Raw genomic sequence first — 72,089 nt, 5'->3', positions numbered from 1 at the left:
ATGCAGGATTTTGCACCATTTTCCAAAAAATTTCTGGGGCCCTTGAGCGGGCCCTAGACCCCCGGCCGTATACACGACGAGCAAGCTCGTCGTCACGAACGGCTGCGCCGTCCGCATTTTTTAGCCGCCTATTTTACAAATTCGGCATGCTACATCAAATCTTACGGACACCACTGCTAAGATGAAAATTTTAGCTTGTTTTCATTGTTTGTGCAGCTGTGGAGATGTTACTTCATGTATAAGGTAAGGTGACTATATTTGTTAATTAAAATTCCATGTCTATTACCTTTTTTGCATTAACATACATTAAAATGATATTCGTCATCCATGATTTTATCCCTGAAGAACACTCAAAATATAGCATTTAACCCCTTATTTTATAGAGTCCTTGTGATTAATTACTCAACATATACACGGATATTTAATGCTCGTCTATTTTTTTTAGTGTCGTTATCTATTCAATTAACATCTGTCTTTTACAAAATTTTATATTTAGTTTGAAATCTGTATATCGTATTCCATTTTTTATTCCAAGAAAGTAAGCGCGATATTGCTTTATCTATCAAACTATTGTCATTGAGTACACTGTATATAAAATAAACTCATCATAGATACCAGGACTAAATTTTGTACATACGCCAGACGATTATTTCGTCTACAAAAGACTCATCATTGACGCTCATTCCGAAAAAGTTAAAAAGCCAAAAATACACGTTTATAAAACGTTAACCTTATTGACTTAGTTGATCATAATAAATATATCAAACATTGTTATTATGCAAAACGGTGAAAAGATTCACCAAAAAACTATCTTAAAGTTTATAATAATTTTCATTGAAAATATATATATACTTTCTCAAATCAATCAGTTAATTCTCCGGAATAAATAATTTACCTACCTAAAATAAGTCGTCCGCCAGAAATATTCGTTAAAACAAAATGACCGCCTTTCAATGTAAATCTCCACGTGAAAAAACTTGGAACTATTGAACAAATAACAAAGTAAAAAAATCCTACCTTAATACTTTGTAATGTTTCCTTTGTTCCTCATTACACATGAAAACCTCCTAGGAATGCTGGTATACAACGATTTCAGGTAACTAACAGTTAGTTTGTCCCATATGTCACGAATTTCCAGGTCTTTGGTATTATGTATGTTCTGGGTTCGTTTTTGCAGTGCCCTTTTTAATACCCATCAACAATCCTCAATAATATTGAGGTCGAGACTCTGAGCTGGCCAATTCATGCTTTTTAGACCCATTTCCCTACGAAAATCTTGAACATATCGGGCTCGATGGACGGGGGCATTATCATCTTGAAAAACGTAGATATCATCTGGAAAATGACGAACAACCACTGGCCACAAGTTGTTGTCAATAATGCCAATGTATTTTAAGGCATTTATGTTCCCTTCAACAACAGTAATAGATCCGACACCATGGTAAGTGATGCATCCCCAGATCATTAAACTATACTTGCGCTGAGATGGAGGGCAAATACAATCCGTCAGCCACTCTATTCCGACCTTTCTCTAGACACTGACACGGGAGTCTTGCCCAATGACTACCTTGCACTCGTCGCTGAAGATTATTTTACTCCAGTATGCATTAACAGTTTTATGTACATCCCCCCTGCAATATGCCACTCGTTTTTTCCTTGTTGAATATACGGATACGATTTTTTTTCTTTACTGGCCGCTTTTGAAACCCAACAGAATGTTATTTGCGTTCAACAGTTGGTCGATCAATGCTCTAATTAAAAATATAAGTAATTTCAGATAAAAATTTACGGCGATATTTTTTTTACACCACGGGAAAGTTTTCTCATGTCCCGATCACGAAAGGATTTTGGTCTGCCTGTTCTCCGAATGTTTTCTATCCCCCCAATGACCATACCTCTTCCAAAAAACTGTAAACAGTACTCTGTTTAATGCCTGTCAATTTAACGTATAACTTTTTCTGTAACCTGCATCATTTAATGCAGCGAGACGACTTTTCTGATCAGATGTCAGTTTTTTTCCCTTGCGACCCATTTGCGTTCATTAGCTACAACGTAAGTGCAGACGCCTCTGACGTCATCACGCACGTGTCACATGAAAACCACATGTTTTGCCACAAAATCAACTATATATAGATTCATTGCAATCCCGATTGTGACATGGAGACGACGGCCAAATCTTGGTTACCGCCATTGTTGTTTTACGAATACGTATGGCGAAGTACTGGACTTATAGTTTGATATAAGATATATCTAGTAGACATTTATTTTATACCAATTAAAGGAAGGAGACTAAAAGTAGATTATAACAAACGATTGAGAGAAAAGAAGAATTTAGTATTAAGATTCGAAAGTACGAAAGAAAGGAAAAAATCAGGAGAAACAAAGTACTAAAATTTGATATGCATGTAGCCTTTAAATTTATTATATCGTTTTCATATTTTGTCCATGTGATAACCATGTCAGATCGTGTCAGTTGAAAATAATTGAAAGTAATCTTCTTCCGTCATATTTGCTCATAAGTAATTTAAATTGATAAAATTTCTTTTTTTTCGAAATCAAATACAACAAACTGTAATTTTGTTTAATCCGTGTAAAGCAGGTTATCTATTGAGACGTAGGTAAACACAAGGGGTACAATTAAAATCACGTGATGGATATACACATACCGGAAGTTACAGTCGAACTCGCCGCTTGAAAGGCTAGTAGTTGCATTTTCTTGTTTATATCAATTAAATTTTGATTAATAAGTTGCCACACCGAATGTCGGGTAGTATGTAGTTTTAAAATACATAAATGTTTTTTTTCTAGAAGGCGTGCAGTTATTGCAAACACTTCGACACAGTTCAAAATTTTCGACGGATAACTGTGTCGAAGTGTTAGCATTAACTGCACGCTTTCCAGCAAGGATAATTGTGTATTTCAAAACTAGATAGTATCCGACATTCGGTGCACTACCTTATTTATTAAATTTTATTGATATAAACAAATAAATACGACTAAAAACCTTTCAAGCGGTCTGCTCGACTGTTACTTCTGGTGTGTGTATATTCATCACGTGATTTTGATTGTACCCCTTGAAACACGTGTGTGTTATATTTAAATCAAACAAATTCAAATGATTATATTTGTTTTTCGATTATTTTTTTGCATATCTTTACTAAATGACATTCAAGCACTAATTATCAATAAATAATTCTATTTTTAATACACATTACATTTTGATTTGAAGGCGGAAAACCCTTCAACTGTCCTCATATTTTTAAATTTTATCATTGTGTGTAGCATTATAGTCCTAAGTATATAATTTCCTATTATCATTTTTAAGAATAGTTAGCTTTTCTGTTTTGAATAACAGGATTGTTTTCTTTATTGTTAAATCTGTACTATTTTTTTAATACAGTTAGTTGCTTGAATTGTAAAGATGCATGTAATACAGACGTGGCAAGGCAGTAGTATAATGATATAAATGGAGTGTTTTCGGGAAATAATACATGATGTAAACCCTGTTCTGGTAAGATCTTAATAAATTATAACATGACAACCAACCAACACAAAAATAAATGAATTCTAAAAGAACACATCACATATGTAATTTGTAAAAATATATTTGTTGTTTTCAGAATACTTATATACACATACTTGAAATAAAACGCATTTAGGCGGTTTTTATTTGATATATAAATAACATATTTTGCTTCCATGAGTAAATATATAAGTTACCTTTTATCATGTGTACTGTTTACTCAGGAGTAAGCAAAAGTTTGAGATAAAAGTGTTATGGAAAAAAAAGCATAAACTTGTAAATCTAGTAAGAAAATTTTGTCTTTTTGTTCAACTGGCGAATTCCCTCTCCATTTACATGATTTAGAATCTCGGCCAAAAGGTCAATTTTATCTGGTCCCTTAGTTTATCCTTATATACAGACAACCTTATCCTTCACCCTAAGGCATCTGATATTTCAAAAACATGTAATACTTTTGGTAAAATATGCGGCTTTTCAAGGAAGTACATGTTTATCAATCTTAGCGACATGTAAACTTATTTGTATTTTCATGTTATCTGTGTTAATTTTTGTTTCAGATGACAGACCTGCAATTGCTAAGTGGAAAACAGCTAATAGAAACTTCTGAAACAAACTCTCAATAAAATACGTTTAAAACAAGCTATGTTAGTTTTAGCTGCATGATTTTTATAATTAGTTATTATTGGCTTTGAATTAGATGTAAGTACCTGTCATTACTCTCGGATCTGTACCTTGTGTTTTTACAGTAGAGGACCGTCAGGGCCTCAGGTGTATTGCCATCGCCTAATTTTTCGCCTAATTTGCATATATTCAAATTAGTTTTGGAATGATAAATAAACTCATCATATATACCGAGCTAAACAAATTATACATCCGCGGACATTATATAGTGCAAAATAAAATTCCTTGTCGCTTCTTTTAAATTCATGTTTTCAATGGATACTGAGAAAATTCATTTTTATTAAATACAAATTAATAACATAGAAATGTTTTGTCGTTAGAAATATTAGTATATTTGTCAAACTTTACAATCTTTAATATCAATGACGTACCGCAAAATTGATGTTGCGGATGAATACCACGAATACGCATTCATCAAGAGCGAGCTCGAAGATACACGAGAGGCGATCAATACAGGAATTTAAACACAGAAAGCTAATTATATTTCAATGACTTGATTTTGAGTTACTTGTTTAAAACCGTTTGTAGCATTTTTGTCTATCATAGTATCGTAGCAAAACCAGGAATATTTAAACTTGCATCATATGTAAATAATTTCTCTGTTAGCCTCCCCTGTCGCAATTTTGAAAATACCAGCTGATTAAGTTGGAGAAACAAGAACATGCAAGGCCTTTAAAGATAAGTTTTCTTTTTGTGTATTCTTTATTGCAACATTTTTTTTTATTAGATCTCGGCAATCTGTTCTTCGTATCTAAAATATATATATATATATATATATATATAACAAGTAGATCACTTAGAAACACACGTGGAATTATTTTCTTTTTTTTTATGATACTGTTTTGGATTTTCGCTCCATCTCCGATTAAGTTTGTTGCATGCATTAGTATATATATGTAAATTATTTCCCTTGTAAACACTGGATTGATAAAAACGCGTATTGTGTAATGACTTTGAATATGTAAGTTATATGTAATTAGGTCTTTCAACCTTTCGGTTGAAAGACCCATAGGTTTTGTTCTAATTATAATTATTATTCTTTTTTTTTTCTTCCGCATAACTTTTTTCTTGCGTAGTATTGATGTTTCAAAAGATGTCACTTATATATTTGGAATATGATATCGGAAAGTTAATACGCTTTAAAATTTGTCAAAGGGTTGTGGCCACTACTCCTTCGCAACCGTAAAAGATTACGACAAATTTATTTTACCAAATTGCTTGTTACATCTTCAGGATTAGGATTTTAATTTTAACCGAAGCTATCCATATGACAGTTATCCCCCTTTTGTATATGATATAAGTGATTTGCATTTCCTACTGGTAAACCATAAGTGATAGAGACCTAGGGTCTTTTGATTTGAGATCCTTGGTCCAAAAAAATGAAAATCAGGTCAAGGTCAAAGGTCAAGGTCAAATTCTTAATTTTGATTTTGGCTTATGTTTACTTAATTTCATTAACCTTATAAGATATCGACAAATATTTTTTACTAAATTGTTAGTTGCAACATGTCGTAACTTATAAATTTAGATTGAAAGGGTGCGTAGACAATAAATGGGAGTTTTTGCCCCTCTTTTATATAGAATTATGTGTAAAGTGATAATACTCATACATATGAGTGAACCATACATATTAAGGAACTAGTGTCCTTTGATTTGAGATGTTTAGTCTATGACCTTGAAATTGAGGTCAAGGTCATAGGTTAATTGGACGTTCTACATTTTGACCTTTGCTCGAAATTCATATTTATACATCATAAAGTCGTAGGAACTGACATTTTCAACTGAATTTCAATATTTTCATATCAAAATAGATCCTTATTGGTTGATTTTATTGTTTATATTATGTCACATTCAGAGAATCTTCGTCTTACTTTACACTGAAATGTCAGAGTCTGGGTAAATCACATTTTATAATACTGAATTGCCATGACGGCATGACAATGCATGATATATCATGATAGTTTTGTAGACGGTACACAGGCACTTGTTTCTGTCAATGTGGGTTTAAATATTGAATCTGAAACCTATGTGGACATAATGTTACTCAATTGAATCAGCTACATTTAAAGGAACCTACCTATTTTAAATTCTCAAACATAATTGTTATTACAAAAAGTACATACGCACCTTGTTAACAGTTTATATTTATATCAAATCGGATGAGAATCCATGATTTTTAAAGGAGAGGGGTCTAGCAAGTCAACATTTGGGATAAAACTATATAAAAAAGGACTACACATTTACCATACATGAAGCTTCCTTAAAAAGGGCATGCCTTCAGATCCCTCCTCCCCAAAAAATCTGCCTCGGCAATTTTAAACCCTTTTATGCTATATATTCATGTAGCTGTACAGTGGAGCCTATGGGACTACAATTTAAGTAGACATCTGCATCACCGAAAATCAACTTGTATTACATTTTAACAGATTTATGTATTGTTTTAAATTTGTTCTGACAATATTTTATTCATTTAAACATATAGGGACAACATAATTGGTGTATGTGGGTTCGATTCCCACCCTAGGCATTTATTTATATTGGCTGGTACAAAGCGGGCATTTTAGCTTAGTGGCCCCACACTGACTCTGTTGTTCATATGTCACTTAAAAAATTCAGGCAGCCTCGTTCAGGTCTTGCCAGCTTTATTTTTCTCTCCGAAAATCATACACAACAAAACCATGGTATACTTGTGACAATTATACCAAAGATAACTATGGTATAATTTTCGGTTATTGAGATTTATACTCTTGTTTCATTCTTATAGGTTACATTGTACAGCTAAAGGTTGATTATACATTATTTGTATTTTAGGTCAATTTTGTCCAAAACTTTAATTGTTTTTGGCATAATTAACCTTGGATGCATCAAAGATCCAAAAGTTATTATATTGATGAATTATATATCAGATTTGGATTCTTTTAGTAACAAAACATTTTGAATCGTAGGTGGTGGCCAAATCTTTATTCCTAACGCTTTCAGGTCTGAAAATTGCCCAAAATCATCACATTTTGACAAAATGTCCAAAATAGGCCTAATTAATTATGAAAAAAACTGATTTATTGAGCATTATGACTATTGAAATAGACCCATTTACGAACCAAATTGTGAAATTTTTGGAGTTTTATGGTATAGAGTATATTTTAGGCCAGTATGGGCAATAAGTGAACCTTGTCATTTGAATCAGTGGTTTCACAATAACCATAATACTAAGTATCTGTTAGACGATATCACTTTCACAGTACATTGTAAAACTTTAAGATAAATATATACCAACAATGACCAATATTAATGATGGAATGAGATTATATAAATACTGTTTTATATTGTCACATGTACATACATAAAAGAAAATTAAAACCAAACTGTTGTCAGTATTCATAAAAAATAAACGAAAAGGGAGGTATGATTGGTAATTAGACACCAGCTCTAGACAAATGAAAAGACAAATGTTAAACAATTAAACAAGAAAACAAGAAAACTAATGGCCACATCAATGTACAAACAGAAAATCAAGATATCCACCTACAAATTAAAAGCCCTGCTTTACAGGCTGCTTACTAAGGACGACACATTCATATGGTAGTTGTGTTCTATATGTATAATGCAAAATGTTATCATTGCTAAAACCAGTGGTCTCCAAAGTATTAAATCCAGAACAAAGTAAAAAAAAACTAACAGTTGAAAAACTATCCAGATGTTGTGAAATTCAATTAACAAAAATACCATAACAAAAGAGACATCATTAGCGTAAGGCTATTTACATATAATACATTGTAATTTGTAATATTTACAATGAACCATTTAATAATTAAAAAACAGAACCTGTAGCTCCTGATTGTTTTACAAATATAATGGATAAATGATTTAAAGTATTACAATAAAACAATGAAAGATAACTCAGTGAAGCTATTTATGAACATTTAAAAAGTTTGTGTCGACTGCAACAAAAATCTAAAATAAAGGATAGTAATCTTGCTGTGTTAACATTAGAAATTGATCCAAAAGCTAAATTTTTCAGACCATAGAAGACCTGGATATTACATGTACAAACATTGTTGATAAATGCCATTGGTAGAGCAGGATCTGCTTACCCATCCGGAGCACCTGAGATCACCCAAAAGTTTTGGTGGGGTTCGTATTGCTCAGTCTTTAGTTTTCTATGTTGTTTCTAGTGTACTATTATGTTTCTGTATGGGTTTTTTTCAGTTTTAGTCATGGCATTGTAAGTTTATTTTATATTTATGAGTTTGCTGTTCTTTCACCCCAATATTACAATTTATCTGTTTGAATATGATTGTCTTGAACCTCTTTTTCATAGTTCAGTGAGTTACTATATAGCTACTCGAATAATTGTTTGCTATGTTGATTCTCTATTACAAGTTATACCCTAACGATTGTTGTATGTGTTTATCTATATGGTCATAATGCCAATATAACAGTTCTCATTTGACCACGTGGTCGTTGATAATTCACAAAGTTAAGTTTCCTAGTTCAAGTCAGTATCTCAGATCTGATAGCATATTATATTATGTGTACTCTCTTGTAAGGTGAATATATATACCACTGTCCCAGGTTAGGATCCCGCTAACATGTTCAACCCCGCCACATTATTTAAGTAAGTGCCTGTTCAAAGTCAGGAAACTGCCATTCAGTGGTTGTCGTTTGTTTATGTGTTACATATTTGTTTTCGTTCACTGATTTTTTGTATAAATGAGGCCGTTAGTTTTCTCGTTTTAATTGTTTTACATTGTCTTATTGGTGCCTTGTATAGCTGACTATGCGGTATGGGCTTTGCTCACTGTTGAAATCCGTACGGTGACCTATAGTTGTTAATGTCTTTGTCATTGTGGTTTCCTGTGGACAGTTGTCTCATTGGCAATCATACCACATCTTCTTTTTTATAATATCTGTCTGGCAGGTATTATATAAACACCTGTCATTTATCAATAATTCAACATAACCTGAGGTCCTCTGATGTTCAGTACTTCAGTACTTTGATTTTGTTGTTGGGATTTACAAGTACCCAGCCACGTTTACTCTTTGTTTTTGTTATATGTATTTCTACTTATATCCTTTAACTTTTCAACTGATTGTTATAGCTCGTTCTTATGTTATCCTGTTACACAATTTTGTCAGGTTTTGGGGAGGTTTGGGTGCCCCTAAACATATTAAACCTCGCCATATTCTGTATGTGCCTGTCCAAGGTCAGGAGCCTGTATTGCAGTGGTTGCCTTTGTTGCTGTGTAACATATTTATTTTTTCGATTATTTGTTTGTTCTTTAATTAGGCCGTTGTTGTTCTCGTTGAATTGTTCTACGTTTGTGATTTCGGGGCCGTTTATAGCTGGCTATACGGAATGGTTTTGACAATTGATGGAGGCTGTACAGTCAAATGTAGCTATTAATATATGTATGCAATACTAGGTCAACTATATTTGGTGTATGAACATATTTTATTCTGTACATGTAAAATTTTGCAGGTTTTATTTGACCTTGACCTTATTTTTACGGTTCATTGTTCAGTGTTAAGTTTTCCTGGTTAAGTTTGTTTCTTAGAAACAATAATAGCAATGGGTCAACTATTTTTAAGCATAGCTTGATTGTTTGGTGAACTTGTCTGTCTGGTATTGTTCGTCTGTCCTTGACCTCATTTTCCTGGTTCTTTGGTCAATGTTTACTTTTCTTGGTTTATAAGTCTGTTTCTCAGAAACTATAATCAATAGGTCAACTATATGTGTTGTATTAAATGATTGTAAGGTGTACATGTATTTTTCATTTGCATTATCTGACATTGACTTCATTTCCTTGGATCATGTTAAGTTTGTGTGCTACTTTTAGTTAAGCTTTATATTTAGGACAATCAACATGAAATCAATGGTTAGTAAAGAAGGCTAGACATTTCAGCCTGCGCACTCTTGTTATGTTTTGGTCTGTTTTAGTTTTAAGGAATGCAATAGGTCAACTGTTTCGTGTGCATATATTTTGTTTTTATGTACATGTCAGTCTAATATGTTTTATTTGACCTTGATCTCATTTTTACAGTTCAGAACTATAAGTTACGTTTTGGTGGGTTTTTTGTACTATAAGCAATAGGTCAACTTAATTTTGATGTGTGTGATTGTTTGTAATGTATACATGTTGGTCTGCCAAGTTCTATGTGATATTTTTTAATTGATTTATTGTTGGTTGCTTAGCGTCCTTCATGTTATAGACGAGAACAAATGAACAATAAATACTTGTTCACTAGGCAGGTCATATAGTAAAGACCATTCGGGGAAATTCCGACTACCACTAAAAAACGAAGGCTTGTTGGATAGAGAAGGAAAGTTTGTCTTGAAAAAGGCCACTTACGGACCCCTCAAAAAGATGTTTCTTAACGTATTTTTACACGAGGCATTGGAAGCTTGCAGCTAAAACTAGTTTGGACGAATATCAATTACTAATTTTCATAGTTTTTCGTCGTTGTTTGTTTTATTCAGTAATGTGTTCTGATCATTGAACAATATCATGTCTTCAAGTTGCTGTATGAAATTCTATGTTTTTGTGGAATGATCAAAGGATTTTTACTACAGTTTTTATGTGTCCATCCAATATGCAGCAGTAGCGGATAGAGATGTTTTCATAAAGGAGGGGGAGTCTCACTGAATGACCTAAAGGGAGGGCCGTCTCCAGTCATGTACCAGTGATTCCCTATATGATCAAACAAATTTCTCCTAAAAAATATGCGCTCCGCACCCCTCTGGATCCGCCTAATGGCAACCAATTTTACGATGATAAAGAAAATAATTGTCATTTTCTCCCTCTATGTTTTGGCCTTGTGGTGTTTTCTGTTTTCTGTTTGCAATTGCATTTTCAATTTTATTTACTAGTAATTTGTTTTCAAACGAAAATAAATTTCACATTCTTTTAAATCAAATTATTCATTTCTCTAAGAACCCTTAAAAACTCTTTGAGGGTCCGTATTCGGAATGTTACGAGGGCATGGTATTCAGCATTAAAAATATGGCTAATCATGATTGGTTGATATGTGCGCCCGTTATTTTTTATTATTAGAGACTTCGTGTATTCTGCATTCTGCATTATATCATAGGCCAAACACTTTATTTTCCTTCGCACTAACGGAAACGAGATGTCTTTTCAACTCTAGGACGATACGCGTATTAGTCTTCAGTGAGTACTGCACGAGCATGTCATAGGCGGGAATATGGGTGGGGAATATAAGTCCGATACTTGGACAATTTGTATCGAGGTACTCACAGTAACTTCAAAGTAACAACACGTTCTGCATATAAAAAAGAAGATGTGGTATGATTGCCGATGAGACAACTATCCACAAAAGACCAAAATGACACAAACATTAACAATTACAGATCACCGTACGGCCTTCAATAGTATATTTTTTTTATTTATTTATAATGACTTAGTTTAGAATAGCTATATGTATATTTGCTGGGATATATTTTTAATGTCTTTACACTTGTCGACCTGTCAAACTGTTAACCTTTACACTTGTCGACCTGTCAATATGTTAACCTTTACACTTGTCGACCTGTCAACATGTTAACCTTTACACTTGTCGACCTGTCAACCTGTTAACCTTTACACTTGTCGACCTATGCATTTATCTATTTTTTAACATGTCGACCTGTCCAAGTTAAAACAATGGAACTAAAGAACCCTTATCTGAATTGATAGGCCTATTTGTAATCTGGTATAGTGAGATCGATAATTCCCACATTCAAAAGAGAATGAAAGACGGATAAAAAGGAATGGAAAATATTGACATTCAAGTACCATAAACATTTGTGGTAAATTATTTTTCTGTAAATGTGTAATTTTTTATTTTTTTTGTACACATTTTACTTTTGTTCAGTTAAAAGAAAGTCCGTTGTTTTGGATAAGGATGCAACCCATTTATTTTTAGGGGAGGGGGTGCATGGATAAACTTTTAAGGCGAAATTTCGATTGAGCATATTTTATCCAAGCTTGCCAACATGATTTTTTCTTTACTCCAATCATCTTGTTTTGTGGTAATTTTTTGGTTCTGCCTTTCGATTTTGTAAATACTCTTCCAAAATTGGTTTCATCATAAATTCGAGGGTCCTGGCGATTTATTTCAATTTTGATCTAGGCCACTCCCAAATAGATATGATTGTATAAAAAAAACTTATGTTTAACGCATAAATATAGAATAACCATATATTGTCTCCAAATATCAATGATTAGCCTCGCTTTCTACCTGTTTCTAAGCCTTGTACAAATAACATTGATATTTCGAGACAATTTACGATTATTCTGTGTCTAATTTGTCATCTATGATTTACATTTTTTGAAGTTGTTTAATTTTTTTTTAAATCCCAGTACCATCATCCTTGCACCCCCCCCCCCCCCCCCCCTCCTCCCCCCTTCCCGAAAATCAAATGGTCCGGGCCTGTTACGACTGAAATCTGAAATACAGAAACCGGCGAAGGGAGACGACCATAATTTATCTCATGTCTTATATGCCCGTATAATTATATGCCTAAGTTTCTTGCGTTAGCGTACGTAAGTTTCGTTTCATAAATAAATGTTGTATCGCACAGAAAATAAGGTACTGCGAACAAACAAAAACATACATTTTGACTTTCGCCATAAAGATAAAATAAAAAATGTTTTAAATTCAGACGAATTTAGGCGGGAGAAATTAAAGACAAAGAATTGCATACTTCACTGTGTCTAAACCACACCGGAATTTCTTTCGTTCTATACTCATAAGTACAAGTATTGAGATGTTCATAATGACAAGTTTTGCAATCTCCCAGTCAGTATCTATCTTCTCGTACCTTTCTTTCCGTATAATGTGAACAATTTAACGAGAAATTAAACAATTTCGAGGCAACTTGAAGGTTCACTCAATTCGTCATTTTGACGTGTATTTTTACTTATTTCTCCGTTAATATAGAACGGTTGTAGAAATATTGCATCTCACAATAGAAAATAGGTGTATATGTATAAGTATTCTTCGATATCATAGAAAAAATCAGAAAATAAGGAGAAACCTATCTTTCTTCTGTTTATTGATGTTCCGTCATTATGCCTGATGTAAGATACCATCGAGTCCGAACAATTTTTGCCACAGTGGTTTTAGACACAGTATACTACGCTAGATTAAATCGTCTTTCTAAAATTATCCGAAAGGAATTTATACCTGTTAAATGTAAAGCCTCGGTCACACCTTACCGGATAGCTCGAACGGACGCCTAACAGATAACTTTTTTTATTCAATCCGTTCATGTCAGTGAGACGTCCGTTCTTATCCGTTAGGCGTCCGTCCATATCCGTTGCATGTCCGTTAAGCGTCCGTTTTATCCGTTGACATTCGTTCTGTCCGGTGGAAAATTTTGAGCATGTTCAAAACTTTGAACGGACGTCCAACGGATAAAATGTCCGTTGAACGTCCGTTAGTCGTCCGGTAGGCGTCCGTTTTGTACGGTATTCGTCCGTTTTGTATCCGTTAAGTGTCCGTTATGCATCTGTTGGATATCCGGTAGACCAATTCACCAACGGACGTCTACCGGACGCCCAACGGACGCCTAACGGACGCCTGACGGAAGGATAACGGATAAAACGGATGCCTACCGGATGTAAAACGGACAAATGTCAATTGAAATTTCTCATGGTTTATTGCCTGTAAATTTTTAGATGGTTTATTTCCTTTAATTTTCAGATTATTTTGTTCATCCGTTTTATCCGTTACGCTTCCGTTAGGTGTCCGTTTTATCCGGTACTCGTTCGTTGGATGTACGTTCGACGTCCGTTCTGTCCGGTACGTATCCGTTTCACGTACGTTCAAGGTCCGTTGTGTGTCCGTTAGGCGTTCGTTACATGTCCGTTAGTACACCAACGGACTCCCAACGGATAAAAAAATTGTCAACGGATAACTTTTGTTTTATCCGTTAGACGTCCGTTAGAGCTACCCGGTAAGGTGTGACCGAGGCTTTATGAATGAAAATATATAGAAAATATCGATTATTGTTAAAATTTATCTAATATATCGATTATTGTTAAAATTATGTTAAAATGTCGATTAATTTTAAAATTTATGAATTATAATAGTTCATCTGAAAACAAATGTACTTCTCGCATGATAAATAGAGTTAGTACGCATGTACTAATTATAAATAGTAACAATTAATATTGAGATATAAAAGCGTAGGCGAAGAAATTTGTCTGAACATGAGAGATTGTCGCGTTCATGCAGTTTGATTTTTTTTTAAGGTTTAAACTATGTTAATAGAAATCCGACTGATAACGGAAACTTGTTGTATGTTATATACATGGTTAAAGATTTTAAATAGTGTCTCATAAGCCTTCCTAGGCTGGGTTTTTGTCTTATTTTTTTTATTGTGCAATGAATATTATGTAATATGTATAAAAATCAGTAGACAAGCATGTGACACTTAAATAAAATAAATTAATATTTATATATCTATAAATGATTATTCGGAATACGTTTTACTCTACGGTTCACATAACCAGTTTAATGGTTGCATGGTTGACTGAAAACAGATAAAATTGATTTTAAAAAAACGACCTGATGTTATCTGTCCAATATGTGGGATGTAGCAAATGAAAACGAAATAACCATAATTTTAAAAACACTAAAATATAAATATATCCCTATTAATTTTTAACGGGTAGTCGATCATCACTGTGAACATATAGGACAGAAGATAAGGCAGTAACCATTTGATTTTCTAGAGGGGGAGGGCTATCGATTTTTATGAAGAAAAAGGTTGTTTCCAGTGTTTGGAGAAAAAAATAATTTAACATGTTTTTGACCCTGAGAAAAAAAATATTGTTTGTTTCACCCTCAACACTATATGTATGCTAATATTGAAAGAAAAAATGTTTTCGACTTGTCGCCCAAAATATAGTTTGTTTTTCGCCGTAGACGAAAAAGAAAGATTGTCCGGGGGAAAACATAGCCCCCCTCCCAGCAAATCAAATTAATGGTTGCTGCCAAATAAAACCGAAAAACGTCAAACGATTTCAATACCTCACATTGGTCTTTCGTGTAAATTGAACTAAAAACTTTTCATTTGTATATACTCTATAAGTATACACTGTAAATGTATAAAAAAAAATATGTATTTGTGTTTTGTCGTTGTTGTTTTCGGCTATATCAAACTGTTTATATCACTATAGATCGTGTATCAAATGTTACATTTTAGCGAGTGCTCAAACCCCAAGTCTTCCCTTCCAAAAACGGTAGTGTAACCGTACAGCAGAAAAAAATAATTAAAAAATCAGTATAAAAAAGGCTAGAATGATTATTTCAACTTAAAGCACCCCCCCCCTTTTTCCCCCGCTCAAAAAACTTAACCAAAAGACCAAAAAGACAAAAGACTCAATGTATCGATTAAAGTTTACTTGCAGTTGCTGAAAGCTAATCTTGAGCAAAATAAACAAAATTATATATTACATGTATGTTTCATAGACATGCTTCAATCAGTATACATCCAAGCGATGTTCCCTACAATATGAACCAAAACACGACCTTGTTGGTAACCTGATCGCAGTGGCACACCTGTGATTGTCCATCTCGAGATATATTTATATAATTAAATACAATGTGTGGATATAAAAATGTATATGCCAGTATTAAGTTAATGAAATAAAAATAGTATTTTGGTGAAAAAAAAATTTCAAATTACATTTTATCTTAAAAAACCCTAATCATAATATCACTCTGTTTACAAGGTTGAACTGCTATCAGGCAAAGACAACTTTTAACATTTTTTTATGGTTCTGTTTATATTTTTGAACTATTAGGATCTATTGGGTTGTATGTTTATTATCTATCAAAATATTTAGAATACCTTCAAGACGTTTTGCTTCGATCATAACTGATGAACATTTACCGATAAAAACATAAAAAAATATTGCTAAAGTCAGTATTATGGGTTTCTGAAAAATTGTAATGTATTATTACTGATGGTTGTGAAATTCATTCCCTCGGAGAACCTTTCGCTTAAAGTACATTTGTACTATTATAGATAAAGTCATATAATATAGAAAAAAGCGAAAATAATCAATGGATAAGGCCGAAATAGGGTTGGAATGATAGAGAACAGTAAAAAAAATAACAAAAATATGAGAAAATGGGCAAAACAATAAATAAAAGAGAATGATCGGATGTTAACTATAATTATAACAAATAGATTATAATTCTCAAACAATAAATCGAATAGTGAAAATGGACCCCAATTTAAAGACGCCAAACCAACCCACTCATAAAAGTTCGTTAATATTACGTTGTCGATGCACAAATTAGATCTGGGTTGACCTTGTCAGTTATATATATCATGCGCAGATAAGTTTTCGGCAGTATACATGTAAGACGAACAGCTTTCAAAGGTATGTTATCTTTAATTAAATTCAAGGCTTGCAATTTGTTATTAAAGCAAACTAAATTCAGGAACTATTCGTATATGCTCTCTCGTGCTTTTTAATATGTATGACATATTTGTTTTCGTTCATTTTTTAAAATAAATAAGACCGTTATTTTTCTCGTTTGAATTGTTTTACATTTTCATTTCGGGGCCTTTTATGACTGACTCTGCGGAATGGGCTTTGCTCATTGTTAAAGGCCGTATCGTGACCTATAGTTGTTAATTTTCTCTTGTGGAAAGTTGTCTCATTGGCAATCATACCACATCTTCTTTTTATAAATAACTTGTGTGAGTTTGGAGATCTTCTTCATTGAAGGTTTAGAGGTTGGCTGGTATTATTACACTCTCTTACAAAGATATGGTGGTTCAAACTTTGGTTCAGTTTCATTTCACTTATCACATCTTTTAAAACATGTAACCAGATATTGTAAACCAAATTATTTTCGCGACTTTCGCGAGAAGAAAAATAACGCGAAAAGTAAAATCGTCGCGAAAATGTAAAACGTAGATCAATTATTTTTAAATACATCAAGTTATTTAGAAAATCGCATAATTAAATAGCTGCGAGGTTCACTAGAAAGGGGGAAGCGCAAAAATAGTATCCGCGAAAATAAGTTGAATTTCGTGAGAAATCGTTTGCTTCTTTAGAGGTAAAATATGCACTATAATCTTGCTGCTATAGACAATGAAAGAATTTTTTATAACATTTGGTGAGGGTTAGTCACTGTTTTAACCTTGTTGTCTTAAAATGCCATATGGAGGTAGCTATAGAAGATCGGTAAGACTAATGTCTATTCACAATGTGTGGATTTTGGCTCTGACTCTGACCAATGCTTATATACTAAATAAAATTATATATTTATATGCCGCTATTATTGTTGTTGTTACCAAATATGTAATTCTAGTCTAGTCTAGTCTAGTCTAGTCTAGTCCAGTATGTTATTCTAGTCTAGTCTAGTCTAGTCTAGTCCAGTATGTAATTCTAGTCTAGTCTAGTCTAGTCTAGTCTAGTCTAGTCTAGTCTAGTCCAGTCTGTAATTCTAGTCTAGTCTAGTCTAGTCTAGTCTAGTCCAGTATGTAATTCTAGTCTAGTCTAGTCTAGTCTAGTCCAGTATGTAATTCTAGTCTAGTCTAGTCTAGTCTAGTCTAGATTCTATTCTAGTCTATTCTGTTTCTTTTTTTCTATGACAATCACACTCTTACTGCAGATCAAACAGACGTATCTTAAAAGTTTTCATGGCTTTTGCTTTAACCATTATCTATGTATATGAGCAAATGCCTGTACTAAGTCAGAAATATGATAGTTGTTTTCAATTCGTTCGATGTGTTTGACATTTTGATTTTGTCATTTTTATAGAAGGAACTTTTCGGTACGAATATACACCCCTGGGAGAACTGTACCTTATGGAACACGTAGCTCAATGTCTAGTCTAGATGAAAAGAGAAGAAGAATGAAAATATTTGTCCTGAAATAAAAAAAAAATATATTTATTTGGTAATTTGTTATATAAAAATTTGAGGAAATCAATAGAACAGAAACAGTGCATGTAATGCACAAGTATTTCTGTTGCGTCCAAAACAGGGCCATGAGATTGTTCATGGGTGTTGGCAAATACACACCAAATGATGCCATAGCTGGTGATATAGGCTAGAAACCTCCATGCGTTAAACAATGGTCAAGTGTCTTGAGACATTGGGCTAGGTGTTCCATAATGGACCCACACAGGATAAATATCAAAATCTTTAAGGGGTCTATACGAAAGTGTAATACTAGAATTAAAAACTGGAGTTTTAGAGTTATAGAAATGTTAAAATTGTATAATTATGAGCAATATTGCAATAACATGTATGAATCAAATGTATTGAACAAAAATTGTATAAAACAAATTGAGGAAGATGTATTTGATAATTTTAAATCAAACTGGTGTACAAGAGTTGCTGCATATGCAGAGGGAAGTAAATTAAGGACTTACAAGTTTTTTTAAAATACATATTGAACTGAAAATATTTGCAAAATATTATGTCATTAAAAAACAGAAGTTCATTCTCTAAATTTAGATGTGGGGTAGCTCCACTAAAAATAGAAACTGGAAGATCTGAAAAGAAAGAAGTCCACGAGAGGACATGTTTTAACTGTAGCTCTATTGTTGAAGCTGAACTGCATGTCATTTTAAAATGCCCATTGTATGTGGATCTTAGGCCGTGTTCACATTGACCTAAATTCGGTGTTGTGTTAGTGTAACTCACACTAAGAACATACTCACCCCTTCTCGTCCAATGAAAAGTCAGTTTTTTACCCCTCTTATTTTCATAGTAAATGGTTTTTCATGCACTATGAAATGCTATACATGAATGACTTTTCATTGTCAGTTAATTATGAAAGTGAACTCTTAACAACTGCACTAACGAAGTGAACAATTCCCTAAGGCATTTTCCATAGGGGAAAAGTCTACTGATTAAAGGTGAAAGAGCAATGATTAAAACAAAACAGTTTAAATTTTTCATATGTTCATACATTTTCTAATGGTACACATATATAGAATAAACAAAAAAACAGTTGGGGTAAGGATATAGGTAAAATAGTATTTATTTAATTTATATATTTGAGGGATTTCTTCTTTTTCTTTCAAGGAAACAATGGCAGACTGCTGATATATAAAGCAAAGGTTTTTTTTTCTTCAGAGAAACACAATACATGTTAATTTATCAATAAAAAGTAAGCATTTAATGTTGAATGGTCTGAATTTGAATATTTATACAGAGAGTTTTATATTTATAAAAACAAATCAAATTTCAAAAAGGGAATTTATATAATATTGTGTTGCTTTTTAAAATAAAAATATCTCAAGATAAATAAGTATTAAATTTTACCTGAAGCAGAAGAAAAACATTTTATTCATTTGGTCCTTACAAACTATGTCAGAGCTATATCATTCCATCCATTGAAATGATGATTACCTATGTTTTACATTTAGTTCTTTATAAAAAGTGAACTCTTATTTAGATTTGAATATATTACAATGGGAAAGGATAATTTTGTAAGGTCACTCGAAAGTGTGAATATGTTCTAAATTGGTCAGACAATACTTGGTCATGTTTTATGAAGATTTAAGCCCTCGGCTTCGCCTTGGGCTTAAATCTTCATAAAACATGGCCAAGTATAGTCTAACCTATAAGTAAACTAAACACAATTGCGTTCCCATTGATAAAACACAATGTTAACATGTAGTTTAAATCATGTTTTATCTACACACAGTCGATAGTCAATGTAGGCCTTGTGTAGGTTAAGTGTACACAAACAAAACTAGGCAGTTAGGACATTAGTTTTACCGTTTATATATTTAAGGAGGAAACTATTTTTGGGTAAAATTGATATTTTTGATGATTATTAGTATTATAGTTCTTTACAGAAATTGTTGTCTAAATTTTACAGATTTTTTTTTGTTTAAAGAAATTAACGTACATGTACTTTATAAACCCCTGTTCAAGACTCAAAGCAGCATCATTGCCGAACCCATAAGGCAGCAACCAATTGATTTTCGGGGGGGGGGGCTATTATAGTTGAGTATGAAACATAAAGGCAAGGGGTGGGGGTGATGAGCTATGGATTTTGTTTTGGAAACAAAAAATGTTTCCAGTTTTTGGCCCTGAAAAAAAATGTGTTTGTTTCACCCTCAGCTGCCACTAAATATAATGCTAAAATTGATTTCGACTTGTCACTAAAATTTGTCCTGAAAAAATCAATAGCCCACGCCCCCTGCCCCCCCCCCCCCCCCCCAGCTCCCTCCCCAAAAAATGAAGTAAATAGTTGCTGCCTAATTCATTTGAAAAGGTCTTCCCGAATCGACTTGACGTACACAGAAATATTCGCCACTGGTCTTTACTCAAACAACGATTCACACATAAATGCATGACTAAAAAAAGTGTGAGGTAAATGATATGTTTGTCTAGTATCTCAGATCCGTTAAATAACACTTAAAAATAAATTAAAAAAACGTTACCCTATTCCTTGACCAAATACTCCTTGGAGAAGAAATACCATTTAAAATAAACAGAAAAGATAAAAATGTAGTGATCCAGCTAATATCTAAATTCTTCTTTTTTTGGCTGTAAGCATGCTGCTGCAGCTAACGTTTTCTAATGCATAATCGAGACATCTCTAGTGTATTAAAACTACTGCATATTATAAAAATGGCTTTCATAAAGTAGCAACCACTTAACTTAAAAAAAGGAGGAGGGTTATTTTTTTTTTATCTGAGTCAGATTTTTTTTCGCGCGTACGTTTTTATTCCTTTTTTTTTCGATGCTGGTGATCAAATACTTTTTTTCAATATTTAACACTATAGTGTATGGGGAAACTTTTGATTCAGAATATTTTTTTTATCATCTGTATGACCATATTTTTTTTTTTTTATCAAATTGGGGATCGGAATATTTCCATTCCGACCCCACCCCATTTTGAAGTCAAATGGTTGTTTCCTTACCGCTAGAAAAATTGTCCTTAAATTTTGAATTCAGTTCTACGTAATGAACATTTAAATGACATATAGTTTACAAGTGGGAACAAATCGTATGTACAGGTAGCCAAACAAGGTGTAGAGATGTGAACAAATGTAATGTGAAACCAGTGTACACTACACTAAACTAATTGTAAACATGTTTACTCTACACGGCGTTTGGTGTGAACACGGCCTAAGACAAATTATGATACATGAAGTTTTACATTTTAATGAACATTTTAACCTTCTAGCAGATAATGAAAAAAAATATATTTTTATTTAGTAATGACAATGTTGCTGCTATAGCTGCCAAAACCTGGAACAATATTTTATTAAGAAGAAATAGTATTTTATTTCACTAGTTTTTAAATAAACAAATGTTTAACTATCATTTAGTAAAAATGTATATTCTGAATTTTAATTATAAATGTGTAAAAATATGTTAATATGTATATAGTATATCTTAAAATTGTCTCATAAATCTTTTTATTAATAAGATTGGTACATGCAATGCAAATGTTTTAATGTTTTATATCTATATGTGAATCTCATTTTAAGTTTGTATGTGGTGAGACTATTTGGATATTTGTCCATGCTTACTCTTCTTTTTTTAAGAAATGGATACTTGAAACATATTGTATTTGCTAATTTTAAAAAGATGACGTTTTGATGTATATATCTAAAAATATTTACCTATGTTGAAAGACATATTTGTTTTCGTTCATTTTTTAAAATAAATAAGGCCGTTATTTTTCTCGTTTGAATTGTTTTACATTTTCATTTCGGGGCCTTTTATGGCTGACTATGCGGTATGGGCTTTGCTCATTGTTGAAGGCCGTACCGTGACCTATAGTTGTTAATTTCTGTGTCATTTTGGTCTCTTGTGGAAAGTTGTCTCATTGGCAATCAAACCACATCTTCAATTCGTTCGATGTGTTTGACATTTTGATTTTGTCATTTTTATAGAAGGAACTTTTCGGTACGAATATACACCCCTGGGAGAACTGTACCTTATGGAACACCTAGCTCAATGTCTAGTCTAGAAGAAGAATGAAAATATTTGTCCTGAAATATTATTTTTTTAAATTTATTTGGTAACTAGTTATTTAAAAATTTGAGGAAATCAATAGAACAGAAACAGTGCATGTAATGTACAAGTACTTCTGTTGCGTCCAAAACAGGGCCATGAGATTGTTTATGGGTGTTGGCAAATACACACCAAATGATGCCATAGCTGGTGATATAGGCTAGAAACCTCCATGCGTTAAACAATGGTCAAGTGTCTTGAGACATTGGGCTAGGTGTTCCATAATGGACCCACACAGGATAAATTTTAAAATCTTTAAGTGGTCTATACGAAAGTCTAATACTAGAATTAAAAACTGAAGTTTTAGAGTTATAGAACTATTAAAATTGTATAATTATGAGCAATATTGCAATTAAATGTATGAATCAAATATATTCAACAAAAATTGTATAAAACAAATTGAGGAAGATGTATTTGATAATTTTAAATCAAACTGGTGTACAAGAGTTGCTGCATATGCAGAGGGAAGTAAATTAAGGACTTACAAGTTTTTTTAAAATACATATTGTACTGAAAATATTTGCAAAATATTATGTCATTAAAAAACAGAAGTTCATTCTCTAAATTGAGATGTGGGGTAGCTCCACTAAAAATAGAAACTGGAAGATCTGAAAAGAAAGAAGTCCACGAGAGGACATGTTTTAACTGTAGCTCTATTGTTGAAGCTGAACTGCATGTCATTTTAAAATGCCCATTGTATGTGGATCTAAGACAAATTATGATACATGAAGTTTTACATTTTAATGAACATTTTAACCTTTTAGCAGATAATGAAAAAAAAAATATTTAGTAATGACAATGTTGCTGTGTGGCACCGTTAAAGTCCACAATTCCTTTAAAGTCCAGAACACCGCTAAGGTCCACAACAATTTTCCTCTAAAGTCCACAACACCGCTAAAGTCCACAAACTTTTCGCTAAAGTCCACAAACTTTCCGCTAAAGTCCACAAACTTTCCGCTTAAGTCCACAAAATTACCTCCGCTAAAGTCCACAAGAAAACGCCGTTAAAGTCCACAATAACAAGTTCCGCTAAAGTCCACGTAAAAGCACCGTTAAAGTCCAAACATTTTTTTTTATTATCAAAAGATCAATTCGCTGGTTTTATACTCCCAATAGTATATATATCTTATAAAAAGCATGAACCCTTGTTTTTTCAAAGTATTTCTAACGAAAGCGTATTAGGGACATAGTAAACATAAAAATTGTAATGAAATATTTTTCAAAGTCGAAATTTTGACTTAATCTCGAATTTTTGACCTTCTCAAATTTTTGAATTACGACTAAGTAAAAATTCAAAATTTTGATTTTTTTAAAACGCGATATTTCGACTTTTCTCAAACGCAAAATTTCACCTTTTCTCAAACTTAAAATTTCGACTTTACTTCAAACTAAAAAAAAAATGACATTATAACGTACACGTGAGTGATTTTGAAAAAAAAAGTAGACATGCAAGATTTTTCATATATCGTTTTATTTTGTTTTAAAAATAATTTCAATATAAGCAAAAGGTAAATTTTCTTGTGGACTTAAGCGGAGGTCATTTTGTGGACTTTAGCGGAAAGTTTGTGGACTTTAGCGGCGTTGTGGGCTTAAGCAGAAAATTATTGTGGATTTTAGCGGTGTTGTGGACTTTAGAGGAATTGTGGACTTTAACGGTGCCACATTGCTGCTATAGTTGCCAAAACCTGCAACAATATTTTATAAAGAAGAAATAGTATTTTATTTCACTAGTTTTTAAATAAAAAAATGTTTAACTATCATTTAGTAAAAATGTATATTTTTAATTTTAATTATAAATGTGTAAAAATATGTTTATATGTATATAGTATATCTTAAAATTCTCTCATAAATCTTTTTAAGATTGGTACATGCAATAGAAATGTTTTAATGTTTTAAATCTATATATGTGAATCTCATTTTAAGTTTGTATGTGGTGAGACTATAATAAAATATTGAATCTGAATCTGCGTAAAAACAGTAATTAATTCCAAGTTCATTGGTATATGATTGATTCGTATATTTTTCTTTTTTATACGCCGGTTTACGGTTGACTTTTGATGTGAGTTCCCATTCGATTTTTGTAAATATTAGATCTTACATTTCCGAGTTATTGTGTTTTATTCATTCAAAATTGAATTTCCCATTTTAAGGACAATAACTCAAAAGTTCATTGAGCAGTTTTCGTGAAACTTTAGTGACTTGTTTATATATCTGTTAGAATAACCTCCCTTTAGATATGTTTTTATATTTCTAATATGACATCGAGTACTTATAAAACTTATTTTTTTGAAAAAGCAATTAGCGTGTCATGCGCTTATGGTGCAACTATTTATTTCTGATTTTCTTACTGTTATGAAAGATGTTTTCCTTTTACATATATTGTACTGTCATGTATACTTGTGAAGTTGAAATTGTGGTAACGTACATTTGTATTTATTTTTAAAAAGTACTTCAGACTGAAATAGATAAGTTACATGTTACTATATATATGTCGTGTACAAGTTGCGATTTTGTACAGGTTATAACATGTACAAAAATTTTGTACATGTTATAACTTGTATAATGCAAAAATACAGGTTATAACATGTACAAAAGTAACTCATACATGTTATAAACTGTACAAAATATTGCATAAAAATGATTTTAACTTGTACAAAATTTAAGATAAATCTTACTGAAGTAAAATATACATTTAAATTCACCAATGCATAAAGAACAACCATTAATAGGCAAGACCGTGTTTTTTTCTGTAGTGGACAATGATCACAAAGTTAAAGAAATATATGTTTCTTCACTTATGTTGGCAAAAGTGTGTTTTCATGTAATTGTATGTTTTATGCAGTCCACATTGCTTAAATTAAATAAGTGTGACACTATTTACTAAAAGCTTGCATTTCCTCAATGACAATTACATTAGATAGAAGTAACTCAATTCTTCCAAAAAATTTAAGAACAATGCCTAATTATTTTAAGTAAAACTCCTCTCTCTCGTTTTATAGCACGTAAAGACTAAAACAATGTCTTAGATATAGGAAGATGTGGTGTGAGTGCCAATGAGACAACTCTCCATCCAAATAACAATTTAAAAAGTAAACCATTATAGGTTAAAGTACGGCCTTCAACATGGAGCCTTGGCTCACACCGAACAACAAGCTATAAAGGGCCGCAAAATTACTAGTGCAAAACATTCAAATAGGAAAACCAACGGTCTAATCTATATAAACAAAACGAGAAACGAGAAACACGTATATATTACATAAACAAACGACAACTACTGTACATCAGATTCCTGACTAAGGACAGGTGTAAACATTTGCTTACTCTGTAAAAGCAAGAGAGGGCTGAAATAGTTTTCATCGGACCATGCTTCATTATCAATATCTTTGGAACTACTCTAACATTTTTGGCCTTCAGCATGACTTATGTAAATTTATAACACAATTGCTTTTTACAAACTATAAGATCATTGCACGAGGCGAATTTCATTTTGATGTTTTAAATATATATCCTCTACTATGAAAGCATGTATTTGTGGCCTTTGGGTGTTGTCTGCTCCATGGGCGGGTTGTTGTCTTTTAGACAGATACCCCATTTCCATTCTCAATTTTATTTGTAGACACATCTATCCTGGCCATCCTCTTATGTCTTTTAGTGTCAATTAGAATAAAAGTATTTTACTATTGCCTTCAAAGTGGACACTCAAACTTATAATTCATCAAATAAAGATATGTCCATAGATAGTCATAAGAGGATCATAAAAAACATTGTATGAAAGGTCTAAGAAATGCTTCGTAATACCGACCCCTGGACATTAACTGTATCAAAAAGGGGAAAACACACAAACATGAAGTAATAATAAAAAGAGTTATGAAAATATTATTGAGAATAATAACATCTATTGCGATAATAGAAACATATTCTTTTTTTCGATGTTGGACAAGTTAAAACCATTTTTAAGCACTATTTTGTACAGTTTATAACATGTACAAGGTACTTTTGTACATGTTATAACTTGTATTTTTAAGTTACACGACATATATAATATTGAAAGTCAGAATACAAGAAACGTGGAAACTTACAGATCAACTTGACCTGGGAGAACATGTGTAATTCAAAAGATATTCTTATTACTTTTGTTGAAACCTTAAGATAGATATACAGTTGTAGTACATGTATAGAAACACATCTGTGTGAAAAATGAATTACTTGAACCGTACATTGTTCATCGCAAATTGTATGTGAAGGTAATGGAACTTTCGTTTGTGTAACATATGATAGTCAGTGTCAGGCTCGTACAACATTTTCTTTTTTTCAAATTTTGACTGTGCTTTTAATTCTTACAGTCCCAACCGGTCCCTTGTTAAACAGGCTGTCGGGATTTTTTTTATTTTCATTTATTGATAAAATTGAGAATGGAAATGGGGAATGTGTCAAAGAGACAACAACCCGACCAAAATAAAAAAAACAACAGCAGAAGGTCACCAACAGGTCTTCAATGTAGCGAGAAATTCCCACACCCGGAGGCGTCCTTCAGCTTGATAGTTACATTTTAGAGGGCTGAAATAGTTTTTTACAAACTATAAGATCATTGCACGAGGCGAATTTCATTTTGATGTTTTAAATATATATCCTCTACTCTAAAAAAAGACTTATCCTGCTCGAAGTCCTACTTCAATCACCTCGTTGGTGAGCAGGGGACATACATTAAAATGCGGAAACGTAAATAACCTTTAAAAAAATCAATGTAAAAACGTTTCTTTATTTAATTCTATGGAAAGATATCCCTTTTCGAGCCCATTGTATAAAAAAATTTAATGAACGTGGGGTTGCAGGTGATCTCAGAAGATGATTGGCTGAGTCAAAGGGTCACAACCTTTCTCGGCTCTCTGAAATTATCAAAATGTTCTAACAGGTGTTACAGCACTTCTATAAAAACATGCAAAACAAATCATTGATTAACTTGCTTGCTACATTTGTTTTTGAATGTTTGTAAACAACAGGTAGGTAGTCTCTTTCAGTCTGTTTACTTTTGACTGGAATTTGATTGGACAACAAATATTAAATTCTTTTGTTGTCAACTCTAAGTGACTTATTGTCCAATCAAATCCCAGATATAAAACAAACAGATTGAAACTCCGCCTACCTATTGTTTGAAAACAACCACGCAAACACAGCAAGCAAGTTAGTTAGTTTAAACATATTTATTTATAGTGGATTGGGAAACAAGTTTTGCAACTTATATTAATCCCTTTCCACTTTGCGGGTGCGAGTGCTGCCTTGTAGCGGCATTAGCCTACTCTTTTTCGAAGTCTACAAGGGTGTCTTTAACGTGCAAGAGATGTGGCTCTCTCTTAACACGGGCCAGCCATTTATCGTCCCCGTCCGACGGACTATCATCGTTTCCTCAAGAAGTTTGTTTTGCATGCTTATATAGAAGATCTGTAATGAAATTGACAACTTCTTCTTCTTCTTCTTCCTTTATAGTACAGGCCTCCCAGGGGAGTATTATCGTACTGTTTTATGTACATGTTCGATGTGAGAACAACAAATGTGCGGAAAGTGCGGATTATCTACAGTGAAAACGGTGATTTTTAAAATAACGATAAAAACAAGGTTGTACATCTATCGAAGCTGGACCACTTGCACACCCCTTTTGAATGATTCAAGGGTTGTGCAGCTTACTATGTGTTGTTGCAGTCCATTCCAGATTCTGATGGTATCTGGGAAAAACGAGTGACGATAAACTTGAGTCCTGGCATAAGGAACGAGGAATCGTTCATTGTGTCCTCTTACTGTTGATATTACTGGCTGTAAATTCGTTGTTGGTACTGCAATCAGTTCGTGTACTACTCTGTAGAACATGATGACCTTACACTGAGCTCTTCTTTCCTGTAGTGTCTTCCAGTTTAATGCTTGTAGCATTGATGTTACGCTACTCGTTCTTCTGTAGTCATTAAGAACAAATCGTGCGCATCGACGTTGTATAGCTTCTAATTTGTTTATGTTGTCCTTAGTAGATGGATCCCAGATGGTGCTAGAGTATTCCATGAGTGGTCTTACAAGCGTTTGATAACATAATGCTTTTGTTTTACTAGGACAACTTTTGATGTTCCTTTGAAGAAAAGCTCGGGTGGAGTTAGCTTTCTTTGCGATGTTGTCAATGTGTTTGTTCCAACTCAATGTTTTGTGTATTGAGACGCCAAGATATTTCGCAGAGTCCACCTCTTCTAGGATGTGGCCGTGGATGTTATAATTTGCCTTGACTATTTTCCGCTTTGTTGTTACTCTGAGGAGTTGGCATTTTTGGGGGTGGAATTCCATCTGCCAATCTGCCTCCCATTGTTGAAGTCCATCCAGGTCGTTTTGGAGTGTGTTCACATCCGTTTCGCTTCTTATCTGTCGGTAGAGGACGCAGTCGTCTGCAAAAAGTCTAACATTTGAAGATGACACATACTCTGGGAGGTCATTTATAAAGATAAGAAACATAAGCGGACCAAGCACACTACCTTGTGGGACTCCAGACTGCACTGGTGAGGTTTCTGACGATTCTCCTTCCAGAAGTACACATTGCTGTCTGTCCTCCAGAAAGTTTCTCAGCCATTTTAATGTTGTTCCTCTAATACCGTAATGGTCGATCTTGTACAGTAGTCGTTCATGTGGGACTTTGTCAAAGGCCTTTGAAAAGTCTAAGAGAATTAGATCTACTTGCTCTTTATTGTCGATGTTTTTGGCTAGGTCTTGGATCGTGAGGATGAGTTGGGATTCACACGACCGTTCTTTTCTAAAACCATGTTGAGCATCGGTCAGGATGGAGTGGTTTTCCAGGTGTTTGATGATATTGGTACAGATGATATGCTCCAATAGTTTACATAGTACTGCAGTTAGCGAGACTGGTCGGTAGTTTGATGCTTGACTACGGTCCCCTTTCTTAAATATTGGTACTACATTTGCATTTTTCCAGTCAGATGGTAATGTGCCTTGGTCTACTGAGGCTTGGAAAAAGGTGGTTAGTATTGGCGATATTTCAGGAGCTATTGATTTCAATAATCTTGTAGAGATTTCATCTGGCCCTGATGCTTTATGTATGTTCAGATTTGATAGTAGTTTGTGTACTCCGTTTCCCCCAATGGTGATGTTTTCCATGTGTGGGTACGGGTTTGTTTTCATTTTCTTTATGGTTGTCTTGTCTTCATTGCTGTTAAATACTGAAGAGAACTGATTGTTGAGTATATTTGCCTTCATTTTGTTATCCGAATATGTGAGGCCATCTGTGTTTCTAAGTGGTGCAACTCCTCCATTTTCGCATCTTTTATTCTTGATGAAACTCCAGAACTTCTTAGGATTGGATTTCTGCTCTGGGCTTATGATGTCATGTATGTATGTAGAATATGCTTTCTTACATTCTTTTTGTGAGGTCTTTTTTATATTTTTGTATCTCTTTATATCTTTAGTTGATTTTGTTGTTCGAGCTTTTTTAAAAGCTTTCTTTTTCCTTCGAGTGATACGCTTTATTGTACCGTTTATCCATGGTTGGTGGAATCTTGTTGAAGACATTTTCGATGGTACGTTTTTATCCATTATATTCTTGAGACCTGATTTTATGAAGTCCCACATCTCAAATATTGAGCTCTGTGCGTTGTATAAGCCATGGAATATTTTGGATAGCTCCTGTGCATCTGATTTCATCTTTTCTATGTCTGCTCTTTTCCAGATGTAAATTTTTCTTTGCGTTGGTTTTGGGTGCATTGCTATTGCGTTGCTATCAATAAAGACAATGTCATGGTCGCCTATTGCAGGAATAGGTTCACATCTATTTACTAAGGATGGTCTGTGGAAAGTGGAAGGCACTCGAAGGGGATTTTGGTTTAGAAAAGAAGGAAATTTATCTTTTAATCATAAGAGAAACAGATTAGTACATATTAACGCGTGGATTGTCGGATTAATCCAATCTCGATAGTAAAATTTTAAATTTTAAAGTCTGAGCCTCGATTGGATAAATTCGATAATCCACTTGTATCAATGTAATAATCTATATTTTACAATGCGGAAAAGAGTACTTTAAAGAAGCAGAAACGTATGAGTTTTAATGCGGAAATGTAGTGCCAAAATGCGGAAACGTAAAACGTCGAGAATATGACATCTTTTTATTTAGAATTTTACCGGTAAAATAAAAGGTAAAAAATATTACTATTATTCAGAAATAAACTATAATTGTTAAAACAACAATTCCCCTTATGTTTACATATGCATGTAATTATTAGTGGGCAAACCAGGATGACACCGTTGATAATTTATAATATAATTAAAATTGAATCCTTTAATTGCCCCCGTTCTGATTAATGTGCGACATATCAGAACGGGAACCATTTAAGGGTTTAATTTTAATTAGATTGTGTTTCTATTAACTTTTTAAATATTTGTTACTATGGTAAACATTACAGTATGCAATTATCGGCTTATCCAACAGATAGCTTTGATTCTTTTGTTCTATTTCAACTGGGTTTCCGCCTGAGCCACTTTATTAGATGTAGATTTTACCTTTATTTCGCAATTGGTGCGTATCAACAACTCTGTCAGTTTTGGTTACGGCTGATGGAGATATTTTTTTAAGACAAAATATAAACACGGGTGTATCAAGTGGACATCTTATTCAGATCAGCTTCCATAATTATGTATCAAAGCTATCTATCAAAGCTTAAAGTAAGTACATATATACCAGTATTTAAATACATATAGGCTATACAATATAATAATTGTTCATAAAAGCGCATGTTCTAATGTCACTTTTACGATGACACAGAAGCAAAGGTTCAAATACTGCTAACGAAAGAACAAATTTCTCCAAACGAAAATTAACAGATCTAACGTTGTTGAGCTAAATTTGAGTCGAATTCTGTAAATGTATATTATGGTTTAAACCTAGTATACTACGAGTGATTTGATGGAGAAAATTTGTCGCATGTTTAGACGCATCTTTCTATTATGCAACTCGTCTAGACAGCAGCCGAACAATGTAAGAGCTGTAATTTGCTTTCTCATATAGTTTGTTCTTCCTTCGCCTGGATTCGAACTCATGCTACTGATATAGCGTGACACACAATCGACTGCATTATGTCGGACGCGCTAGACCACTCAACCACCTTGGTTTCATAGAGATTAATACATGGCCTTTTCCATATCAGCCTGGGTATCATCCTGAGACCCCCATATTGGCCCGAGACGGTCTCGAAGAAAAGGCCATGTATTAATCGCTTTATCATAAACTTCCGACAATAGTTTTATGTAAGGCAAATAAACAAATGCAATAACTAAAACAGTCAAAATTTTTATAAAGAAGTTAAATCCTGAATCAAATATACTATTATAATTGTAATAATTGTCCAACAACAGCCTTAATTACTATCTCCATATATATGTATGGTAACATTTGCTATAGAGGCATTTTGAAACATTGAAAATTTGGAAGAGTTTTATAATCATTATTATATATTACTCGTTGTGATAAGAAGGACAAAACATAGATGGTCTGAAAGATTTACTAAATGTATTCTACTTGCCATTATACATCATATGCTGTGATGCTACCCCGAGCAAACTTTAAGGCATTATTCGACCAACAAAATCTAAATTTTAGCCTCGTTGGTCGAGTGGCATATATATATAGCAATAAACACAGGACAGTGTTATGTTTACGTTTTTAGTTAGTGTTTTTTTTAGTGGTTTTCTTAATGTATTACAATTGTCTCGCTCCAGAGAAGTTCCTTTTAAGTTATAAGAAGTATATTATTAGTATTCCTACAAGTAAATAAATATAGGAAGATGTGGTATGAGGGACAATGAGACAAGTTGAACTCTCCATCCTAATAACAGTTTATAAAAATAAACCATTATAGGTTAATGTACGGCCTTCAAATACCTGTAAATACCTGTAATAGAAGAGATATTTAAAAATCTTATATTACAATCACTGTATATATATTTTCTTTTGCGCCCCATTTCACTCAATTCACAGAGATATTTAAAAAAAAAATAAAAAATAATCATTTATTTTATTAAAGTGTCACATACTTGTCTACAGATTTTTTTACAGATTATATACTAGGCAAAAAAGAAACGTTACATGCTTATACATGTTTAAGATCATTTAAATGTTAAAGATCATTTAAATTTTTTATAACAAAAAATTGATAACAAAAATTTAATTGAATAGTTAGCTAACATGATTTGAAGTGCACAATAACAAGTTTTTTTTATTGAAAACAATATTGCACTTTTTCGAATAATTTTAACAGGACAGGTACAGAATTTTGGTTAACATGTCAATACCTTGTATGACCACCTCTTGAATTTATGACCACCTCTTGCATTTATGACCACATCTTGCATTTATGACCGCCTGACACCTCCATCGCATGGAATCAATAAGACGTCGAATAAAATCTTGAGGGATGTTGTTCCATTCCCTAAAAAGTGCCGTTCGGAGCTGGGCTAGCGTTTCCAGTGGCTATTTCTGATACGTCGTCCAAGTTCTTCACAAAGATGTTCCAATGGTGATAAATCTAGAGACATTGCTTGCCAAGGCAACACACAAATATGGTTATTCTCCAAAAAGGTCACCGAAATGTGTGCCACGTGAAAACGGGCGTTGTCATGCTGAAAAACATGGTTAAAACGATGTCTTCGGAGAAACGGGAGAACAACTGGATCCCGAATTTCGTCCATATAACTTGTTGCATTTAGGTTACCAACGATGATTTTTAGCTCGGTGCGTTCCTGGTAGGTATTCCCCCATACCATGACCCCCCCCCCCCCCCCCCACGACCAAACCGACCTGTTTCCTACACGCACGCATCAGAATATCGTTCATTGCGTCTCCGGTAGACCCTGGCTCTGCCGTCGCTAAATTTCAAGTTGAATTTAGATTCATCGGTAAAAAGAATCTGTCCATGTTTGCCTATTCCATCGAGTTCGTACGCGTGTCCATTGAAGTCGCGCCATCCTGTAACGCTGAGTAAGGATAGGTTCCTTCAATGGACGACGAGCTCTTAGACCAACTTGACGCAAATGGTTGCGAACTGTTTGAGCAGATATTCTGTTGTTATGTCTTCCATGGGTTTGTCGTGCAGATTGTGACGCGTTTACAAATCGATTATGGAGATGAATGATGCGGATGTGTCTGTCTTGACGTAACGTCGTTTCACGTGGCCTGCCACTACGGGGGCGATCACTTGTTGTGCCAGTGTCTCTAAGACGAGTCTTAAGCCTTGCAATAGTCTTAAGGTTTATGTACCCTTCTGTAGCCATTTTTGTACGAATTTTTCAAACCTCAATTGTATCAAAACTACAGATAAAATGAATAATAGAGATAGGCCATTTAGTACACATTCAAGGGGAAACTGGATGCAAATCATTATTTTTTACTGTTTCATTGCATTTGATAGAAAAAGAGCACTTTGTGGCAAATAAATCAAGATTTTTATAGAAAATCTACAGCCTTTATCCTTGTACTCTCATATTTGGCAATTTCATGACTGATAGATATCACGGCTGGTAATCTACACACGCAGAACATTTGGTTCTGCAATGAAAATCGTGAGAGGATTTTCCGGTTGTGCTTGAGTGGAGTAATTGTCACCGCTTCAAATGGTATGTATATTTCTAAATCTCAATTTTCTTATTCAACTGATCTAAATATTGAAAATTGGAGAATGCTATGCTGTGGTGAATACTTTAACGAAGAAATACCTGTATCATATACTGTTGTACGTAGAGTTGAACTTCTACAAAATCAGTTGTCGCACGATAAATCGCCTCAAAAAGTGACATTTCAATTTTGAAATGGTTCTATTTACAGACCTACTAGTTCAAATTTAGTTTTTTTTTCGGGCAATGGGTATGAATGTTATTTTTGGCGGCTTGTGCGCTGTCCGGTGTTGATAGACGTCTTAATAATTCCAAAAACAACATTTTTTCATTAAGTCATGCGTGAGGGGATCGGTTCTGATTGAGGACATCGTGAATGCGTGAGGGGAGGTACAAATCATATCTTTAATTCAAGCTTTGAGTCGTTGAAACTTACCTAAATTTGGCTACATTGTTCATGAAAAAACACATATGTGAGTGTGCTTTAAAAAGGTTATGAGATTGAACTTTGAAATAATTGTAGGAACCTAGTTTTAATAATATGTTTCACGAAGAATTAAAACAAAATATGTTATCAACGATTTTGTTTTCTTGCTACAAGTAAAAACAAGAACGATTATTTGCTCACATCTGCAAATTTGCAAACATATTTGCAATTCAATAGTTAGACTGTATTCATATAAAGAATATTTGGTGACATATTGTATAAATCAAAACAGTTAAACAAATATCAAATTTTGTGTTTTTAGAATCATCTTTTTTTTTTTAAATAAACTATTTTAGGGGAGATAACTCCTTTCGTAAATGTGTATAAGATGAATCTTCATTAAGCCTTCTTCAACTGATTTTTATAGTTCGTTCTTTTGTTGTACTGTTACGTTACGGGTCATCGTAAATTCGCCTTTTACTATTTTTAGATATTATATATAACTTGTTCGTCCGGTGACTTTTTCGCGGGGATCGGGTTTCTCGTGCTTGAGACTCACTGTCCAGACTTATTTAAACCTCGTCTGGTCAATATGTCTTTTAATTAGGGAAAACGTTTGTACTGGTAAGTTGTACTACAAATGTCATTTTAGTCGTATTTCAATGTTTGACGTGAATAATATCTCCTTCTTTAAACTCCTTATTTAAAGTCAAACAATTTTAAAATCAATTTACGTTTCCGTTCTTAATTAATTATTTAAGATATTGTACACTGGCCATACATTTTTTCTTATTTCAAGTTTATAAAGTTCTCTTCTCCTTTTTCCTTTGAACAGTGGCATTTTCTGAAATTGAACAAACAATTAATAGTTCAGTGATTTCATTGAATCAGTGATCACTTTACATCTAATGAACATTATGAAGTATAAGGATGAATTTGTGCTTTTAAATCAGCACTGATCACATTTATCTAGTCAACAAAGTCACAGAGCCAAAGATTATAAAAAAAAGTTTAGTACTTCCCCTCACGCATTTAAGATGTCCTCAATCAGAACCAATCCCCTCACGCATGACTTAATGGTAAAATGTAGTTTTTGGAATTATTAAGACGTCTATCATTACCGGACAGCGCACCCGCCGCTAAAAACAACGTTCATACCCATTGCCCGAAAAAAAACCTAAATTTGAACTAGTAGGTCTGTAAATAGAACCATTTCAAAATTGAAATGTCACTTTTTTAGGCAATTTATCGTGCGACAACTGATTTTGTAGGAGTTCAACTCTACGTACAACAGTATATGATATATGTATCTCTTCCTTTATGTATTCCTCACAGCATAGCATTCTCCGATATGTTTCTCCGATTTTCAATATTAAGATCACTTGAATAAGAAAATTGAGATTTAGAAATGTACATACCTTTTGAAGCGGTGACAATTACTCCACTCAAGCACAACCGGAAAATCCTCTCACGATTTTCATTGCAGAACCAAATGTTCTGCGTGTGTAGATTACCAGCCGTGGATATAGGATTATTGCATGCAGTGCTAGCATTGATTTCCTTAAAGCAAGTTGATAATTGTAGTTATTGGTTAAAACAAATATAAATATGGCCAAAATCAAGTACACCTTTTAGGGTGCGCTCGACTTTAGTGACTCAGCACGAGGTGTTTTGGAATTTACAGGTTGCTAATAACTTTTTGTAAAAACTAAACACTAGCACATCATAGAAAATCAAGTGAGTAATTTATGTTTCAAATTTTATAACAAAAATCTCTGTATTAAAGGCTGTGTATTTTCTATAAAAATCTTAATTCATTTGCCACAAAGTCCTCTTTTTCTATCAAATGCAATGAAACAGTAAAAAATAATGCGTTGCATCAAGTTTTCCCATGGAATGTGTACTAAATGGCCTATCTCTATTATTCATTATATCTGTAGTTTTGATACAATGAGGTTTGAAAAATTCGTACAAAAATGGCTACAGAAGGGTACATAAACCTTAATAGAGTCATTAAAATTATTAGAAACCTGCACTCGAGTCATTTCTGCTGCCAACCCATTAGCTCGTTCTCTCTCATTTTGGCGTAGACGGGGCATTGTTTTACGTGTAACTTTTTCATTTTTTAATGCGACCTTTTGTTAACTTTATTTTTTATTTATTAATGAAATGCACATTTATACCCCTGGGGGTTGAAGGCATATACAAACAATACAAAAATCTTGTTCGACACAATAAATGACAAAAAGGACAACTCGATTCAAACTATATGCAGATAAATTTTTAAAAAGGGTTATTTGTTTGAAATCAGAAAATTACGTCACGTCATTTCCGATATTTTTATAAATGAGTAAATTTGATTTATAAATCATTCAGGTTACTAGTTTTAATCATGAAAATATTTGAAATTAATATGTGATATTTTTAAATTAAAAACCAATGTAACGTTGTTTTTTTTTTGCCTAGAATATAATATACATTATTGCACAATATTAAAATAAGAAAAGTACACAGCCTAGATAGGCTTATATATGAGACTATTTAAACCACATTTCAAGTTATTATTGGAAATTTATAGGTGTCAAATCAGCCGAATGACACAAATATTTAATAACTGGTGAAGTGAGATAATTTCTCTTCTGTATCATTAGCGATTTAATGTGAGTTGCGATATACCGTATAGCGGGTTATTTTCGCGGGTGTAAAATTAAGCGATTTTCATTGAATAAGGTTTGCGAAATATTTTAGAGGATTCAAAACTTGTACCATAACTTTGCATGTGTACTTTTAAGTTGGCGGAATTTATTTTGGCGATTTTGTTCTTTGCGCGAAAATAAGCGAAAATTGACACCCTGCGAAAATAACCCGCTATATACGGTCTTTGCTATATATGCTTTGTTTGTCTGTTTGGTATAGTGTTGCTCGCTCACTTGTTGTCTGATTTTTTTGATTAGCTGTATAACAGCAGTGTTTACGTATACGTATGAAATGCTTACAGCGAGGTGATTTATTTTTCTCTCCAATTTTTAAATTCAAAAATAGACGAGAACACACCCGCGAAATCGCGGGCATTTAGAACGTATGTAAACTGTTGTAGGATAGTTTTTTTGTAAACAACTGGAGAATTTCAGGAAAGGTATCAAAAGTCATAGATACTTGCGGACAGTATATTATTCAGCTCCACTTTTTTTTTCAAAAATGCAAACGTGAAAATAATTGTCCTGTCCCCAAGTACTAATGATATTTCTGTAAAATTTAAAAACAGTCCTAAACGGAAGTCTTTACATGACTCCCAAGTCAGTCCGATGACGGAAAAAAATATCTGGATCCCTTCCCCCCCCCCCCCCCCCCCAAAAAAAAAAATAACCCAAAGCTCAATAATCGTATGCAAGGATGACAAATGCGACTATTCATGGTACATAAAGGACACAGGTGCATGATGATTAATTTGTGGAAGGAAGAGAAGCGACACACAAAATGAGGTCTTCTCGTGTAATAGTATAGATTATTTCAGTTCCTTCTTTATGTTGACAGGAGTTGTTCTTGCGTGGCCTTGATGGGATGTGTCGATCTTCTTTTGCAGCGGGTTTCTCAACTTGATCCCAATCCCATATAAAAGAGAAGGGAAGTCATAAAAAACAAATATTGCAAACGCGCAAATGTCCTATAAAAAAGCATAAATTAATGTCCTAGTATGATTTGAAGTGCAAGTGTCCAACATAAAAAGTGCAAATGTCCTATGAAAAAGCGAAACTGTCATATGAAAAAACGCAAACGTCCCGTGTCGTTAGAAATATGGGTCAACAACTTTAGATGAAAGACTGTTTGCCTTTCTATTTTTTGTTTCAAGTATTGCACATGAAAACATCCCCTCGGAAAGAACGGACTACTAGTACTAAATAGAAGTCTCAGGATTAACGTATTTTCGTTGTTAATAAATTTTGAATAATTCTACGACGGAATATTTCAACGTAACTAGAGTGATCGAAAAAGTGAGGAGAAATATTTCAAGATTTATAACACCGAGTTCTAAATTGTACTCGAGTACTAGGCCTTCCGAGCGAGTATCCGAGTACTCGAGTCATTAATGCAATCCCAACTTTATATGTATAATTAATTTAAAAAAAGGACAAATTACATCAATTCAGGCTCAGGAAAAAGGGTTTTCTACGTAATCAAAAATAACATTTCCAATAATTAAAAAATCCTGTTCGAATCCGATACCAATATTATAATGTCACCTGTTAATGTCTCTGTCAGGCTCAACAATTGAATTGAGATATAATTGCTATAAACACGGGTCATTATCACACTATTCGTACACTAAATTGATGTAATTTGAAAAAATAGGCAGGACAGGAGTTTTGAGTAAAAAAAAGTCATGATGAGACACTTAAAAAAAAAGTTATGATGACGATTTATGTAAATAAAGTCATGATAAACTAAAAAAAAAAAAGCAGGACCAGTGGAGTGAAAAATAAAAAGGCATGACCGAGATTACAGCTAAAAAATATGCAGGACAAAATTTTTCATCCTAGCCCCCCCCCCCCCCCTTCCCCCCTAAAAATCAAATGGTAGCTCCCTAACACACACAAATGGAATAATACATGGCAAAGTCCGTATTGGATACTGTATCACCACAAGAAACCAATATGCGTCCCGAGGGCCGAAGGTCCCGTGAGCTGATATTGGTAGAGTGGTGATACAGCTTGCGATATAGAGTTTACCATGTATTGTTCTGTTTATCATATTATACTTTAATAAATCAAGATTTATGGGATACCATTTTTTTGTATGAAAATATAAGCAAGAAAAGTACTTTTTTGATTTTCCTGTATTTTTTTAAGCTAACTTTTTTATAGACTTCTTTTAAGTTTAAGACCATGTAGATTCAGATTCAGATTCAATATTTTATTATTATAGTCTCACTACTTGCAATACATAAATATACAGTACATACAGAGTATATACAGAGTATAAAACAGACAATACACAAATATAAAATACAAGTACCAGTATGTAAAGAATTATGAAAGATCGTAAAACAATTTTTATATGACATACGATTATTAAAATGTATTAAAATGCATTCACTAACGAAACTGTCCTGTCATTTAAACAAAATTGATATTTTCCAAAAAAAACCCAAACATTACAAAGTTACAACATGGGCTGATTTATATCAAATTAATATCATAAGATGTAGAAATCTTTAAAGTTTTATTGTTTATTTTGCGTTGATATTAATCATGATCATTTTAAGAAAAAAAAGCAAGAAAAACATTTCTTAAAAAGTTTGCTATCTATTCTAATCAAATTAAAATCGTAAAAATTTGCATTATAATTGTTTAACCCATCAGGTAATGAAAACAAATCTCACGAAAATTATTAGATTACAAAATTACTGATTTTTGCACTTAACATTTGATAAATCTAAAAAAAAAAACAGGAGACGGATCTGTCACATACTTTATAAGTTTTTAAGTTCCTTTATTTGTTAACTATCAATTTATAAACGTCTATATCGACTATAAATCTTGTTATTTTTAAACGAAGGTACGAACATCCTTAAGATACACTGACTGAATTAATTTGGGAAGTATCAGGAAACGGATTAATTACTATTGATGATGGCTATATAAATACACATGTTACTCATATAATTTCACAAACTTTCTTTTTTATTCATTTTATAACACTGAATATATATTTCAATTTTTCAATAGTAAGTATATTTTATATTCTTAACTGTATATATATTTTAAATGTTACCGTGTTTATGTAAATACTAAATTTAATAACAATAATGCATGTAAATACTAAATCAGATAACAATAATGTATGTAAATACCAAATCAAATAACAACAATTTGTATTCACAAGAACGACATGGGACGATAGAGATGCGGGTTTGGACAAATGTAATGAGTTAATGTCTATTTGATTGAATAATATAAATATATAATCCAATTCAGAGAGACTATATCAATTTGATACAACAGATTATCAATTTGATACAACAGATTATCAATTTGATACAACAGATTATCAATTTGATACAACAGATTCTCAATTTGATACAACAGATTATCTATTTGATACAACAGATTATCAATTTGATACAACAGATTATCAATTTGATACAACAGATTATCAATTTGATACAACAGATTATCAATTTGAAACAACAGATTATCAATTTGATACAACAGATTATATCAATTTGATACAGAGAGAATAATACATTGTACATGACAAAATCCGTATCATTTGTCGTATTATCATCTCTAGATACCAATATCAGCCCGAGGGCCTCAAGGCCAGAGTCTTCGGACTTGGGACAGGCGCAATAATGCGGCGGGGTTAAATATGTTTATGAGATCTCAACCCTCCCTATATGCATTTTTACGCCTGTCCCAAGTCAGGAGCCTCTGGCCTTTATTAGTCTTGTATTATTTTTAATTTTAGTTTCTTGCGTATAATTTAGAGTTTATTAATCCGTTCATTATCACTGAACTAGTATATACATGTAAAGTATTAAGGGCCAGCTGAAGGACACCTCCGGCCCCGGGTGCGGGAATTTCTCGCTGTATTGAAGACCTATTGGTGACCTTCTGCTGTTGTCTGTTCTATAGTCGGGTTGTTGTCTCTTTGACACATTCCACATTTCCATTCTCAATTTTATATCCTTTTTTTACAAATAATAATAAACGTGTATCAATAATCAAGTTGTCTTGGTTATACCAGATCTCATTTTAAATCTATGTTAAAAAAAAACAGTTGTTGTTGTTGATAAATCCAACTGCTTCTAATATTACAGAAATTACACTGTTGTTCCCTGTAGCAGTTTTTAAGAATACAGTTGCTTCTGGATAATAATTTCAACCAGTACTTCACTATTTCTACATGATTCTAAAATATCTCAGAGGATATCTATACACTGATTCAAAACAAATCACAACATTTGTTGTGCACTGTTTGACACCTAATATGTTTATGCAAAAATCAAGCTTTATAGAAGCCTCGTATTTCGTTCTCATTTATCCAACTTTTTAGAAATTTTTGGCAGTAAAGGTAAAAAAAAAGTTGGATAGATGAGATCAAAGGTAATCGAGAACAAAGGGTTTTTCAATTAGAGTTTGAGTTAAATGACAGGTGAAAAATAAAACTGAAAATTAGGCTACTCGGATTAAATTTTCTGTAGTATTTAAATTTATTTAGCATAGCATGTTAAAATGTGCAACTGACATTATAAGTTAATGTAATTTATTGGTACCGTTTATTTTATTACTACCACTGGGTCGATGCCCCTGCTGGTTGACTATTAGTCCCGGAGGGCATCACCAGCCCAGTAGCCAGTACTTCGGTACTGGCATGAAAATACGGATTCTGTGTGTTATTTAAATTTGCTGTTTCAAAATATTAGAAAATATTATAAATTAAGGAATGTATCTCCCTCATGCAAAGCTCTGATTCCTTTCACGAATTTGGCTATACTTTTTGGAACTTTTGGATTATAGCTCTTCATCTTTTATATAAGCTTTGGATTTCAAATATTTTGGCCACGAGCATCACTGAAGAGACATGTATTGTAGAATGCGCATCTGGTGCAAGAAAATTGGTACCGTTAATTTTATTAATCATCTGAAAGTATTTTAAAGTTTTTTAACCGTTAATTAAAATTTGAAACTGGATATAAAAATATCAGTTGCGTTTTTATTCATTTAGAGATTTTTCATTGAGGTGGAGCTTTTTTTGTGTAATAGATACTCTTCATTCGCTTTTTTCTGTTCTTCTGACCAAATGATCCAAATGGGACAAAATATAAGTTGAATATGTTTTATTACACAGACTGACAGAACAAAATTCAAACAACATATATCTTTACTATTAAATGTTCTATACATGTAGGTACCACGTTTAGTCGCATTAACATCCTCTTTTATGATTATTCCGTTTGTGTTATTTTGGGAGATAAAAAAAGGCGTCCGGATACTAAAATAACAAGTTTATTAATAAATTACAAACAGTTCCGTACCTTTACGCTAGCTTCCCTTGGCCAGAAGTCAATAAAACTTCTGCAGCAGTATCTGAAGTGTTGTTGTTATAAGACTCTTTACATTATAAGTTTATTTATAAGAGAGAAGACGTTATTAAAGTCAAAATATATTTTATTGGCGAAGTAAGATCATGGCTTCTGTCGGTTACCAACCCACAAACAAAGGGTCTTTGGGCAACCGTAAATAAAATGCAAATAAAATAGATAAATAAAATTCAAAATTCAAATAAAAACTAAAATGAAATGAAAATTTTGAAATAATGGGGTGCTGAATTGAACCCTGGCAACAGATGTCCAAAATCAACATGAGAAATGCAATAATAATACAGTGATAAATCAAGTTCACTGAGAGTCGATATAACAGATAACTCTGACTGTTATATTGTGTAATAACAAGAATCTGACCGCAGTAACTACTAGCTAACAGATTCCCGAAGCCAATAACCTACTTCGCCGTTTGATAGACAATAAATAGATGAAAATAGATAATAGCATAAATTAAAATTGTAACTTGTATAAAATTAGATAGCTTTCAAATCTGACAAATAACATATTCCTTCTCACTGTAGTTTGGTTCAATCACTTATTTGGAATCTTGTGCTTGTATTGCAATCGTGGTAACATTTGAACAAAGCAAATTTGACTAAGGTAACAAATCTTGGAGAAAATCAAATCACTTATAAGTTAGGACCTATCGTATAGAACGGTTGTCCGATGTCATGTTCATTTTAGTGGATTACTTAATATTGCAGGGCCCTTCAAAAATGAGCATACGATTAGTTTATCTCTTTACTTAAAGTGCCCCATAACACTTTGACCTTGCTAAAAAATTGTGATACGAAAATGTATAAGAGAACACAAAAATAAGTAACTACAAACTTCCGAGCAACAACGAAGTTTTGGTGATTGAAAATCCCACTTTCCAAGCACGCTTTTGGAAACATGAAATATCTTAAATTGACAATCAATCAATAATCAGCTCTAGATTGGTAATTTACAATATAGAAAAATAAATAAAATTGATATGATAACAGATAAAAAATATTTGACTTGCCAACTGTTATATGTATGTTTGTAATCAGATATATGGTTGATACTTTTTATATTACCATTGGCTGAATTCTACTTTTACTATCAGAAAATAAACTAGAAGATCTGACATGAACTATTTTTAAACTTAATAGCGTGGTCGTAAACAGCTATATACCACCTTACAGCATTCACCAATAAACATAGTCCATACAGTATAATAGCAACAAAGGGTCCCGGCAAACAAGAAAACAAAGCCATATTTTAGTATAAATCAATTTAAACGTACAACAAGTATAAAAGACTGCGACACACTACAAGTTTGTGAGAATTTATCCCTACCGTAACCGGGGACATTGGTTAACAACGCAAAATGAAACAAAGTTGAGGTAGGTTTAACTCATTAGCTAGACACAAAACACAATACACAACTAACAAATAGACTAAAGACATCAAGTACCCACCTAAGAGTACTCGCAGTTACTGAAAGCATGTTCAGAGTCAATTCAAACTAGTTAATGAATCGTGTTGCCTAGACAAAAACTTTTAAAACTGAGGTGCAGTTAAGACCCCCCAAAAATTTGACTCTAAAAATAGCCGATGGAGAATAAGCCGTCTTAGGGGCGCTCGTCAATACGGCATTAAAACTTTTATCGTGTAATATTTTGTTTTGTTTGTTTAATTTTGTTTTTGTTTATTGTTTTGTTTTTGTTTTGTTTGTTTTTGTTTTGTTTGGTTTTGTTTTGTTTTGTTTTTGTTTTATTGCATATCATTAGTATGGCGTTCGACAATAATTATTATGCCAAATCATTTATGACTGCTTACAAAAAACTAGTATTCTCTAATAAACGTATATACATAAAATTCCATGTATAACTGTTCACAGTATTTAACACAATTACGTTGTTTCTCTTTCAGATAACAAAATCGTACTAATTAGCAATTTTATAGTCTGGGATATACGCAACTTTAATATCTATACTACAAAAGCAATAAAATCAATGCATCACCTAACTAATTTGAACTGTTCTTGACCTCTGCAATGATATACATAAGATTAAAGAAAACTATTAAAGACAAAAACTCGCTTAAGTTGTAAATTTTTATATCAACAATTTTCAGACGATAATTTATCAGAGATCTACGCATCTGGTAATACAGTTTGTAAACGTAACTTGCAGAAGTGTATACTATTTTTTCTGCTCTAATCGTTATTAGTGTTAATTAAAAGATTATAATTGCCAGTGAGACAACTATCCACTTGAAAGTACAAATGAAGTAAATGTAAGCAAATATAGTCAACCTTACGGCTTTCAACAATGAGAAAAACCCATACCATATAGTCTGCTATTAGAGGTCCCGACATGGAAAATATAAAACATTTCAATCGAGAAAACTAACGGCCTAATTTATAACAAAGCAGTTTACGAAAAACAAATATGACAGACATAGACCAACGAAGCCTTTTTCCAAGTATAGTAGTAAAAATATCTTGCCTTGCTGATCAATTTTCTAAAATTTGAGGCTAATGGAAACTTTAAAGTTAAAAATGCCCAAGTGGATCCCGAATTAATAGCTACTAGTTCCACTCATATGAAAAATCCAATATAAAAGCTAGTTTAAACAAACCCCGAAAAAAAACCAATAAAGATTCGTGACTTGAACGTCAAACACATGGCAATACTATTTTCAGCTTATGTAAATATTTGAAAATCAACAATTGATTATCTTGTCCATTACATGTAACATTTTATTTTTCTGGGCACGATTAAAACGTGCGCAAAAAAGGTTTATGAGTCATGACGGTTTACCCTTGTGCAAGACCTTAGTTTTGATCACATTATTTATACATAATACAGACAGGGCATGAATGATTTGTTGTGATCATGGTACATGAATAATATCCATAGATCTAAATCAACTGGTCCCCAATTACAAGACTGTGAAATTGCTTTCCTTAACCGAAACAGCTCGTTTCCAACTTATGACCTGAACCCTGCTAGCTCCAAGTCTTCTTTGCTCTCTTGCCTAATTAAAATTGGTTGTCAAATAAATATCTGATATAAAATGCATCATCATTGATATTTTGTTGATGAATTTTTATATACCTGCGAGATACCATTTATTTTTATATTTATACTTTATATTAAGTAGTGCAGATTTAGTTTCTGAAATTAGTGAAATGAATCTCTCTTTTATAAAGATGCGTGAAAATAAATCAAATTTAGGTATACTTGTGGTCAGAGTGATAAAAAGAGAAAAATGTAAAAATTCCTTCGTGATATATACACATACTAAAAATATGCACTGAATATAAAATGACTTGCGGGACTATACCTTCTCAGTGTAATTATAAAATAAATCAATGTTGAAATGTTTTCTAATCGTGGTGAGATATATAGATAAGAAACCAATTAACTAAATCAATCTTATTCTTATTCGTGGTATGGTCTCTCATAGTAAAAAGCAATCCGGATCAATATAGTATCCGCCATTTAGAATCGTTTTCTTATTATGCTCGAAATGTTACTACTCAAATCAATGCTAAAGCTAAAAATGTCATGTACTGAATTAGTTACATTAAAATTAAAGAATAAAAGATGTACCTTTTTTATTGATGTATTTAGATAAGGCATACTGCCACTTCTCTGACTGACATACATAAAAATGATCCTGCTGATGAATGAAATAATCCTAGATAACAAATTTCAGTTTCTGTTTCCGATGCGTAGCTATTTGACCTCACAGGTGGCTAAAGCCGTTTTCTTTACCCCAATTATATCACCTCTTTTAACGCCTTTACTTCTCAGGCATCATAAACCTTACAATAAATGTCAATATGAACAAATATAATTAAAATAATATACAACTATACAAATCCTTGATTTTATACACTAAATAAATATCAAAATGTGTGCAATGAAATTTGCATTTATAACCGAAAAAACAATCGGTTATAAAGACATTACTTCAAAATATGAATGAATATTATTTGAAATAAATATTAAATATAAATATCAGAGACATATTGTATTATATGTCGCTGTATACATGTATGTGCAACGCAATTTGGCTGACTGAAAAATAATCGGTTATAAAGACATTACTGTAGCTGCCGTATCAAATTTTATCAACTAGTTTCTTTTAACGGATGCTCAACTTTGAAATATAATTTACGATTTACTGCTGTCCTAAACACGCTAAAGAACAATAAATGATACCATAAATTAATTATTGCATTTGATGGTGTTAATGTCTCACAAGAAACCCCATTATTAAATAATAGTTAAACATACCTGATAATGGAACATTACCATTTTAATCTGCATTACGAAATGTAAATTGAATAGAAATACCTGGAACCTAGTTTTCATATTTTAATACCTCGATAAAAAGATACAAAAATATCAATATAACTGGAATTAGAAATTATGCGAATCAAAAATTTATTATACAATCATAAAAATAAATTAAAATAAATTCGCTCGTATTATAATAACTTTAGACAAAGATTTGTATACTATATATAAATCCTTGCTTTAGTAAATTGTCCAATAATTTATGAATTATCAAATTGAATGTGACCGATTTGAAATTAATTAATCAATAATCAGTTGAAATTGAAAAATTATTAAGATAAGTATTTACAATAATTATGCGTAAAATAAACTCAACAATCTGACCTTAGATATATATAGTTACTTCCTAGCAGACCGTGCATTCAAAATATTGTGAGGAGTGCTTTAGCTGGTAAAATTGATATGCCGTGTAATCGAATTAAGACATGCGCGTTACATTGACCTGTGCATGAACTGTAGCAAGTCTTGTCTTCCTCTGATAACGTGATTTAACGGTCAAGCCCTTTAAATCGAATTATAGTAATGAATGTTCATAATATACAGTAAAACGCTTACATTATTGAAATTAATAGAAACAAATTAGATTTTTTTTGGGAAAAAGCAGGAGCTGGGCTAAAAATTGATTTGTGAACTAAGAATTGATAGTAAAAAGCCAATACACTTTATTTTCGGAGTTTAAAACGATTTCAGGGGGGGTGTTCTAGTACATATGTTATATTTCCTATTTTGCAAATTCGGAATAGGCAGAGGGGAGATGTTATAGATATATTTTGAAATTCCAAATTTGCAAAATAGGAAATATAACAGCTTTGCAAACTTTCTTTTATTAAATACTTTATTTTCTATTCTCAAAATGAATTTGTAAAAATGGACAATTTAGAAGAAAAAAGATTTTACAGATGTTTGACAAATATTGATAATTATTTATTCATTAATTATACATGCTATATTTTGAATAAAAGAAAGAGTGTAGGCAATTAAGCCTAGTGTCAAAATTACATAGATTGTCGCAACATAGGTATACGAAAATCAATAATTTAGATGAAAGTGTCAGCTTGGTTGACAAGACAAAATTATGAGTGAATAATTAAAATGTTGTGGTCAGTTACGAAATTATGTAACGAAAATTTTCATCGGTAAATCGAAGAAAACCTGGGATCTCTAAGCACGTGAGCAACGACCTTTTTAAGCTAGTGTTTTGGGCTATTCGTCAGTTGCCATGAGATCTCAGTTGTTATAAAATATAGTTATTTTGGAATTCTTCGTTTTTACCAGGTAATTCATATTTAATATTTTAAAGCATACTTTTTATGAAAATTACATTTCACATTTACTTTTTAATTTAGTTTTATTTATTTAGTTTTATTCATTTAAAATGAGCGTTTTTATTTTATTACATTACGATTAATATAGATGATTTTTAAGTGAAAATATGCAGTAAACATTAATTCCGTAAACGTTATTTATTTTATAAATATTCAGTATTCCATGCGAATTTGTATACAAGAGGTTGGTGAAATCGAAACATAATTTATTTGTAGTAAAGCATAATTCTGTTATTTGCTTATATTCAATAATCAACGAAGTTTAGAGAAATCTTTGTTTGTCGCTTTGGTTTATCTTGACAACAGAACATACAGAAAATATTTGTTGTTTCAAGTATATTGAAATCGTACCGATGCAGGATTGATCTCCAGAACAGAAATATTTGTGTATACGTTATAGCAAGTAACATTCAGTATATTACAGCTTGACAATATTATCTATGTACGATTCAAACTATATATATTGTATGCATTTATTTGAAATTGTATTACAAGAGTTGCCATGAGATCTCAGTTGTAATAAAATATAGTTATTTTGGAATTCTTCGTTTTTACCAGGCAAGCTAAAGTCCAGACGACATAGGTTGAAAGAAAAGTACGACATTTATATGAAGATATATAAACAAAATCAAAAGCAATTCAAGCACATTGGTTATAAAATACTGGCACAGAAATATCAATAGCACACCGTGACTAAATGAATGTTCAGCAGATTCATTTTTTAAAATGTTGATCTAAAAATATTTCTGATTTGTGGGTTTCTTCTGTATAATTGATGAAACATTTATTCATTATTGACATTATTTAATATATACTAAATTTTATTTAAAAATAAAATGTAACAAGTTTACTATCGCCTATTTTTATATAATATTTTGTAGATAATATTAAAACATACAGGAACAAATTTACTGTCAAGTTTTAGAAAGACACCTTATTATTACTTAACAAACAACCCAATAATTAACAAAAATAAAAAGTTGGCTAAATGAGAATGCCTTATTTAAAAAAAGTTGGATAAATGAGAGGACACCAATTTTACAACCATAACATGAAATACTACTAATGTAAGCATCAAATAAATTCAAATATGTAAAAACATTCAAATACAATGACGAAACCTTCGACTTTAAACCAAATATAGTTTTTATACGCCCGTCAAAATTTTGACGGGACGTATTATGGTATACACATGTCCTGTGTCAGTCTGTCTATCCGTCCGTCTGTCCGTCTGTCCGGCGTAAACATGTCGCACCGTAACTTGAGAACGACGCATCCAAATTTCATGAAACTTAATACAGTTGTTTCTTATGATGGTCAAATGATCTGTATACTTTTTGGTGAAAATTAGATTTAAACTTTTTAAATTACGGCACTTTGTAACTAAAACAGGGGTGTGTTTTTTTCACATGTCGCACTGTATCTCAAAAACGATTCTTGATTATGGCTTTAAACTTTAAACACTTCTTAGTTATATTAATCTTAATATCCGTATACTTTTTGGTGATGATTTAAAATTTCATTTTTGAGTTATTGAGTATTTTGTCAAAAAGGGGAAGTTTTTTTTTTACATGTCGCGCCATATCTCAAAATCGATTTATGATTATTGCTACAAACTTTACACATGTCTTTATTATATTAATCTTAAGATCTGTATACTTTTTGATGATGATTCAAAATTTCATTTTTGAGTGATTAAGTATTTTGTAAAAAAGGGGGAGGTTTTTTTTACATGTTGTGCCGTATCTCTATAATAATTTATGATTATTGCTTAAAACTTTACACACTTCTTTGTTATATTGATCTAAAGATCTGTATTCTTTTTGGTGATGATTCAAAATTTTATTTTTGAGTTATTGAGTATTTTGTTAAACAGGGGATTTTTTTTAAATGTCGCGCCGTATCTCTATAATAATTTATGATTATTGCTTTAAACTTTACACACTGTTTTGTTATATCAATTTAAAGATCTGTATACTTTTTGGTTTTGATTCAAAATTTTATTTTAGTGATATTTAGTTTTTTGTAAAAAAAAAAACAGGGCGGGGGGTTTCCCACCGTGTCTCACAAACTATATATGGTTATTGCTTAAAACTTTCTCCGAAACTATTTATGATTATTGCATATAACTTCCACATAAGACGTCGGGCGTATCATGCGCTCATGGCGCAGCTGTTTATTCTACTTTGCTAAGCGAAATGTGTTTGAGCTTTAGCAAATTTACTGTTAAAATGTTTTCCAATTGTTGGGTCTGAGACTTTTCTGGTCCAAAATTGTTATTTTCGTGTTTAATTAAACAAATTTAAGTGACCATGCATGCACCATTTATATTTTCAGATAAAGAAAATGGCACGTGAAGCATGCAATAGTCAGTTTAAAAACTTGGCCAAAGTCTATGAACAAGATGCTGCCGAAAGTATAAAGAAATACGAAGTACTAAAAGATTTAGATTTGTTTGTCCTAGACAACTCAATAAGAGAGAGCACAGTAGGCCAGCTTAGAGGTCACACCATTGAAAACAAGTGGAAAGTTTATGACGAAGTTAAAAAATGTGGATTTAAGCATACAATAGTTGCCTCCTTCAACCACAGCACTCGTGTAGATGATGTCTTTATCAAACAACTCATTGAAAAAGGAGAGGATCGTGCAAGTCTTTGGGCTTTCTCAGAAATAACTGAAGGTCAGTTACTTATAATTACATTAGATGTATATTTCATTATGATACGTTATTCTGATAGGCTAAGTGCACATCACATTTTATCCCTTAAACAATTGCATGACTCAATAAAACTTATCATTCATGATAACACGAGGTCCCAACATAAGTGCACAGGTAAATTAAATTAAAAAAAAAACGTGTTTTCATGATCCTAGCTAAACAATGTAATTGTAAGTATTAGTTGCTTCTTTTTGTAACTTCATAAGGTTGTAAAAGCGTTGACCGTGCGCATATTTTTTAGAATGAAGCGCGGAAATATAAACTGTACTTCGGTCAACGCTTTTACACCCCAATGAAGTACTAAAAAGAAGCATTCAATTCTTAAATAAAGTCATTGTTCTGAATATGTATTTAAAATAAAATCAAAGTTTAACAGCATCAAGCATTCAATGTATAATAAGGAAAGAGATGTCACGTAGAAAGAAAAAAAACCATAAGTCAATGGAGAAAAAAGACGGACAGAGAGACCATGCTCAGAAATATTTATTATCAGAAAAACAAATGTCCTAAGTCAGGAATCTGATGTACAGTAGTTATCGTCTGTTTAATTTATGTAGTTCATATGTGTTTCTCGTTTCTCGTTTTTATATAGATTGGACCGTTGGTTTTCCCGTTTGAATGGTTTTACATTGGGAATTTTTTGGGGCCCTTTATGTTCGGTGAGAGCCAAGGCTCCGTGTTGAAGACCGTAACTTGACCTATAATAGATTACTTTAATTTATAAGTTGTTATTTGAATGGAGAGTTGTCCCATTGGCACTCATGCCACACCTTCCTATATCTAAAGACTCCCCACACTATACGAGATGGACTCTGTGCCACAGAAATATCAGCAGCTTTGTCTATACGTCTCGTAAACCCCAACTTATTATTGTTTTGTAAACATTGTTTTACATTGTTCTTGGGCAGGATTGTTAAAGTGAACATCTGTTATATATTTATCACTGTCACTGCATTCAAAAATCAGATCAAGCAACAAGGTCAAAATCAGGAACATGATTGAATTATGAAATAAGTTAATAACAATTTTGGCTTTATAACTATTTTGATTTGAGCATCACTGATGAGTCTTATGTCTGACGTATTAAATTATAATCCCGGTACCTTTGATAACTACAATTGTGACATTGTACATGCATATGCTCTTTTCAGCAATAAAGAAGAAAGTTCCTGACACTGAACGCATACCTGTAGGTCTAAGGAAAATGAAAGAAGCTGGTCTGTATAACGTTATCTTCGAAATCGATCTTGGAGATTCTACGTACGATTTTGACAGATTCACAACAAAAGAGATGTGCGCATTGCTTAAAAAATGGGTAGACTGGGTTTTTAAAAATTTGGGTACACAGGCAAAAGTATTCGTAAGTTTCAGAGACCTCCCAGATGCTATGCCAACTGATTCCGAAAGAGTTTTTGAAGTAACTGATTTCTTATGTAAACTACCATTATTTGGTCTGATGTTTGAGGAACCAAGAGGGCAATCTCTTCCAGAGGAATGTGGCGCCTGGGCAAAACATATACGAAAGGTCATGAATGCCAATAATTTTAAAGGTCATCTCTTGGTGCATGTCCACGAGAAATTTGGTTACTGTGATGCTGTAGCTTTGCAGGTATGTGATTGCAATAAAAGTTACATGTCTTTAATTATCATAATGTATTGCATGTATATATCTCTCACTGATAAGTTGCTTAAAAGTTTTCCAAACCGGAAGTCGGTAATAAAGTGGTAAATTCCTTGTTGACCAAATCATCTTAAATTTGTTGCCTATTTACAAAAAGAAAGTAGAACAAGAGAATTAAATGGTAGGGAAAAAATGTCGTTCAAAACACTTTTAAAACAGCTATGTATCGCTTTTATAGATTGTGATGTATTGTTATTCAAATGCGAAACATTTAAAGAAACACAGAGACATTAAAACTCATAAATCGAAATAATATGCCAACGCCATGGCTTCAAAAGAATACAGACAAACAAATGTACACACAACACAACATAGAAAACTATGACCTATGAAATACTCCTTAGAATACATTTCTTTCTAACGCAAACGACTAAGCGCACACATGTTGTGATCATTTGTTTCTAACATACGTTTGCAAAGTTTACATTAAATTTGACAAACTAGCACTCTCTGAAAGTGCGTCTACCAGGTTGTCGTTCATCGTTTGTCAGTACATTTGTCTCTAACTTCAATCTTGAATTTTAGTAAAATCATAAGAAAACATTGGAACAATCTGTAAAAAGACAAACAATGCAGTGAAATCTCCGCCCTTAGTAGTGCCTATCATAGCATATAAACGTAACAAAAATATAAAAGAATAAATTGCTAAATCAAGGCAGTAGTTAAGAGACTTTGGAATATGGACCCAAGCAAAAATTCACGAAACACTGTAAGTGATAATCTTAATTATAGGCAACACTCTTATAGAAGATAGAGGGGAACAACGGTGTAAGGTTTTGAGATTTATTACGTATGTAAGTTGAAGGAACCGCATTTAATTATAACCGCATAATAAGTGAGTCTGTTTAGTATACGTATTTATCAACAGCATATGTATTCATTAATGAAAGTTCAAACAGGGTCAGTAAACACTTATATCTAATCAAACGATGTATTTGTTTCTACTTTTGTATCGTTAAGCAAATTAGTGTTTTTGAAAATTTTAGACTTTAAAAATATCATATTAAACAAATTTGGAAAAAATGTCATCGATATTAGGTAATTATATTTGTAAACAAATTGTAGTATTTTATTCAATATTTAGGTACTTATGGATGGAGCAGATGGAATTTGGGCTAGTGTAATAAAAGAAGGTGCTGCCATGGGAAATGCCCCATCTATAGTCACAATACTTAATATGATTAGAATGGGAAACAAAAAAGTGCTGAAAAAGTTTAATTGCACGTACCTGAGAAAAGCAGCAATAAACATGACCAGAATCACCACTGGAGTTGATCCCCACATCAAACAGCCTGTTTATGGTGCACGTGCTCTCGACTTCGTTTTTGATTTGAATGCTGAAGAATTTGATTTTGCCGAATTTTTCGAGGAACAAGCTCCTATTCGAATAACCACTCTTTCATCAGCAAAAATGGTCCAAACTAAGTTAGTCAATTATTTTGGCGAGAACGAAGACTTTACTATAGAGCGAGCCAATCTAATGAAGGAAGTCATGCTAGAAGATTTACGAGCAAACAGGTTTGTTTACATTTTGTATAAACACAGGTAGAAAAAGCATGTAAAATTACTATGTGAATATTCAGTAAAATTGTGACTTGAAAGATCTTTAGATTTTGTTTGTGCATAATTTGTTCCAATTTTATTTATCAATTTGCAGCAAAGAGTTTTATTTTAATGTCAGTTTCATAAGCTTGATCCAAATGCATAAAATCATCTCGATAAACAATGATTTTAAACTCAGTGTTTGAATAAATATAGATAGGGAGATGCTGTATGATTGCCAATGAGACAACTACCAATCATATGTTAATTTCTAATAGCACAATTTAAATTAAGCAACTATTTTCTTTAAATATACGAGTAGTCAATCACTGTTTACAAATAGTTTTTAATCAGCATCTGCACCGGCATTGTATTACTAATATTTCATGAAAAGGAGGGATTTTTCTATAATTCTTGGTTTAAATTTGAAACCATTTTCCTTGTTTTCTTTTCATTGCACAATTTTCATCGACCTCACCATAGTTATATCTAATAAAAACATTGTATTGCACAACCCTGTCGACGCAAATACATTCTAGAATATAAACACTTTAATTAAAAAGTAAAAATAATTTAAAATTACGTTCAAATTACAAGGTATAAATAAACCGTGAACACTGCTTCATCACCGAACAAAGACAAATTAATGTTTGGGTTAGTACTTTTTTCTATTTTCACAAGTAAACTGTTCATGTTTTTATTATATTTAGGAAAGAAGAGTATATGAGTAAATGTGGGTTAGCTGTTTTGTTCGACCGAGCTGGGGGAAAACTCACAGATGAAATAAGGGATGAAATCGCCAACGATCCAATGAAGACACCACATGGACAAAACCTACTTACAGAAATCCGTGAAAGATGGGACGAATGGGACCTGAAAGATAAAGTTCAAGGTGATAACCTCCTGGATTTCGACTCCTTCTACAATGGTTTCATGGCCCCATATTTTGCCTGTTACAGATGTAACGATACCAAAAAAGCGTTGCAGGCCCTCGATATGGATAGCGACAATTCCGTTGATTGGTCGGAATTCTGCGTCTTTTTGAAATGGGCAATGAAGCAATATCCTAAAACAATTATAACTGCAGATGATTTACTCGAAGTAGCTTTCCGAAAAGGGTTAATTCCTTGTATGAGAGATGAAATGGTTGCCAAAAAGTAAAAACGAAAACAATTACTAAGTATATTGTATCTTTAAACCTACAGCAACTTATATTTGTAATAAACTGCGTATATATCTATACAATGCATCTGCTTGCAACTGCTAATAGTATATTAACCTATAGCTGTACAATGTAACCTATGGAAGTGCAACCCGAGTATAAATCCCAATAACCGAAAATTATACCATAGCTATCCATGGTATAATTTTCACCATTATACCATGGTTTTGTTGTATAAGGAATGCAAAAGAAAAAAATGTCAAGACCTGGCCGCGGCCGCCTGAATTTTTTTGATAGAAACAACAAAGTTAGTGTGGGGCCACTAAGCTAAACTGCCCGCTTTGCACCAGCTGAAATAAATGATTGCTTAGGGTGGGAATCGAACCCACATACACCAACTCTGTTGTCCTATATTTTAAATGAACCAAGATTCGCTCCTAGAACAAACCAAAAAGTTTTTAAAAATATGTTGATTTTCGGTTATTAAATCATTGTAAATGGTAAACTTTCTATAGTCTCCACTGTACAGCTACATTTGCATGAATTACATCGAACCGTTAATTTGGCAAGACGGGTTAGTTTATAGGGGATTGGGGGAGGGGGAAGTGGAGGAAGCATGCCCCTTTTAAAAAACTTTAAATATGGTAAACAAATAACTTATTTAATAATATTTTCAAATGTTGGCTTGCTTTACCCCCACCCCCACTTTAAAAGTGTTTGATCCACACCCGGTTTATTAAACACTGATGACATCTAGACTTTTAATGAGGCTATACTGTTAAAATTGGATAGCTTTTGTTTACTCTAAACAGGAATATATATATATATATATATATTAGATATATTGATCCCAGCTCTAAAAGAGCGATTTCTTTTTTTTTTAATCTATCGTCGCATGTCAATGAATTTAATAGAGAAAATTTTGAAATCCAATTTAATTAATGTACGCCATGGGCAAGGATGAATAGGACCTTTATCAGGACTCCGGGATCGGTTGTTTTTAAGATCGTGATTTTGGGATTGACCCTTTCGGGATCCGGGAATTCTTTTTTTCGAATTTCGGGACCTCGGGACTTCGTTTTTTAAGCCCGGCATTTCGGGATTTCGTGTTTTAAAGCCCGGGATTGCGGGATCAGGACCTCCCCACCCTCCCTCATGGACTTCTGGTTTAAAGTTAAAAGTGGAATAATTCATACAAACTCTCAGATAGATTCTTGTGAAATTAATTTCCTCAAAATCATTAATATAAAAAGATTAAAACATTTCGAACATTTTGAAAACAAATAATAAAATTAAAAAAACCTAACCTGTGTAGTTCAATTGTTACTTACGTAAGTTTGGGATTGCAGCAATCTTCCAAAATATCAGAAATCTGTAGTAGAAAGTTCTTATCCAGAACAATTTTTCGTCACCACTGTAAAGATGCATCCATCGCTGTCGAAAAATCTTTGCAAACTGAATACCCGCTGTTTCTGAAGCCCGCGCTAGTTTTAAAAAGTAGGCGGAGCCTTAAGTGTAAGGTCCGAAAAGGGTTCAATTTACAGATTCTTATAAAAATAATTTCGATGTAAACAAACAAAAATATATGAAATACACAATTTTTAACAGCGAAAGATACAATAGGTTAAAACAGATATTTCATATTTTTTGGAAAGTTTTGTGGTGTTTCGTAAATTATACCATAGTTTTTGTTGAAACCCCTCGGCAACCTCACTCGACTTCGTCTCGTGAGGTTAATGCCGGGGGTTTCAACAAAAACTATGGTATAATTTACGAAACACCACAAAACTGTCCAAAAGATATGAAATATCTATAACTTGATGTCTGCTATGTGTAACACAAATGTGATTATTTCAACAATGTAGATATATAAACATGATAAACTGTTTGTTATTTAAAGTAAATGTTAGAACAAATATATATGCAAAAAGTGAATTTGACATCCTAAATAAACAAAATAATGTAACCAATTGCTTGCCTGGAGACATTTCTTCAAAAGTTTTATTGTATTTAGATTAACATATTTACTAATATATTAACTTTTCTTTTTTAATAAAGATGAATTGCATTTCGTTTGTTCTGTCAATTCGGTATTGTATGTTAAAAAAAGAAACAATGTAAAGGTTTTTCGTTGCACATCAGTGTTTCTGTTGGTTCGTTGTTATAGTTGATGTGTTCACCTTGAGGTCTTAGTTTGCAACCCGTATTTGTTTTCTCTCAATTGTTTTGTGACCATCGAACAGCGGTATACTACTGTTTCCTGTATTTAACGAGCTGGTTACTCGTGCAGATGTCACTTGTATATGTGTTTCTGTCACTGAATCGTACGGTCCTTTTGAATACTAGACAATTTAGCTAATCGGCAATCTATCCCATCTTTTTGCTAAATACATCATGGACAACTCTAGATTCTACTGATGATGACAGGTAACACAAGGGTACATACAAAACATTTGTTCTGCCAATATTTCAAGTTATTTACTACATGAATTAAGTGATCTAAATAGGGACACACAAACTATACATACATGTATGATATAAGCTTTCTTAACGTTATTTAGTGGTCATACCACTCGATTTACTCTGGACCAGTGTTCAAGCCCGTTAACTCGGGATCACATCCAATGAAAAAAAATCAGCATCATTGGTATATGAATTTTATCTCGGGGTTATACATCTCAAATAACTCGATATCAGTGTTTTATAAACGTTATCTAGGGGTTATACATTTCAAAGATCTCAGTAAGAGTGTTGCAGCATGTTCCATTCAAATATAAAAATTATAAACTAGATTTAATCACATTAAATCTCAAATATATTTATTAATTGACTTCCTCGAAGTCATATGATTAGATAACAAATCAATTTACAAGTTTGCAATACTATGTTACTAACACACGTCAGTCACCAACGGTTAGCAATGAAAGTCGACAGTACACTAATGTTGCGGTTGCGCAGTGCTATTCATCTGATTGCGGTGGTAATATGACGTAATAGAATTATAAAGTAACTATAAAATTGACCTCTTTTAGAGATTTCCCGCTGTGTTTTTCATATTTATAAGGTATTAAAAGTACACAAATAATGATTAAATCCGTTTACAAATATGGATTGACAGACAATAACCTGTAATACAAATACACGTACATGTCTAGTAACTACTTTCGCTCAGAGTTCTGATGTTGTTCTTGATAATTAATTGTGGTGGAACCTGTGTTTAAACAAAAGCTATACTAATATTTGAAACTTTTTTTATGGACATATTAACATAAAATATTTGTCTCGAGTCTGCTAAACATTGCTAAATGAGGGTTACTCAAGAAAAACGTGACATTCGATTTTTGAACACAGCATCTAAAGGTCCTAAACTGATGAGGTGTTCCGGAAGGGTAAGCACATCCAACCTCACATGTTGTATCATTTCTTCTGATTATGGAAGTACCCGGTGAAAAGTCGAATGTGGTAACTAACGTTTGACGAAAACATGACGTAGTTACGTCAATTAGAACATATCCGTCGTCATCTGTGATTATAGTATACAACAAATATTGCAACGATTTTCAAGTTTAAGATGAAATGAGCGTCACTGATGAGTATAATGTAGACGAAACACGCGTCTGGCGTACTAAATTATAATCCTGGTACATTTGATAACTATTTACACCACTGGGTCGATGCCACTGCAGGTGGACGTTTCGTCGCCGAAGGTATCAACAGCGCAGTAGTCAACATTTCGGTAATAATACGGTCATTTTTATAAATTTCCTATTTACACAACTTTGAATTTTACGAAAATCTAAGAATTTTCTTATCCCAGGCTTAGACTACCTTAGCCATATTTGGCACAACTTTTTGGAATTTCGGATCCTCAATGGTCTTCATATTTGAACTTGTTTGGCTATATAAATATTTTGATATGAGCGTCACTTATGAGTCTTATGTAGACGAAACGCGCGTCTGGCGTACTAAATTACAATTCTAGTACCTTTGATAACTATATAGACTAAACGTTCATAAATTGAAAGAAAGCTAAAAATTTCGAGCAGCACAACATTTAACTATAAGAAGTTGAGGTATTTAAGTCAGTTATTGTTAACTCACTGGAGCCCGAAGTGCCCCGTATGAGCATTTGCCATCAGTTGGTGTCTCTTTAAGGACAATTTTTCACAAGTTGGTGATGTTTTTGAACTTTAAAAATTTTCTCAAAAGAAATTTGGATAAATTTTGTATTTTATTTCCTTGTATGTCTAGAAACAGACACTATGGCTAAAATGGAACACATGGGTAAAAATCATTTATTTGCTTTTTTAAGAAAATACGACAGATACAATAAACCTTTAACCGGATGTGTTATCACATAGGCAACACGACGGGTGCCGCATGTGGAGCAGAATCTGCTTACCCTTCCGGAGCACCTGAGATCACCCCTAGTTTTTGGTGGGGTTCGTGTTCTTTATTCTTTAGTTTTCTATGTTGTGTCATGTGTACTATTGTTTTTCTGTTTGTCTTTTTCATTTTTAGCCATGGCGTTGTCAGTTTGTTTTAGATTTATGAGTTTGACTGTCCCTTAGGTATCTTTCGTCCCTCTTTTAAATGGCATTTTAAAGCCACTCATTGATATATACTACTATTGAAAATAATCATTTATGAAAGATTTAAGCAAAAAATATCCGGTGAGCGATTCAGGCTCTTGTGAGCCTCTCGTTGCGTTTTAGCTTCGACAAAATGTGAGTTTCTCCAAGTTTGTCTGGTTCCCAACGATAACTCAAAGTTGTTGTTTCAAAAACTTGGTCACACAAGCTGTGTGGTGTAATGTCTAAACGAACGATCCATTCTTGATTTTCCTGATACGGTACAACAAGAAGGTGATATAATTGAAACTTTCATGGAGTGGCGTAATCTGTAAGACAAATATAGACCCAAGACAGTCATTTCGTAGTGCGAATTTCAGACGAAACATTTAAAAAAAAATCTTGCTCTACCTCAACAAGTGTATATTTTTTTGTAACAAACAATGTCAATAAAACGTTGTAGATATTCTACCAGCTTTCAGTCAAAATATATTGACAAGTCTATTTGAAGGGGGTCTGTAATTCAGTTTTAAAGCTTCGAGTAACTTATGGCCAACATTTTAAATTATAAGTTATGATTGCCAATGAGACAAAATCACTAATTTATCCAAATTTTTTTAACATGTAATATCATCACCTCCTTCAATTTCATGACTGAAATAAATAAATTTTGAAAGCGCTCAGGGTTTAATATATGTCATAAAAGGACAACCCATGGTAAAATCACGATATATTCAACCCCCCCCCCCCCCCCCCCATGAATTATTTCTTAAATAACTTTTAATCAGTATCGACACCAGTATTATTTTATTAATGAATTTCTCGACTTTGTCATAGGAATAGGGAACGTTTTTCTGTTTAAGGAGGTAGAGCTAGGTTAAGGGAAGTAACTCTTAAAATCATCAGTACGTTTGTGTCAACCATTTTTTCAAATATATTCTAAGCTTCTAGGTTACATAGATTATTTTGAATCTGTTTCAGGTAAATGCTTAAAATACATTGATGAACTTGACCTTTACAAAAGCTTAACTGTTTTAAAGAGTTATCTCCCAGATTCAAGGTCTAGCACCTTAAGGTGGTACCCAACACTTGCACTAAAATTAATTTGGCTCGTTTAATTTTCATAAAATTTTGTGAAAGTACTTACTTTGACCCTTTAACTAAAATATGAAAATTTCAAAAATTTTGAACCAACCGTTTTGTCAGAAAAATTACACTGGTTATAAAGCAGTTTGACAAACACCAATTTTGATCATTAAGAAGCTTAATAATCCTATTACAACACAACTTAATTAAAACGTTTAGCTGATTTTACAGAGTTATCTCCCTGTAGTGTTAGGTACCACCTTAAGTTCCCTGGATACTGTTTAAAAAAGAAAGTGTCAATACGGAACATAATCATCTCGTACTCGTACATTTTTTTGGTAAATAATTTTCCATGGTTTACCAAAATATCATAATTTAGAAAGGACAATTATTCTAGTTTGTTACAATTGACCTCATGTTCGAATTTTCTTTGTATGGAATATCGTCATTAAATCGCAAAATCGCGAAGAAATTTGTTTAACGCATAATATGTAATATGTAACAGTCATATTTTTTGGTTCTTAAAATAGATAATTGTAGACAATACATTTCAGTGGTCCCCCCCTTAAGGGTGAACAAAACTTTAAAGAGTAGGTAGCCAAAAAGCGATTAACCGAACAATTAAAAATGTCTAAATTCTTATTTTCATAATAAAAAAAAACAGCAATAAAACTTTATTTTTTATTTTTCAGATTATGTTCAGAGACTTGTGTTTATGTTCACTTGCATTTGCCGAAAAATTGTATCATCGCTGTTTTTAATTGACATTGAGTTAAGGTTTATGTACCCTTCTGTAGCCTTTTTTGTACGAACTTTTCAAACTTCGATTGTATCAAACTACAGATATAATGAATAATAGAGATAGGCCATTTTGTACATATTCCAAGGGGAAACTTGATGCAAAGCATTATTTTTTACTGTGCCATTGCATTTAATAGGAAAAGAGGACTTTGTGGCAAATAAATCAAGATTTTTATAGAAAAACCACAGCCTTTATCCTTGTACTCTCATATTTGGCAATTTGATGACTGATAGATATATGATTATTGCATGCAGTGCTAGCATTGATTTCCTAAAAACAAGTTTATAAATGTAGTTACTGGTTAAAACAAATATAAATATGGCCAAAATCAAGTACACCTTTTAGGGTACGCTCGACATTAGTGACTCAGCACGAGATGTTTTGGAATTTTGAGGTTGCTTAGAACTTTTTGTAAAAATAAACGCTAGCACATCATCATGATCATAGAAAATCAAGTGAGTAATTTATATTTCAAATTTTATAACAAAAATCTCTGAATTAAAGGCTGTGGATTTTCTATAAAAATCTTGATTTATTTGCCACAAAGTCCTCTTTTTCTATCAAATGCAATGAAACAGTAAAAAATAATGGCTTGCATCAAGTTTCCCCTTGGAATATGTTCTAAATGGCATATGTCTATTATTCATTATATCCGTAGTTTTGATACAATTTAGGTTTGAAAAATTCGTACAAAAATGGCTACAGAAGGGTACATAAACCTTAATTATATGCAACAGTAGCATACCGTTGTTCGAAACTCATAAATCGATAGAAAAAACAAATCCGGGTTACAAATAAAAACAGAGAAACGCATTAAAATAACAGGAGAACAACGATACAACATTAAATGTAACACACACAGAAACGAACTAAGCATGAGACAAACTCCGATGAGAATAACAAATATAACATCAAAACTAAATACGTAAATTCGGGATAGAAAAGTACCGTGACACGTCTCATAGTAATGTGAATTCACACTCAAATATAAGGGGAAACAAACGACACAAAGGAAACACAACGTTAAACTGTAACACACAGAAACTAACTAGAATATAACAATGGCCATATATAAAAACTGGATAAACACCAAGGGCAAGCAACAGGTTATTGAATGTTAAGCATTTACAGAAGATAATTTATTCGAAAATACTTTATGGATGCGAATTTTCTTAGGCATTTTAAAAGGTGTACTATTATTTGTTTTCTAAATTTTCATATAGGCGAATTTTCTTAGGCATTTTAAAAGATGTACTATTATTTGCTTTCTTCTAAGTTATGAGTAATAAAGGTTATAGGTTTTTTTCATCTGTTAAAAGTACTTCAAATGTAAAATAATTAAAATACAATATATTATTCTTTACCTTTAGATGTTATAATGATCGTTCATTTAACATTTCTGATTAGGAATACATTTAAATATAAAAAAATATCTAATTATTTTCTTTCCTGCTTTAGTCTAACGTACTTTACTCCCACCTTTTTTTCTACAATGTATACCTTTTTTTGCATTACAATTATATCAAATTATTCCCAAGAGCTAAATTTCATCTTCTCACAGTGAACTTTCCTTATAACAGGTTTGAAACACTTCGGTGTTGACATGAATATCAATTATATGGTAATTTTATACATTAAAGTCATATGAAACGAGTGAGTGGTGAAAAATAATGTTTGTCCAATTCTTGAACCAATGCATGTATACATCATACACATAGTCCTCTGTGCATGATTTTATCATTATTTTCGCAAATATATCATATAATCGTCAATGTTTTCTCTCTCTGTTTGTTATGATTTAACAAATATGGCTGCTTATTAAATGCCGTGTTTTGAAACCGAGTTTTACTGATTGTTACCTTATAGTAAACAAATCACAAAAAGCATGGGTATTGATCACGTGTTTAACATATATAATCAGATATTTGTTTATTTCAATGACAGGTCAATGCGTATTGTGGTCACCGTATTTTTACGAGGAGGGTTACGCTCGGGTCACTATGCATACCGAAAATATGTCGGCGAATTGCTTCCTGGAAGCAAGCAATTAAAAATAAGTAAACTTCTTCTAAATGTGGACAAATTAAAAAAAAATCCTCAGAAAAAAGTATGTGTACATAAGTTGTATAATGAAAACTATCCATTTAGTTATAAAAAACATATGCATATTTTTTTTTTTATTTTGAGGTTACTTATGACTTTAACTGTAACAGTTACAAAAAGTATGAATTATTCGAAATACTACGGATTTTCATATACCAAACATAGATTACCTAAGCCTTATTTGACACAACTTTTTGGAATATTGGGTCCTCAATGCTCTACAATTAATACATGTTTGGGTTTCTCACTATTTTTTACCTAAGAGTCAATGATGAATCTCATGTAGACGAAACTTACGTCTGGCGTAACAAATTATAAGCCTGGTACTTTTTATAAATATTTTATCTATATTTCCTGATTTTTCGGTTGTTAAAAGAAAGAACAAATTATCTGACGAAATTCAAAATAGATTTTTCGACGTTATACACTGCTTTAACAACTAATCTGATTTGAAAAAAATAGATTATGTCATTGTAGGCATACTAGTCGGTTTACAATTCATAGTCTTATGGAGACGAAACGCGCGAATGGCGTACTAAATTAAAATCCTGGTATGTTTGATAACTATTAACTCCCTGCAAATATGGACCATTGTTAAACACAACTTTATTGGTTGAAAATACAAAAGTGTAAATATAATATACAACTAGACGGCTTTATATTTGTAATACACCAGGAAAAAAGTATTGCAACAATGTAAAATGACATGATTGTACAATGTGTATAATTTGGGTTTTACCAAATACTTTTAAACCGTTTATGTTTTGAAATGGAATTTCATGGTATTTACTTACTTTCCATCCAATATCAATGCTACATAGATAGGACACAAGAACTGCACGGAAATAGTTTTTCGCGCAAAAAGTGCAAATTTTGCAGGACTCATTTTTCCAAAACATTAGTTCTGCAATAAATACGGAATTTTGTATGCATTAAACTCATTCAGATCTGTTTGAAATGTTTAGTTTAACCCGCAGGTTCTGTATCAGATGTTTAGTTTGCTGTAAAAAAATACTTTTATAAAATGTCAGTATAGAGGACAAGATAACGCTGGAATAACTTTTTCAGTGCAGCTCTATGGGTGCGTCTCTCTAGTCTTTTGTTTGCCTGAAATGTACGTTAATAAAACAAGTTCAATTCAAAACCATAAAAAGATTTAAAGTATTTGGTTTAACCTAAATTATACACATTCTACAATCATGTCATTTTTACATTGCTTTCATTGGAAGTGTTGCAATACCTTTTATTCAGATGTATGTTTGGATGATGATGTTCCGTTGTAGTGGTTACATTTGACTTGCATGCTTTAGCTAACTCAGTTTAAATCAGCTGAACGTTTGAATCACGTTCTATTGTTAAGTAAAGATCAAGCTTCTCAATGATCAAATGTAATATTAGTCAAAAACATATAATGAGTTGTTAAACAAGTGACATACAATAAACGCATATTTTCCATGCGTGTCACTTTCAGAGGTAAAGATTTTTGTAAAAATTTACAAAATTGATTTAAACTTGCTACAACGGACAATTACTCCTAAAGGGGTCAATTGACCATAATGGTCATGTTGACTTATTTGTAAATCTTACTTTGCTAAACATTATTGGTGTTTAGTTTTGTATTATTATTTAAAGGCCAATTTGGGCCAGGTGAGGTAAAAATATGTATATTATTTATATTATACGTCATAAACAGGTCTAATTATACCTTCCTATTCCTATAATGAACAATTGTATTTGTTATATAAAACACCAAGCCAATCTATTTTTGAAACTGGTTGGATAAACGTGAGTTAGATATGAATTTTTGAAATGTTCGAGAATCGTGACTTATTGAACCAATGCCCTGTAAATTGTTAATTTTATACTTTTATTTTATAATTTGGAGATATATTTGATGTTGTTATAAATAAATTTGAGTAAAATCGGTGAACACGAATTTGACAGGTAGTGTCCCTTTAAATAAGAATAATTCACTTAAATTAAAGTACATATATATCCGGAATTCATCAGCAGATTTTATATAAATCAATTGACCCAGTTTGTCCATGCAGACATAACTGTTCTACCCACGTCCAGTTTGTAATGTCTTGCAGCGGAATAGCGTGTGGTAAACCCTAAAATTAAAGAAAACCAGTAGTACATTTTGTATGGGCGGTTTATAAAACGTCTGAATAGTAGTCAGCGATTTTTCCCACGAAGGCGCTGGATCGTTACGAGTAACGATACATGTACACAATATGTACATAACATATATTATCAGTTACATGGTGTGTTAGTGACCTAATACGACATATATGGTGTCAGTAAATCCCACGTGGGATGAGAGCGAAGATATATGGGGTCACTAGCTAAGCTCGAATCCCCATATGGAATTTACTAACCCCATATATCTTGTATTATGTCACTAGCACACCGTGTAACGAATTTATCTTACCGACTATATCTACACATGTCATATGGTATTTTGACTTGCGGCCTATCAAAGTGATCAGGTTTCAATATTTAGTATTAAGATCCTTTAAATACTACTATTTGTGTATGCAGAAAACAAATGCCAACAATACCAACTTGTAAGTTTTAATTTTTGTGTATGAATTTATTTCAATCGTGTAGTACACGTATTTATTTCTTTGTCTGTTGAATCCCTTCAGAGTTCTTTTTTGTTTGTTTTGAAAGGGAAGTAACTCCGTTATGCCAGCAGTAACAACTTGTTAGCTTTAATTATGTTTTATGAACTTATTGAATGTACATTGAATTTTTATAAAGCAAAACAAAGATTTTCGTAACCTTGTAAGGTCAAAATCGATCATGCCCGCTTGGTTAGTACCTATATCCGGTGTACTGATGATAAACGGTGTTATTTCAACCTTTCGTCGTCAATTACTTCATCTATGTAATCCTTTCGGATTTTTCCTCTAGAGTTGTGGCATCTTTTTTTGTTTTGATAGGGAAGGAACTCCTTACTAACCCTATATTGTTGTTAACCCTATATGGGAACTGACCATGTATTATTTAGAACACACTATACGAAACATACAGTCACCATGTGTAGACGATTAACTAATCATATCCTATCAATCTATAGAAGGTAAGATAAATATATATATTAGTCAACAAAAGAAACAATACACGACTTTGGAATCAAATTGATCAAAAAGTATTTAAAGGGGCACTAGCTGTCAAATTCATGGTCACCGATTTGACTCAAATTCACATATTTGATTTATAACAACGATTAAGATATGAATAGATTAAGCCAACACGTGCAATTGGATTTTTGATAGGCCTGTTTGATTCTATTTTTAGAATCAAAACGTATGTTTCTCATTGTTTTAACCGTATACGAATGATTTTATGTGGATCGAATCAGTTATCAAATGATTTACCTTTGTTTCACTTTCATTGTTGACAGTCTTTTCATTTAAATAACCAGTACACGTGGAATGCATACGCTATCAATCTCTAGCTTGAAGGTTAAATTAAAGTTCACATGAATACGGATTTAATGAGGTCGAATTATTCACTTGCAATTTTGGAGACAAAGACAAAGCCCTAAATAACATCGTTTTTGTCTGTAAAAGTCATTACATTAATTGCTTGATAAACGAATAAGGTATAGCCAATTCACTTGGAAACTCAACATATACCCTCACGACACTAACCAAAGAGGAAATCCTGGATAATCATAGATCTGTTCTTTGTTCCTTTCGTATTTCAACCAAAGATGAAGAACTGGATCTTCCATCACTGTATTGGATACCTAAACTACATAAGTGTCCTAACAAACAACGGTATATTGCTGGGTCTTCGAAGTGCTCCACGAAACCTCTTTCTAAATTATTAACATCTATTTTATCATCAATCAAAGACGGGCTCCAAAGATATTGTGAAACTGCCTATTCTAGAGGTGGCGTGAATCAGATGTGGATACTTAAAAATTCCAAAGATCTTTTAGAGTACATACAATCTAACTCTCTTTCATCTTGTATTAAAACACTTGACTTTTCTACTCTTTACACAAGTATTCCACATTCCAAACAAAAAGACAAATTAAAAGAGTTGGTATTACTTTGCTTCATAAAAAAAGAATGGCCAACGTAGATACAAGTATCTTGTCTTAGGGAGGGATAAATCCTTCTTTGTAAAGAATCATTCTGATTCAAACAAATAGTTCTCTGAAACCGATATTATCAAGATGCTTGTTTCCTTGAATGAAAACATATTTGTTACGTTCGGAGGACGTGTTTTTCAACAGACTGTCGGCATCCCAATGGGAACAAACTGTGCCCCTCTACTTGCCGACTTGTTTCTTTATTATTATGAGGCTGACTTCATGCAGGAAATTCTTAAGAAGAAAGATAAGAAGTTAGCAATATCCTTTAACTCTACTTTCCGCTATATAGATGACGTTCTTTCACCATGTTCACTAAACAATTCAAAATTTGGTGACTATGTGGAACGCATCTATCCCATCGAATTGGAGATAAAGGAGACTACAGATACAGTAAAGTCGGCTTCATATCTTGACTTACATCTATAAATTGACAATGAGGGTCGGTTGAAGACAAAACTTTACGACAAAAGAGATGATTTCAGCTTTCCAATTGTGAACTTTCCATTTCTAAGTAGCAACATTCCAGCAGCACCTACATACGGGGTATATATCTCCCAATTGATACGATATTCCCGTGCTTGCATTTCCTATCATGATTTTCTTGATAGAGGGTTACTGCTTACAAGGAAGCTATAAAACCAAGAGTTTCAAATGGTGAAGTTGAAATCATCCCTTCGTAAATTTTACGGATGCCATCACGAGTTGGTTGACCGTTATGGAATAACCGTTTCACAAATGATATCGGATATGTGTTTTTGACCTACCGAATTAGACTTTTTACCGGATTTGTAATCACATAAGCAACACGACGGGTGCCGCATATGGAGCAGGATCTGCTTACCCTTCCGGAGCATCTGAGATCACCCCTAGTTTTTAGTGGGGTTCGTGTTGTTTATTCTTTAGTTTTCTATGTTGTGTCATGTGTACTATTGTTTTTCTGTTTGTCTTTTTCATTTTTAGCCATGGCGTTGTCAGTTTGTTTTGGATTTATGAGTTTGACTGTCCCTTTGGTATCTTTCGTCCCTCTTTTCCTTCCTACGTTCAAGTCAGGTGAATAAAACTACTCATACTGTCAATCTGAGTAAACAAACTTTTTGTTTCAACCTTAAGAAAAATCATTTTCTAAACTTTGGTAACATTTGTGAAAGCATTAATTCCCCTCCCCCCACCCCCACCCCTAATTTTGTTTTCATTTTTAATTACTAATAATGTTGTTTTACAGAGATCATGAATAGAACAATAAGTGACGGAATTTAGCATGCATATATACGTTACACACGACTGTTGTCAAAGATCATCAAAACATGCACGATAAAAGGTAAAAGGGAGATAATTGTACCCAAAATCATATACTTCCCATTTGTCGTTTGTTAATGCAGTTCATTAGTGTTCCTCGTTTCTCCTTTTAATATTAAGATTAGACCGTTGGTTTTCCTGTTCGAATTGTTTTACACTAGTCATGCTGGTGCCCTGTATAGCTTGCTGGTCGGTGTGAGCCAAGTATTCGTTTTTGAAGCCCGTACTTTGACAAACAATGGTTTACTTGTGACCTTAATGGTCCGAGAACACAATTAATTCGTAGTGCATTTCTTTTAGAACATAAATGAAAATTAAAAAAATCCCACCTGCGCTTTCTCAATGAAATTTTTACAGTGTGTTGTACTACTTTTGGGACAAATTATATCAAAATTATAGCAAACTTCATCGCCTCTAACTCAAAATATGGACAATTTTGTGTTTAGGGTGTCTTGAAATCTTTTGACAGCTTCCGAAGTGCTAATTTTTAACCTTTTTCAGCTAGACACTTCTTTCCTGTAAAATTCTGGACCCAAATTTTTTTACAGTGTAATTTCACCCCCCTACTTACAATTTGAGGCATTAAACATGGAGAAATAAATTTGGAAGGGGTATAAAAATTATTGGCAAGTAATCCAATGTTAACACTAGGGACTATATTCATGAACAACGAAAATCAAGGGACGACAATTGTGGTCTCGGACCTAATGGAAAGTTGTCTGATTTGACAAATACGTACTGTACCTAGTTGCAAACTTTGATATATATACAAAAATATACGTGAAAATAACAAAAGATCGTCCCAAACAGAATAAAATATTGTTTTAAGACATCTTTCGTTGTAAACATAGAAAGACCAGGTGATTATACACGGTACGTCACAAACAAAGTCTCATTGGCACTCACACCACATCTTCCTATATCTATCTAAGACTGGGTGTTTAGACATGGTACGACCCAAATAGAGTAAGATAAGGTGTTTAGACACGATATTCCATGTGAGTAAGACCAGGTGTTAAGACACGATGCGTTTCGGGTTAAAAAGATCATGTGCTCAGACACAAGTGCGCTCGAGGTGAATAAGACCAACCATGTGTTAGAACACAGTGCGTTCATAATAGAGTGACCAGGTGATTAACAAGGTGCAATTTAGGTGAGTAAGACCAAATGTTTAGACATAGTGCATTCCAGGTGAGTAAGACCATGTGTTACATTGTAAGACACGATGCATTCCTGGTGAGTAAGACCAGGTGTTCACACAGTGCGTTCCAGGTGAGTAAGACCAGGTGTATAGACATGATGCATTCCTGGTGAGTAAGACCATGTGTTAAGACACGATGCATTCCTGGTGAGTAAGACCATGTGTTAAGACACGATGCATTCCTGGTGAGTAAGACCATGTGTTAAGACACGATGCATTCCTGGTGAGTAAGACCATGTGTTAAGACACGATGCATTTCTGGTAAGTAAGACCAGGTGTTAAGACACGATGCGTTCAAGGTGAGTAAGACCAAGTGTTAAGACACGATGCATTCCTGGTGAGTAAGACCATGTGTTAAGACACGATGCATTTCAGGTGAGTAAGACCATGTGTTAAGACACGATGCATTCCTGGTGAGTAAGACCATGTGTTGAGACACAGTCTTTTCCAAATAGAGTAAGACTATGTGTTAAGACACGATGCACTCCTGGTGAGTAAGACCATGTGTTTAGACACGATGCATTACTGGTGAGTAAGACCAGGTGTTAAGACACGATACATTCCTGGTGAGTTAGACCATGTGTTAAGACACGATGCATTTCTGGTGAGTAAGAAAGGTGTTAAGACACGATGCATTCCTGGTGAGTAAGACCAAGTGTTAAGACACGATACATTCCTGGTGAGTAAGACCAGGTGTTAAGACACGATGCATTCCTGGTGAGTAAGACCAAGTGTTAACACAGTGCGTTCAAGGTAAGCAAGACCATGTGTTAAGACACGATGCACTCCTGGTGAGTAAGACCATGTGTTAAGACACGATACATTCCTGGTGAGTTAGACCATGTGTTAAGACACGATGCATTTCTGGTGAGTAAGACCAGGTGTTAAGACATGATGCTTTCCTGGTGAGTAAGACCAGGTGTTCACACAATGCGTTCCAGGTGAGTAAGACCAGGTGTTTAGACACGATGCATTCCTGGTGAGTAAGACCATGTGTTAAGACAATGCATTCCTGGTGAGTAAGACCATGTGTTTAGACACGATGCATTACAGGTGAGTAAGACCATGTGTTAAGACACGATGCATTCCTGGTGAGTAAGACCAGGTGTTTAGACACGATGCATTACTGGTGAGTAAGACCATGTGTTAAGACACGATGCATTCCTGGTGAGTAAGACCAGGTGTTTAGACACGATGCATTCCTGGTGAGTAGGACCAAGTGTTAAGATGCGATGCATTCCTAGTGAGTAAGACCAAGTGTTAAGACACGATGCATTCCTGGTGAGTAAGACCAGGTGTTAAGACACGATACATTCCTAGTGTTAAGACATGATGCATTCCTGGTGAGTAAGACCAGGTGTTAAGACATGATGCATTACTGGTGAGTAAGACCATGTGTTAAGACACGATGCATTCCTGGTGAGTAAGACCAGGTGTTTAGACACGATGCATTCCTGGTGAGTAGGACCAAGTGTTAAGATGCGATGCATTCCTAGTGAGTAAGACCAAGTGTTAAGACACGATGCATTCCTGGTGAGTAAGACCATGTGTTTAGACACGATGCATTACAGGTGAGTAAGACCATGTGTTAAGACACGATGCATTCCTGGTGAGTAAGACCAGGTGTTTAGACACGATGCATTACTGGTGAGTAAGACCATGTGTTAAGACACGATGCATTCCTGGTGAGTAAGACCAGGTGTTTAGACACGATGCATTCCTGGTGAGTAGGACCAAGTGTTAAGAT

At 33.0% G+C, this 72,089-nt stretch overlaps 1 protein-coding gene across 5 annotated transcripts; it reads left to right on the top strand.

Annotated features, from left to right (window-relative positions):
- The first annotated feature begins 16,487 nt into the window (after nt 1–16,487).
- On the top strand, nt 16,488–55,197 carry LOC134724656 (uncharacterized). Of its 5 annotated transcripts, none has more exons than XM_063587809.1 (5): nt 16,488–16,602; nt 50,403–50,745; nt 51,936–52,393; nt 53,550–53,983; nt 54,718–55,197. In XM_063587809.1, exons 2-5 carry the CDS (start codon nt 50,412–50,414, stop codon nt 55,166–55,168), a joined length of 1,677 nt encoding a protein of 558 aa, XP_063443879.1. In that variant the 5' UTR covers nt 16,488–16,602; nt 50,403–50,411; the 3' UTR covers nt 55,169–55,197. The 5 variants fall into 5 exon arrangements, with proteins under 5 accessions (XP_063443879.1, XP_063443877.1, XP_063443881.1 ...); XM_063587807.1 differs by lacking the exon at nt 16,488–16,602 and adding an exon at nt 30,692–30,923; XM_063587811.1 differs by lacking the exon at nt 16,488–16,602 and adding an exon at nt 34,848–34,917.
- Nucleotides 55,198–72,089: the final 16,892 nt, after the last annotated feature.

Source organism: Mytilus trossulus, chromosome 7, assembly GCF_036588685.1.
Source record: "Mytilus trossulus isolate FHL-02 chromosome 7, PNRI_Mtr1.1.1.hap1, whole genome shotgun sequence".
In the NCBI taxonomy this organism is placed as follows: Eukaryota; Metazoa; Mollusca; class Bivalvia; order Mytilida; family Mytilidae; genus Mytilus; species Mytilus trossulus.
Note: the sequence above shows the minus strand (reverse complement) of the source record. Positions and strands in the feature narration are given on the sequence as shown.

Coding starts and splice junctions, on each gene's coding strand:
- LOC134724656 (XM_063587807.1), top strand. CDS start 30,894: ATGTATCAAAGCTATCTATCAAAGCTTAAA. Junction 30,924..50,402: donor GCTATCTATCAAAGCTTAAA/GTAAGTACATAT, acceptor TTATATTTTCAG/ATAAAGAAAATGGCACGTGA. Junction 50,746..51,935: donor TTTCTCAGAAATAACTGAAG/GTCAGTTACTTA, acceptor TGCTCTTTTCAG/CAATAAAGAAGAAAGTTCCT.